Source organism: Hipposideros armiger, unplaced genomic scaffold (assembly GCF_001890085.2).
Source record: "Hipposideros armiger isolate ML-2016 unplaced genomic scaffold, ASM189008v1 scaffold_679, whole genome shotgun sequence".
Taxonomy (NCBI): domain Eukaryota; kingdom Metazoa; phylum Chordata; class Mammalia; order Chiroptera; family Hipposideridae; genus Hipposideros; species Hipposideros armiger.
This window is the reverse complement of record NW_017732029.1, coordinates 114,375-186,463: the sequence shown is the minus strand read 5'-3', so window position 1 is coordinate 186,463 and position 72,089 is coordinate 114,375. Positions and strand designations below refer to the sequence as shown.

At 36.6% G+C, this 72,089-nt stretch overlaps 1 long non-coding RNA gene across 3 annotated transcripts; it reads right to left on the bottom strand.

The window, feature by feature from the left end:
* Positions 1-26,736: 26,736 nt before the first annotated feature.
* On the bottom strand, positions 26,737-46,625 carry LOC109372939 (uncharacterized). Of its 3 annotated transcripts, XR_002122125.1 has the most exons (4): positions 46,407-46,625; positions 30,549-30,715; positions 29,010-29,076; positions 26,737-27,516 (listed from the first exon to the last, which is right to left on the bottom strand). It is a non-coding gene; the product is annotated as an uncharacterized LOC109372939 (long non-coding RNA). The 3 variants fall into 3 exon arrangements; XR_002122126.1 differs by lacking the exons at positions 29,010-29,076; positions 46,407-46,625 and adding an exon at positions 36,489-37,610 and having other exon boundaries at positions 26,740-27,516; XR_002122124.1 differs by lacking the exon at positions 29,010-29,076 and having other exon boundaries at positions 26,741-27,516.
* Between the last annotated feature and the right edge of the window lie 25,464 nt (positions 46,626-72,089).

Genomic DNA, 72,089 nt, shown 5'->3' with positions numbered 1-72,089 from the left:
TTCTGATTATAGTGAACTACTGCTTGAGCAATGTTAACCAAAGTGTCCACTTGTATACATTATTTTTTACACACACCCCCCCAGTATTAATTAAAAGTACAAAGTCAGTTCTGCATATTATTTCTATATAAAAAAAGCCATAATGGACTCATACAGCTCAACATAAAAAAAGCAAACAATCCTTTAAAAAATGGGCACAGGGCATAAGTAGACATTTCTCCAGTCGTTCCATAGCCTTTTGGCTAAGATCAAGCATAGAATAAATAGACATTTCTCCAATGAGGACATACACATGGCCAATAGACATATGAAAAAATGCTCATCACTAATCATCAGAGAAGTGCAAAATAAAACCATGATGAGATATCAGCTCACATCTGTCCGAATGGCTGTTATCAATAAGCCAACAAACAAGTGCAGGCAAGGATGTGAAGAAAAGAGGACACTTGTTCACTGTTGATGGGATTATAAATTGGTGAGACCACTATGTAACACAGTATAGAGGTCCCTCAAAAATTAAAAATATTACTACCATGTGACTTAGCAATTCCACATCTGGATATTCATCAGAAGAAATCCAAAATGCTAATTTGGAAAGATATATACACTCATATGTTTATTGCAGCATTATTTGCAATAGCCAAGATATGGAAGCAACTTAAGTGTCCATCAATAGATGATTGTATAAAGGAGATATAACACATACATACAATGGAATATTATTTAGCAATAAAACAGAATTAAATCTTGCCATTTACAATAACATGGATGGACCTAGAGGGTATTAAGCTAAGTGAAGTAAGTCAGAGAAAGACAAATGCCATATGATTTCACTTATACGTGGAGACCAGAAGACAAAACAAACACATCAAAAACAAACAAACACATAAAAAACAAACTCATAGATACAGAGAACAAACTAATGGTCACCAGATGGGTGAGATGTTGGGGAGGTAAGTGAAAAAGGTGGAAGGGATTAAGAAGTACAAATTGCCAGTTGTAAAAATAGTCAGGGGGGTGGATGTAAAATACAGCATAGGAAATATAGTCAGTGATATTTTAATAATTATATATGGATCCAGATAAGTACTAGAGTTACTGGGTTTTGTAGAGTTACTGTAAGTATATAAATATCTAATCACTATATCATACACCTGAAACTAATATAACATTTTATGTCAATGATAATTGAAAAAATAATTACAAAAACAACAACAACAACAACTGATCTTGAGAATATCCAAAATGCTCACATTGATAATTTAAAGGATATTATGAATATTTGAGCTAAGGGCTGATGAAAACGTTACCACAGAAATGGGAAAATGGTTTAGAATATTTAAAGGGAGAATTTTAAATGATCTGAAATGTGAAAAAATTCATTCTTATTCAGACAATTTTCCATTCAAAGGAATTGTATGTATGAGCAGATCCACATAGCAATCCTTTTCCAGTGAGAAGGCAGGATAGATATTGTAATTGTTTTTCACATTTTCTGTTACTCTGTGAGTGCATTTCAGTTTTGTTTGTATATCAGTTGGTTGGTAATTTTGTGGATGTGTGTGCTATTTTTGAGCCAACTTCTTGGAGAGCATTTTACATGGTTTAAAGTTTAAATCACTGGTTTCTTATATACTATAGAATATGTTATTGGCTTTCCAGAGTTTCACCTGACTGCCAACTGCAGTTGCATACACACTTTGCAAAAACAATTGGTGAAGATTGGTTGGCATTGTAATTTCTTCTGGTCGTAGCTGTTCTAAGGAGTAGGGTGAATTTACATTTACAGTCACATTAAGGATTACCTGTAGGAGCATTTCTTAACTTCCTAGCTCTTTAAAAGAACTCTGAAGCAAGTTTATCAATTTGTTCGACATAGACATTACAAGAGGGGAGTCAAAGAGTTCCCACAATTTTTCAACCAGGGTTATGGGTGCATTGATGGTATCCTTAACAGAAGAGGAAATACCGAGAAGTATGGAAGGTAATTCGTTCATGTGGAGGAACAATGAGTTTGAAATTCCAACTAGATGATGGTTAGAAAGGTAGGACTGAGGCACAGGGTAAAAGAGAAAGATTTAAAAATTCACTTTCTAGAGCTGATATTGAACCCTTGAGATTGCCAAGCAAGAGTGTACAGGAAGAAGGGGTTCTGGGAACACCTCTGCCCAGAGGATTGCTGGCTGGAGAGAAGTTGTCGAGGTGGAGATGTGCACATGGACTTGGATGGGCAGAACTACGGGCTAGATTCTGCTGACTAATCCAGTATCGCTTCATCCCCATAAAAAGTGGACATTTGGATACAGACATGCACACAGGGAGAATGCCGTGTGAAGATGAAGGCAGAGATCTACACATGAAGGAGCAAGCACCAAAGATTGCCAACAAACCACTAGAAGCTAGGAGAAACGGATTTTCCCTCATATCCCTCAGAAGGAACCAACCCTGAGACACCTTGGCCTAAGACTTCTGGCCTCTCAAATAGTAGGTCGGTAAATTCCTGTTATGTAAGCCATCAAGCCAGTGGTATTTTGTTAAGGTAATTCTAGCTAACTGATACAGATGGAAAGCATATCCTCTCTGAAGACAACTTTTTGCCACTTTAAAGATCACAGAAAAATGTCTTTTTTTCCAAAGTGATTATGAATAATGAAATTTGAAAAAGAAAACATGCTTAAGGGCTGGCCAAGTGGTACATTGGTTAGGAGTTGGCTTGGGATGCCAGCTCTGAGCAGCAGGGCCCCAGGTTTGGATCCCACATGAGGGACAGTGACACTGCCCTCTACAGCTAAGATGGTGAACAACAGCTCGACCTGGAGCTGGGCTGCCTGCCGTGAGTTGCCGACGAGGCGTAGGCTGCAATGGGGCTGGCCGGCAGCGGGCATGAGCGGGCAGTGAGCTGCCGTGAGTGGCCATCCAATGGCCGGCAAGCGACTGCCTCACCCGGAAAAAGCACAATGATAATACCAACATGGGCCAGTGAAGAACAGAAGGACAGTAACTCGTCTTTTTCCCTTCCCTGATTCCCCAGTAAAATCTTAAAAAAAAAAAAAGAAAACATACTTAAGAATAACATTTGGCACAGTTAGGAAAAAGATATCCATTTAGCTGACTGTGAATGAATTACTCCACTGAGAGACAGTTAAGCATAGGCCTGACTCCTGTTCCTCCCAGGACTGATGTGAATTTGGGGACATGTTACCTAATTTCTTTTAGCCTAGATATCATCTCTAAATATAAATCTAAATTGTATCCATCTCACAGCGGTGTTTAAAAGGAATAAGTGCGGGGGAGGAGGAGGAGAGGAACTAGCATCATGCCTACTCAGGGGAAGTATTCAACACACTGTAGCTTGTATTATTATGCATGAGCAATTATCACTCGCACTTACATTCCATTTTAAGAATTACACATCAGAACATCAAAGTTGTGCTAAAACTCTTGGGACTGTAAATATACTGACTTTGTGTGTGTGTGTGTCCACATGTGTCACCGAAGAGTTCTTACAAGCTTCTAAAAAAAAAAAAAGAAAAGGAAAGAAAGAAAAACAAAAAACTGTGACTTTCTGATATGCAAGTGTGGAGTATAAGAAAAAAATATAGCCCAACTTAATTGTAAGGGAATGCTCTGAAAAAGTTAATGTGTCTTTCTAAGGTGCTTGCTTTAGAACCGGTGTGGCATTCAAGTTCTCAGAGCCTATTGCACATAGTGCTCATTACTAGCAATGTACAGGTGTCTTACCACGTTCAAAGCCAACTGGTGTATGACTTCATTTCTACTGTTAGAATGTGAACTCCTTGAAGCCAGAGATGCTATTTCAGTCTTCTTCTCTAAGCCTTGAGACACAGTGTTGTAGCTATGCTTGCTGAATATGTGGGGAGCGATTCCCAGTAAGCAAAAGATGCAATATTACTTAAACGATGGTGTTATTCCTGCAGCTCCTCCATCTAACGAAATTAAAATTATGCTACAGGAAGTGTTGGTTAGGGAAAGTTATGGAAAATCGTTTCTTTAAGCCTGATTTTGCTTTTCACTTTAATGAAACTATCTATACTTCCTTAAGATTAAACGAACTGTTTTCGATGATTAATGTTAAAAGTGTGCATTAATCTGGGCTATTTTCCAGACCTTTTCTACAATTACTACCATTACAACTTTTGGAAATGCTTGGCTACAGTTATGCCTGGTTAAATATATTATTCAGTCTGTGAAGCCTGCAGTAGACACTTATGCATATATTAAATTTAAAAATTGGCATTTAACATGTAATTTTATTTCTGATCCACTTTATAAATTTCGTCTTTCTAATTCATTTTAAAAGCAAGCTGTTCTGTAAAGAATTTTTTTTAAACAAAGCATGCGTAAATAGCTGAAAATAAAATTCCTTTTGAAACAAAATAAAATGTCGTTACTTTCTTAGGTTTTATGCTTAATTCACTGCTATTCTCTTTCACATGTTAATCTTTAAAGTACAAACCAGGAATTAGACAGCCCCAGCTGGATTATAAGATCAAGAGCCAAAAAAATATTTCAGCCCCAAATTCACAGAAAAACATGTGCTTTTTATAATCTGATAAATGTGAAAATTTATACCTATATATACTATGGTAAGAAAAAAAATGCAGGACTTTATTTTGTAAAAGTTTTTCCAGAATAATATAAACAGAGAACAACCAGTATTTTGTTTCAAGCTTTAGCAGCTTTTCCCACTTTAAATATGTTCATATTTATAATAATGGAAATATGTGGCTATTCATATTTTTGGTATTCTATAGAGAATAAGTTGACCTCAATTCAACCCTAAATGGCAGTTGACAACATTACAAAAATACCAAATCCATGTAGCGTTTTATTTATAAGCAAAGAATTGAACAAACACAAAAAGCCACCTTTACTTTTATCACTGAGATAACTTGGTTGACTTGGGAACATGTGGTGTGTGCAGGGGGGTCATTAATTAGGGTTGTGGTTTCAGTTTAGATTAGTGTAAAAGTTGTGTGTGTGTGTGTGTGTGTGTGTGTGTGTGTTTGCAGGTGAGGGGAAGAGAGGATATGAATAGATTTTTTTTGAATGACTAAAAATCACTCTCAATCAGGAATTCTTTGAATTAAAATTCACTCATGTATCAGTTGGGGGAGACAATCCTCCATGTGTGCCGAGTGTCCCTGTGCTTAGAGTAGGTCCTTGGATAACATCATTTTGTTCACCATCACTGTGCTCAGCGTCGTTTCATTATAACATTGATGAGAGAAAAAAAAAATGGATTCCCAGCTGGGGGTCACTGTCCATGGATAGTGTGCACAATTCTCCCATGTCTGTATGGGTTCTCTCCACGGAGAACTGGTTTCCTCCCACATCCCAAAGCTGTGCACTGAGGCGACTGGCATGACCACATTGTCCCATGTGACTGAGAGTGGGGGGTGTGATGCGCCCTGCAATGGAAGAACGTCATGTACTGGGTGGGTTCCTGCCTTGAGCCCTACATTACTCTCCTATTTGTTTTTATTCATCCCTCTGAAATGTATGCATAGCTCACATTTATTTCAAAGTTAATATTAGAAGTGTTTGGGTCTTTACTTAGAAGTTAGGTGATGTTTTTGTGACCAGAAACATGCCATAGGAGCATAACTCTTTCTTATATTAATTAGCCTGTGGTGAAACTGATTTCATTGTATGTCGTTTTACTGAAAGTTGCAGTTTCCAAGAACCGATCAATGACATTAAGTGAGGACTTACTGCACTTGCTGGGTTTGCCAAGAGTGCAGGACCCTGACCACCTTTAACGCAGGCCATTTCTTAGGCTTGTGTCTCTCCCTCAGGGACAAAGGGCAGGCTTAACTTGGGTTTGAATTTCCCAAGCTGTGTTTGTCAGTTGAGATGCAAACCCACTTCATGCCTCACATCCCATTTGGCCTTGTTTTACCTGGTGGGACTTAGGGCATGTGGGGAATCCATGCAAACTTGATGCTCATGCTGCTTGCTCTGCTGCCTTCTTGTCTCTGACCCAGGAACCTGTGTCTTCTGCCAGCAACCATAAAACACTGACAGGCTCTTACTAGCTTATCAGTGGGATAAACCCCACACCCAGTCATATCTCAGAACTCAAATTTGAAATTGTATGCAGTAAAAATAGTGTCAGTGAGAGGGGTGTAGAAGATGACTTTGCATTAAGAATGTATAGATGGGGGGAGGGGGGTTGTTACCTGGCGAGGGTGAAAAGGGTAACTATTGCATTGTTCTGTACACCTGAAACTAACAATAAAAAAAATAAATTAAAAAAAATAAAATAAAATACAGCTAAATTATAGCTAATATTTCATTCAATTCACCAGTTTTTGGTATACAGATTTCAATAGAACCAAAGTCAGTTACAAACCACATTCAGCATGATTAGATTTAACAAAACCAAATCATTTTGTACTGAGGTAACTTCTTTAAAGCTAGCCTGTGTTCAGAGAAAATATTTTAGGACAACTTAGGGAACAGTTTAGAGAAAAAGTAATACACTTGGAAAGTCTATGAAATGAATCAAATAGTGGCATATTTTGAGTTACTAACAGCAAAATAATAAAAATTATATTTATGATTTAATTGTTCCTAACAGCATGTATTTGAAGTTTGGACTGTCTTCTTACTGAATATGGTGTGGAATAATGAAACACCTGTAACATGGTTTTAACAATCCCCTTTTCCTTTAATGAACAATTTTGGGGACAGCATTCTTAAGTTGAAAGCATTGTGTTGCAGGTACTCAGTATGGAACCTGAAATATCTCCAAAAACTGCAATTAAAATGTGTTTATATTCAGAGATAGGAGATTCTGATTCCTTTAGGGCCTCTTAAATTAGGTGCAAAATGATATGTTCATGTTTGAATTAAAAAAAAAAGCCGTCAGAGCTGCTTAACATCTGGCAAAACAATCTTTTAGTTTAAAACAGAGATCCCTGTACATTGGTTGCTGTCACCACAATTAAGCCACTGCACATGCATGCAACTTCATGAATAGGGAAAGCAAATAAGCTTTACAAAAAAGAAAAGCATATATACTATATATATATATATAATGCTTCAATTAAAAATGACAAGACTCTTTTTGTCCCTTAATTTTACATTTTATTGATCTTACCATTTGTGTTTTGACGGCTCAGAACTGATTTCATCATGAAAAAGTGCCTAGTTGGGATCATTCCATCCAATAATGAGTTAATGGCTTCTTTTTTCATATGCATTTTTTGCTTATTTCTCTCTCCTTTTACCATGTGGCTTAATGCACGTTGCTTATTGTCAAATTTACCTATTTTTCTGTTTTTATGTGTCTTCTGAGAGTTGCCTTTTTAAAAAGGTTTTTATTAAAAATATAGCTAACATACAATATTATATTTATTTCAGGGTTACACCATAATTATTCAACATTTATACACCTAAAGAAGTGACCACCATAAGTCCAGCAACCATCTGACACTGTTCTATGTTATCACAATATTATTGACTATATTCTCTATACTGTATATTAATACATCTCTATGATTTATTTATTTTATACTTGGAAATTTGGACCTCTTATTCCCCTTCACTTTCCCCTCCTTTTTAATTTTCCAATTACAGTTGACAGTCAATATTATCTTATATTAATTTCAGGTGTGTAGCATAATGGTGAGATGTTTAAGAAGTGATCAGCCTTATTAGTCTAGTGCCCACCTGGCACTATACATAGTGATTACCATATCATTGGCTGTATTCTCTATGCTTTACTTTACATTCCCATGACTATTTTGAAACTACCAATTTGTACTTCTTAATTCCGTCACCTTTTTCATCCTGCCCCTCAATCCACTACCATCTATCACCTCTACAATATATTACCCATCTGACTCCATACATAGTTATTATAATATTATTGACTGTATTCCTTTTGCTATATCCTACATCCCAATAATTACTTTGTAACAACCAATTTGTACTTCGTAACCCCTTCTGCCATTTTTACCCAAACCCCCAGACTCCTCACATCACATGTTTTCTGTATCTATGAGTTTGTTTCTGTTTTGTTTATGGTCCTTTAGATTCCACATATAAGCAAAATCACATTGCTTCTGTATTTCTCTGGCACTCCACTCAGCACAATAGCCTCCAGGTCCATCCATGCTGCCACAAACGGCAAGAACCCATTCCCTTCCATGGCTGAGCAATATTCCATTGTATATATGTACCACCTCATTTTTATTCATTCTTCCATCAGTGGACACCCAGGCTGCCTCCACATCTTGGCCATTGTAAACAGTGATGCAATGAACATATAGATGTACATACCCCCTCAAACTAGTGTTTTGGGTTTCTTTGAATAAATACCCAGAAGCGGTATCACTGGGTCCTTGCCTCTTGTTATAACCTTTCTTTTAAAGTCTATTTTTTCTGATATAAGTATTACTAGCCCAGTTCTTTTTTCTTTCTTTGTTTCCATTTTCATGAAATATCATTTTCCATTCCTTACTTTCCACCTGTGGGTGTCTTTCAATCTGAAGAGAATCTCTTGTAGGCAGCATATGTAAGTGTTTTGCTTTTGTGTCCATTTAGCCTCCCCCCCCACCCCCGTCGTGTCTTCTGATTGAAACATTTAATCCATTTACATTGAAAGTAATTGCTGATAGATATGTAGCTATTGCCATTTTATTATTCATAAGTTGTTTTTTTTTCTTTCCATGTTAAAGAAGTTACTCTAACATTCTTTGTAACACTGGTTTGAAGGTGATGAACTCCTTTAGCTTTTCCTTGTTTGGGAAGCTCTTTATCTGTCCTTTCATTTTAAATGATAGCCTTGGTGGATAGAGTATTCTTTCTTGTAGATCCTTGCTTTTCATCACACTGAATATTTTGAGCCAATTCTTTCTGGTCTGCAAAGTTTCTGTTGAGAAATTAGCTGACAGTCTTATGGGAGCTCCCTTATGAGTTACTAGTTGCTTTTCTCTTGCTGCTTTTAGGATCCTCTCTTTGTCTTTAACCTTTGCCATTTTAATTATGATGTGTCTTGGTGTGGGCCTGTTTGGGTTTGTCTTGCTTGCAACAGTGAACTTTCTGGACTTGTATGTCTAGTTCCTTCACCAGGTTAGGGAAGTTTTCAGTCATTATTTCTTCAAATAGGTTCTTAATACCTTGCTTTCTCTCTTCTCCTTCTGGTAACCCTATGATGTGAATGTTGTTATGCTTTGTATTGTCCCAGAGATCTCTTAAATTATCCTCATTATTTATTTATTGTTTTGCTGTCCTGATTGAGTGTTTTCTGCTACCTTTTATTCCAGATTGCTGATTCCATCCTCTGCTTCATCTAGTCTGCTGGTGATTCCTTCTAGTGCTCTCTTCATTTCAGTTATTTTATTTTTCACTTCTGGCTAGTTCTTTTTTTTATGGGCTTTATGTCCGTTTTTATTAGGGGTTTGGTGTCTCTTTGTTAAAGTCCTCACTAAGTTCCTTGGGTATCCTTGTAACCATTGTTTTGAGCTCTGTATCTGGTAGGTTGCTTGTCTCCATTTCATTTAGTTCTTCTTCTGGAGTTTTCTCCTGTTCTTTCAATGGGATGTATGTCTTTGTTTCCTTATTTTGGCTGCTTCTCTGTGCTTGTTTCTGTGTACTAGGTAGATCTGCTATGTTTCCCAGTCTTGGCTGGGTGGCCTTATATAGTAGGTTCCCTGTGGGGCTCTGGCACAATCACCCTGGTTAGCTGTTCTGGTTGCTTCAGAAGTGTCCCTTGTGTGGGCTGTGTATGCCCTTCTGTTATAGTTGAGTCTTGGCACATCAGTAGGTACATTGTCCTTCAGGCTGATTGGCTTTTGAGTTTGGCCATGTCTACAGCTCACAGGTTGCTGTGTGGGTAAGCTTATCCTTTGAGTGGGATTAACCCAGTGGGCTCTGGTGCCTCTGAGATCACCCTTTGTGTGTGCCATTATGGGGCTAATTGGATGGTGCTCTGCTGTGGTCTGAAGTCATCCTCCAAGTATGTTGGTTCAGGGGTCTCTTGGGAGGAGCTCCAGTGCAGGCTCAGGTCAGTCACTGTCTTTGACTGACCAGGGACAACCTGGTAGGAGCTACAAAGTGATTTACAGTTTGCTGCCTGTGCTAAGCCTGAAGGGACATGGGAAAGGCCACACTTCAAAGCAGGATGACCACCACCTGTACCAGGGTTGGAGTAGCTTGGCAAAAAGCCAGGATACCCCAAGGCCTAATGCCACCTGCTGGCTGCCTTAAGGTTCAGCCGCTGATAAAGCCTCATGTTGTATGGGACTTGGGGTAAGCAGAGTATCTCAGGGAGTCACTAGAATGGGAAAAGTTTTGGTCACCAGGTTAATGCAGATTCTGGTTTGGTGCCAGTGCTGAACCTGAAGCTACTTAGCAAAAGTTTCAGAGCACACTGAGACCAATTGCTACCTACCTGGGGCCCAGGGACTCTCATAGTTTTCCAAGAAAGATTGCATTGCTGGCAGTGCTGGCTGATCACCAAAAAATTGCCTCTAGCATTGGGGGAGTTGGGCAGGGTGGGGTCCCAGTGAGTCAGCAGCACAGATCAGTGGAATTTACCATACCCAGCAAATTCAGTTTTGGCCATAAGTGTAGGAGGAGGGCTCAACACAATAAAGACGGCACCTGCCTGCTCTCTGCAGCTGCAGGGAAGAAGGACCACATACAGGGAAAGTGGCAACTGTCCTCCATTCCTGGGCCTTAAGCCACATACCTCAGTATGTCCCTTCTGTGATTCTGATGCCCCCCAAGTCACTGTCCCTCTGCAGTAGCCTAGGGTGAGTGCCTAAGAGTGAGTCTGTGCATGGGACTTGTGAGATTATGTCTGCATTTTCTGTAGCTTTCTGTCCCACCCAGATGGTTGAAATCACCACTGTTTTTCACAACCAGATGTCCTGGGCGTTCCTTTTCCCAGCACCAGTACTCTGGCCTGGGAAGCCTATTGTGAGGCTGGGGTCCCTCACTTCTCTGGGGGGAAACTGTGCAGCTGAGATATCACTCTAGATTCTCAACTGCCACATGGAGGTTTGAGGCCCATTTAGTGTTTCTGCCCCTTCTACCAGCCTCAACGTGTCTTCTTCTTTATATCTTTAGTTACAAAACTTCTGTTCACCTAGACTTAAGATGATTCTCCTCATTGATTGTTCTATAATTTAGTTGTTATTTTAATGTGTTTATGGAAGGAAGCAGGAACAGTGTTTTTCTACTCTGTCATTTTGGATTTCTTCTGGGTATTGCCTTTTTTTCTTTTTCTTTTTCTTTTTTTTTTTGTTAATAACCCATGTATTCACAAAGAAGACGTTTAAGTGTTGGCTTTTTTTTTTTTTGCATGTTGGGAGAGATGGAGGAGTAAAGAAGAGAAGTAAATCATTATGTGTTAAAAAATATACTGATGATCAACAACATCATGGGGATGGAACAGTTTGCCCATTTATGAGGAAAGGATCTTTGGATTGTGTAGTTTATCATGGAAAGTTTCCTGTCATTTTATGCATTAAACAACCCTACACTGTCAAGACTATAGACTGGAGCACATTTGTTCCAAGTGTGGGAGTCAAGTCTGTCTCCATGTATGCAGCATTAGTCAATTGAAGATTTTTTTTTTCATTAATTGGGCTTCAAGATTTGTAGAAATGGTCCTTTCCATAAAACGAAAGTCTCTCTAAGTATCAACAAATGCCAGTTTCCCTTTTGTTTCTGAGAAAACTGTTGAGGCAAAGGAGAGGAGAACAATATGTGAAATAATAGCTTCCTCTGTTCCAGTTTTCCAACTGAAAGTGCTGCTTTCAGACACAACATTTCCTACCACTAAAAATGCCGCCACCTCATGAGCAATTGTTTGAAAATGAAATTGATTTCCCTCTATTCTTTAGATAAAAATTTAGTGTCTCTAAAAATTCAATAAAATAACCTGAATCTTTCAATCTCATTCATGTCCACATTGGGTTCTTTGACCATCTTGGGATAAGGTGAGCAGGCTCCCTCTTGACTCCATAGCTGTCTTTCCAGGGTGGCCTTCCCTGACTACTGCACGGGACATTGCCACTGTCATGCAACCCCAACACTTCTCATCCACCTTTTCTGCTCTAGCCTTTCTGTTAGCACTATCACAATGTAACATAATGTATATTATACATACCTGTTTACTGTCTGTCTTACTCATTAGCAAATAAGCCCTATGAGAAGAGTTGGTCTGTTTTGTTTCATGCTTTCTCTCAAATACCTTCCATGGTGCCTGATGTACTGCAAGGAAGTGCTCAAAAAATATAGTTTGTATGAATGATTCACTGTTGTTCTGTAGTTCCGTCAATCATTTGAGACACAATGAAAATGTCTGTAATTTTTTTTTAACTAAAAGTTCTGGCTTAATAGACTACAGTAGAGTTTTTTGTTTTGTTTTGTTTTGTTTTGTTTTAAGCTTAAAGATATGATATCATGTCCCAGGTGTTCTTCTTTTTAAAATTTTGGTCTTAGGAAACCTCAAGTGCCCTCATTTCTTGTAAAGGATTGTGTAGTAGAAGCCATTATTACAAAATTGTGGTGGCTGCCAGGGGACTGAGAAAGATGTAAATGGGAAGATCATTCACAGACACTACCCCCATGTCTTTCAGTCCTGCTGCAGAGGCTGCATCTCTGAAAGGGTCTCCTTCTTAGAATCAATTACTGCCCCAGGAAATTCAATGAAACTGCTGTTATATCTGCTTAAAATGTATGCTTTTTCTGAGCATAGAATTTTTTTTTATGAATAGAGTAATTGGATTCTGCATTTTCTCACCAAGTGTTGCTAAAAATAAACACATCTTTCTTCTTATCTTCCATTACATAAATCTTTCCATGCAAAAATTCCATTAACTTAAACATAGATAGTAATCTTTTTCTGGCTAAGTTAGAGAAAAATTGTAAAAACGTAAGGTAGTGAACCAATCATATAATTCACAGCATAGAGTGACCCAAAGATTTATCATTTGGAATCCATATGAGGATAACTCTTGCACTAGGCCCTGCTCAGCCATGTCTACAAAGAGTAATGGGATCACTTCCATTCATCCTGTAAAGAGCTACTCTGGGGTCAGTGGAGAAGCTCTTTAATATGATATACAAAGGCTTTTTTAATGATTTCTTTACAAATATGTAAGCCCAATAATGCACAAGCTAAAGCTTATCACCTCACACAGTTCTATGGATAAGATTTTTTTTTAAGTATTTCCTTTTTGGTTTTTTGTTTTGTTTTGTTTTAGTTTCAGGTGTACAAAACAATGTAATAGTTAGACATTTACACCACTCACAAAGTGGTAACCCCCTCTCCCACTCTACTACCCCTCTGACATCGTATATAACTTACAATTCCATTGACTCTATCCCCTATGCTGTACTTCACATCCTGTGACCATATATATAATAAATTAGAGTTGACATTTATTATTACTCAGGTTTAGTTGTACACTGCAGTGGTCAAGCCTCTATACCGTCCATGAAGTGATGGACAAGTGTCCATCGGATACCCTACACAATTCTTACAACATTATTGATTATATTCCCCAAACTATCTTTCATATCCCCATAGCAATCTTGTGGTTACCAATTTGTGCTTTCTAATCCCCTCACCTTCTCCCTCATGCCCAGCCCCCTCTAATCTAGCAACCCTCAGTTTTTTTTTCTATATCTCTGAGACTGTTTCTGATTAGTTTGTTCATTTATTCTATTGTTTAGATTCCACATATAAGTGAGATCATATGGTATTTGTCTTTCTCCATCTGACTTATTTCACTTACATAATGTTCTCTAGGTCCATCCATATCATTGCAAGTGGTACAATTTCATTCTTTATAGCGGAGTAATACTCCATTGTGTAAATGTACCAAAGTTTCTTAATCCAGTCATCTACCGATGGGCATTTTGGTTGTTTCCAAGTCTTGGCTATTGTGAATAGCGATGCAATAAACATAGGGGTGCATATATTTTTTTCAAATTAGCCTTTTGGATTTCTCTGGATAGACACTTAAGAGTAAAATTGCTCGATCATTAGGGAGTTCCATTTCTAGTTTTTTGAGATACTGCCATACTAATTTTCATAATGGCTGCACCAATCTGCAGTCCCACCAACAGTGCATCAGGGTTCCCTTTTCTCCACAACCTCGCCAGCACTTGTTGTTTGTTGATTTATTGCTGATAGCCATTCTGACTGGAGTGCAGTGGTATCTCATTGTGGTTTTTATTTGCATTTCTCTAATGATTAGTGATGTTGAGCATTTTTTATATGCCTGTTGGCCATCTGTATGTCCTCTTTAGAAAAATATCTCTTCATGTCCTCTGCCCATTTTTTTAATTGGGTTGTTTGTTTTTTTGGTGTTGAGTTGAATGAGTTTTTTAATAAATTTTGCATATTAATCCCTTATCAGATATATCATTGACAAATATCTTCTCCCATTCAGTAGGTTCCCCTTTTGCTTTATTGATGGTTTTCTTTGCTGTGAAAAAGCTTTTTAGTTTGATGCAATCCCATATGTTTATTTTTTCTCTTACTACTGTGGATAAAATTTAACAGATCAGAGTAATGATCATGGGTGATAGCATTAAAAAAATATTTTTCTAAGAAACTGTCATGGCTGCATTCTTGGTAGTTGTGGAATGATCTTAACCCTTCATTGGGTGCAACTGATTTCACAGATTCACTGCACACAAAGATGCCACAATGAAATACGTCTTTACTGTACATACTAAGTCACAAACCCAACTGATGATAGGTTACTGTAGAGGGGGAAGATATGGGAGCGATGAATCATGATGCTTAAGTTAACTGTTAGATATTTGAAAATTTGTGTACAATGAATCTGTGAGATCAGTTGTGCCTGATGGAAAGTTAAGGAGAAACACTAAAATGAAAACATGCTTGTAAAAATTTCTAAGGTACTTTCAGAGGAGCAAACCATTTCCCCCTATCCACTTCCCATTAAATTCAGCATAGTAAGAATTTGTTTTAAAAAGGCAACAAATTTCTTGTTCTACATGATGTACTGTTGATGCATTTACTTCTTTTTGTAAACATTAATATGCAGTTTACCAATGATTGGGACTAAATTAGCGTCCATTCTGTATCTTCTAGAGCTTGTTGCTTCTGACATCCAACATATATCACCACCTGTACACTTGCTACACATTTATACATTTACTAGTGTTAACATCCAGGGTGCCAGCTACAATACACACAGACACAGACACACACACACACACACACACACACACACACACACACACTTTTCTTTCTAAGGGAAATAGTGATGTTAGATACATTTTTATACTTTCTAATGCTAAAATGTGAAAACAGTGCAACCCAATATGTTTCCCATGCTTTAGCTTTGCAGTCAAAAGCCTTACAGCCAAATTTATTGCCTGAGTATGGTAATCTACTCAACTCAGATGTCTTAGAGCAGTTATTTCAGTTTCCTTCTTGAAACTTTGTTATATTTATCCCTAAATGATTTATCTCATACTGTGCTTTAGTTTATAATCTGCTTTGAATTCTTTCAGTAGGTCAAACAATAAAATACAAACAATGAAGGTAAGTTTGTATTTCTGTTATGAATAAACATATATCTACCTTTAATTCCAACAGTGAATAAAAGTTGGATTTCATTGGTTAGAACAGTCGGAGGACATCCTGAATGCTTTCCTTGTAGGAATATATTTCCATTAAACCTACTTCTTTTGGTAACTAAACATTCAGAATGTCTTTTCACCTTGGAGCTCTTCATTAGAGAATGTTTTGTCTTAAGCGTCAGTTGTCCTGATGTTTTATAGCATGTGGATGACTTAATATGTTTTCACTGGACTCTTATTTTATTTTATTTTTTTGTAATTTCACTTATTTGAGAAAATAACAATGACATATATGCAGAATAATCTACTCAGTGCAGCCTAGCATAAACCTGCATCTTTCATGAGTTTAATAATATTTTTGTTTTACCATGTCAACCTGTAGCTCTGGTTCAGCACATTATGAAATCATAAACATGGGGCTTTTAGTTTTGTTCCCAGCCAAAATGGATTTCTTTGTCAACTCTATGATTTCCCATGAATCTATGAATTTTGAAACTACTGAGCGCCATAAGCTGTGCCCTACTCTAAGGATTAGTGGGAAAATATTTGGGGTTTTCTCGCTCTGACTGAAGGCTGGGTGAAATCAATTATTTAAGCACTATAAAGCTAGGGCTTGGGTCTCAGACAACGATTACAAAGCAGACACACTTTAACACCCAGAACAACCATGTGGATCTTGTTGACTCCTTTACCATGGCCAAAGGGTGAATGAAATATCATTCCTGTCTGCTGATGCCATGAGATTCCTTCAACCTAAGAGCAGCTGGAGCTTCCATTGACACACACACACACACACACACACACACACACACACACACGCACGCACGCACGCGCGCACACACACACACACACACACGCACACACACGCACGCACGCACGCACGCACACACACGCACACACACACACTTACACTTCTCTTTAGTTGTATAGATGTTAAATACAAAGTACCTCTACAGCTTTTACTTAAGCAATCAGAAAAGCAATTGACTTTTTTTCTACTGTATCTGCAGTGGTCTTCTGGGTCTCAAACATTTCTACAAAGTAATAAGTGTCAATGCTTTTAAAAAGGAGAATAGGCTTCTTACTCTGCTCTAGAAATAGTCAAATACTATGGAAACACATATTGAAGACTTGATGTGACTTTTACAGGCAGTCTGATTTTTAAATGCTTAGAAAATATGTGTTTTACTATGTCTGGATGCTTAGCAGTTGTGCTATCCAATGTTTCATGCTGTAATTAGAATTATTTCAAATGAATGGTTTTCAGGTTGCTAAAACTTCTGATTAAAAAAAAACCCCAAAAATAAACAATACGTATTTTAGATGGTATTGTGGAATATTGGGGGAGTGAGGTAGGGAGAAAACCTTAGAGGAAGAAAAGGAGGTGTTCACAAACAATTGTGTTTAGAACTCTTATGTGGAAGATTAGCACAAGCTTAGTGGCTTTGAAATCTAATAATCACATAAAGCTCCCCTCAAAGCAGTTGCAGCCTTTGGTGCCAGATTTTTTTTGTGTGTGTGTATGTGTGTGTGTGTGTGTGTGTGTGTGTATCATCCTGGAGTGATATATCAAGATCAAGGTACTTTTCAAAGAGAAATTCTTTAAAAACAAATCATGATCATTGCTGATTAATCATCCAAATCATAAATCTTGTGTGGTGAGTTCACAGTGACCAGACATCATCACTGAACTGAAAACATAATTTTTTTTTCTCCTTGTTTGTAGTGATCAAGGTGAGGTTTCAGAATCAGTGCAGCCTCAATTGAGTATATTCTAGTGTCTGACTTAGACTAGAGCACTGGACTTCAAAGTTTTATTCATTTACCTCCAAGAGTTTTTGTAAAACTATAGACAATGCCACACATTTAGTTAGCCATTTAAAAGGTTTCACTATAAATATAAATATTGCAGTTAAAAAACTAGCATATTATAAATGATCAAAACTATTTTTTTAAGATTTTTATTGGGGAATCGGGGAAGAGGAATAGACAAGTTGCTGTCCTTTTGTTCTTCAGTCTAGTTGTGGAGGGCATCGCTTCACTGGCCCATGTTGATATTATCATTGCGCTTTTCTGGGGTGAGGTAGTTGCTCACCGGCCATTGGAAGGCTGCTCACGGCAGCTCAGGCAGCTCACGGCAGCCTACACCATCACTGGTGACTCATGGCAGCCCAGCTCCAGGTCAAGCTGTTGTTCACCATCTTAGCTATAGAGGGTGCAGCGTCACTGGCCCTTATATGGGCTCTGAACCAGGGCCCTGCTGCTCAAAGCTGGCATGCCAAGCCAGCTCTTAACTAATGCACCACTTGGCTGGCCCATCAAAACTAAATTTAAAACTGTTACTTAAATACTATTGCAACTTGATATGTACCATTATGTATTTTAAAAAATCTATGAAACATATTTGTTTAAATGCATTCTGTTGATCATCCTATTATACTTACAATAATGAAATCTACATATATATGTATTATTGAAATCTAATGTCTTAACATTTTCTGTGGTTGCAAATCTCTGATAGAAAACTTTTCTCTGAATTGAGTTTTCATTATAGTTATAATTATATACCACTGACAAAAACTACTTATACTTAATAAAATTCTGAAAAATAATTATATCTAAAAGTAAAAAAATATATATCATATTTTAATTAATTAATTTTAAAAGTATAGTTGTAATACAATATTATAGTTGTTTCAGGTGCACAACACAGTTATCTGACATTTATGTGCTGAAGTGATCGCCACACTGTCGAGTAACCATCTGTCACCATACATAATTATTACTATGTTATTGACTATATTCTCTATGCTGTACATTCTGTTCCCCATGGTTTATTTTATAGCTGAAAGTTTGTCTCTCTTAATCCCTTCACTGTTTTTGCATATTCCCCTACCACCCGCCTCTGACAACAATCAGTTTGTTTTCTGTGTCTGAGTCTATTTCTACTTTGTTTATTCATTTGTTTTGTTTTTTTAGATTCCACATAGAAGTAAGAATCATCCAGTAATGCATCTTTTAATGAATCTCTTAATGGATGAGATTTAAAAAAAATTAATTTATGCATCCAAATATCGTTGCTCAATTTAGACAGTGTTTAATGACAATTCTATTCTTTTTAGTTTGCTGAGATGGACATGTTCAGAAACCTTGTCATGTAGGTAAGCAGGTAGGAAGAGACATTTTATTATTAGGATTCAGCATAAGTCTTTCCTACTTATTATGCCAAATAACACAAGTTATTAAAAACAGTCTTGATAATAGATCATTACCAGTTAGGTTTTCCATTAATTTTGTTGAAAACAAAGTATTATAAACTACCTGACTTAGGAAAAGATTTGTCTCCTGTCATGAGTCATTTCCTTTCCCAGAACCAACATTAATATTTTTATACTTCTGTTTGGCTTCCCAGAAATTTTTATTCTCTGGAGTAATGGACTGTCATAACTTTGAGATGAACATAGAACTCTCTTGAGAGGGAGAGATTGGAAAGAAGGTCTTGAACCTCAATCAAAAGTATATTTTCAGGAGGATCGATTTAAGACAGTGTACACTTGGGAGTTTAAAAACGTGGAAGTTGAGAATCTAAAAGTCCATGCCTAGATACTCTTTGAAAAGCCTTCACATGTACCTAGGTGTATGCATACCAAAGATTTAGACCAGTTTAACTTACCATGAAGCATTTCTCTTCTTTAATTCAGATTAAGTAATTGTGTGGTCATAATCACAGTTTAGGTGTTTTATTTATTTTTAAATGTATTTTATTTAATTTATTTTTTTTTAATTTCTGATGGATAACCACTTTTGAGGGAGGTAAGAGGTACTAGGACAATATAAAATACTCCTGACAAGCTCTTGCAGTGGTACAATAAAGGATTGAATTTTTATGACTAGTCTCATAACATATGTTTAAATTCTTTGACTTCCAAGGCAGCATTATGCAAAAAAAATTAAAATATGACTTTAATTTGTAGTGAAATAAATGATTTATTCAAAGGTTTATGTATTACTCCACATTAAAATATAGGAGATATTGGTAAGTATTTAACTTTTAATTCACCAGTAGGTTAGTATAAATTCTTTATGTGGAAAATCCAAGTAAATGAAACCCATTTATCTTTACTATGCTTTTATTTTAACCATATAACCATATAACCAAAGTCTTCATCTTTCTAGACTAAATAACTTTTCTTTACCTCTACTCCTATTCAGGAATATATCCGTATCTCTGAATTTTGGTTGCTAAACATTTCTAATCTCTTTGAAGTCTTTGTTGCATGGTAACTGAAACTCCAGGGCATATTTCTAATGATAAGCATATTATTTTTGTACCACAGTTGGCTGTTTCCCTTTAAATTTAAAATTTACTTTCAATGATGTTTGCTGTTTTGTCTTCCTCCCTCCCTCGCTTCCTTCGTCTCACTTTCTCACTCTCTCTCTGTCTCTGTCTCTCTCTCTCTCTCTCTCTCTCTCTCTCTCTCTCTCTCTCTCTCTTCCTTCTGCCGTGGCACATGGAAATATTTTCTTCTTGGAAATGGTGATAATAGCTACTTTTTTCTTATAGTGCTGTGATAAAAATCAATGACCTCTTACTATTAAAATTGAAAAAAAAATTAACAAACTTGTATATACTGTTTTTTATACACATAATATTAAATACTCATAAACTGTCCCATCAGAAAAAAATATTATCCTCCATGTTAGGAATGAAAAAACTAAGATTTAGAAAAGTTGTATATTTTGTTCAAGGTTATATTTCTAGAAGATGGTCAAACTAGGAATAAAAATACAGGTTGTTGTTTTTTTCTCCAAGATTGTGCTTGGGTTTGAATTGTTTTCTCCCAAATGCTTTTAAGAGTTACAGCTTTGAATCTGTCCTTCCATGTTTCTGAATTTATATATTTATTTTTATTTTTTAAATTAAAATTTATTAGGCTGACAATGGTTAGTAAGGTTACATACCGTATTTGCCGGCGTATAAGACGACCCCCTAACATTTCCACTCAAAATACAGAGTTTGTTATATGGTCGGCTGTGTGCGATTTTGCAAGTGTGGTAAAATCGCATAACAGCAAAATTGCATAACAGCCGAGCATACACCCAGCAGTGCTGCTGATGCCTGAACAGTATGTGGAATGAAGTGGGCGGGCATCGGGAGGCCACTATGGCACGGGGCAAGCACTATGGGCAGTCTATCTGAAGTGTACCTGGCGTATAAGACGACCCCCGACTTGGAGGCATATTTTTCAGCGCCAAAAAATCGTCTTATACGCCGGCAAATACGGTAGGTTTCAAGTGTACAATTCTGTAATACATTATCCACATATCACACTGTGTGTTCACCACCCAGAGTCAGTTCTGCTTCCATCACCATATATTTGATCCCGTTTACCCTCATCTACCACCCCCCTTCTCCCTTACCCTCTGGTAACCACTAAACTATTGTCTGTGCCTATGAGTTTTTGTTTCTTTATTTGTTTGTCTTGTTCCTTTGTTGCTTTCAGTTTTATATACCACATACCAGTGGAGTCATATGGTTCTTGACTTTTTCTGTGTGACTTATTTCACTTAGCATAATAATCTCAAGATCTATCCATGTTGTCACAAATGACATTATTTCATCTTTTCTTATGGCAGAATAGTATTCCATTGTGTATGTATACCACATCTTTTTTATTTAATCATCTATGGAAAGACACTGGTTGTTTCCATGTCTTGACCACCGTAAATAAAGCTGCAATGAACATCAGAGCACATATATCTTTATGGATAAATGTTTTCCTATTTCTGGGGTTATTTATCCATGTTATGTCAATAGCATTGTGACTTTAAGTGCTGATAAACTCATAGTGAGGATGAAATTTCCAGTATGGAATATTCTCTTATTTCCATTTTCCTGTGTCTTTAAATTTATAACTAATTAGCAGTCAAATCTCTCTAAGATTATGAACTTCATTTTCTATTTTCTTTCTCCACAGACCTTTAGTCCCATCCCTGAGTTCCTGGTGGGTTGAAAAATCTTTACTAACTGTTTTGGATGTTTGTTATTTTTACTTTTTTTTTAAAAAAGATTTTATTGGGGAATTGGAGAAGGGGAACAGTGTTGGGGAACTGGGGAAAGGGAATAGCCAAGTTATTGTCCTTCAATCTTAGGAGGGCATAGCTGGCTCAGCTCCAAGTCCAGTTGCCATCCGGCTGCCCATTGGCAGCTCAGGCACAACTTACTGACCCATGTGGGAATCGAACTGGTGACTCTGTTGCTCAGTGCTCACACTCTTAACCAACAGAACCACTAGGCCAGTCCAATTTTTACTTTTTTTGTGGCCAAATCTTATCTGCTCCTAGGTGGTCATTGCTGTATTTCATTTCTCAGTGGGATATCTATTTCTTCTTTACTATTCTTTACTATTTCTCCCTACATATTCCTGGAATTGTGTGTTTCACCTGCCCAGCTCTCTCTTAGCAACTATAGTTAGATTTTTCTTGCTTCTTAGTATCTGCTTTGCCTAATTATCATACATTATTTCTGTTTGTAGTAGTCAGATAGGTAATACGTCAGCATTTGTGAAAACAATAGGGAATAAAATAAATGCACATAACCTTTCAATACAAAAATGGAAGAATACATAAATAGGTATCCTGAAAGAGGCACATAAAAATCACTCAAGAGATTCAAAGACAGGTGGCATCTGGTTACAGTGCCTATAATTTTACTTTAAATACTTTAGCATAGATGGGGTAGTATTATGTGTTTCTTATTTTGAGCAGGTCAAAATAAGAACTCAGTGGCTGAATTCTGTGTTCTGATAGGGAATTTACGGTCCAGGTGTTGTCAGCAGCATTCTAAGGAGAAAGCCCCTGTACCCACCACTGCACAGGCTCTTGCCTCATTTGCGTCAACACCTCAGGCTTTTCTAATCACCCTGCGAATGTCAGCAATGCTTCTCATTTGTGAGTTAGATTTTTTTATGACTATAGTAAATGGTAAAATGGGTTCTCATTGGTAAAATTAAAGATATTCAAGGTATGTGATTTAGTTTAAGTGTTTTCCAGAAACATTCATTCTTTTGAGAACAGTGTATTAGAATTCAGCAAGGCTTATATTCCTTATGCTTAGAGATGATGACTTAGTTCAGTGGTATATAATCTTTTTGAAATCCATGCACACTCTTAAAATTTAGTGAAAAGCCCATAAAAACATAGCAGGGGTGCTAAAAAATTGTATATGCATGATTTGTATTCAACTTTTGTTATTGGTATATATTGAGTATTACAATTTTAATACAGTTTTTTTCTTTCTTTAAATGTGTGTACTTTTTTGGCACTCTCTGTATTATATTCAATATTATAAAATTCAATATTATAAAATTGAAAGGAATTAAAAGATTTATTAATTAGATTAAAAATAGTGATAAGTGAATTGTGTTAAACATGCATACTTATGAAAAATAACTTTATTCTTTAAAAAAAGTGGGAAGAATGACATTGTTTTACATTTTTGAAACTCTTTTTAGTGCCTGGGTTATTACATGACACCTAGATGCTCACAAGTTCCTGCTTTCAGTCTGTTGAGAAACACTGTTTTGAAGCACATAAAGCAAACTCGTCCTCCTACCTCATCTGACTTATGCAGCTGGAAAATAAGAAGTGGCTTAATAGCCTTTGCAGATAATTTTGGATTTTTTTTTGGTATTATATCACAACATAACAAGTGAAAATTTATTGAAGATTAGTTGCAATGTGGAATCTGAAACATTATCCATGAACATTTTGTATTCTGCTCCATTAAAACATTGGCCTGTCTTGCACTCTGGATGGATCTTTTATCCATGCGAAATTTGGTAATATCATACCTCGGCCATTACGAAATATTGGTGCACTGATTTATGCAGATCTTCCATATGTTAACATACTTCATTTTACAAGATCAAAATAACCACAGTCATTAACATAACCCCTAATCTCATGAGAAAAGTTTATAAATATTGGGCAACTGCCAATATGGTGAAGAAAAAGGTCTAAAATTCTCAATTTTGCTCGAAAGCTCCAATGTAATCACTGGCAACAAATATTGTCAATTGCTTTCTTTGAAGTAACAGGCTCACTTCATTTACTTTTGTGAAGATAATGGCCAAATACCCAAGATTGAAAAACCACATTTTGTCTTTTAGTTTCTATTTCAAGTAAAAATAGCATTTGATGATAAAAACATGTAATTCAGCTCCAACACAACCACACAAGTGGTTTACCTGAGACAACTACCATGCTTTGGTATACAGCATAAGCACATCATATAAATTTTAATTTGCATGCAGAACATTAAAAGAAATATTCCCATGGGTCTAGATTTCATAAACAATGTTTTATTGCTTTCTCAAGGACATTCTTAAGTGAAACTTTTTCCCCCCTTGTAAATGCACTGTCAGTGAAGAACCAAAGACTCCTAAAACAGTTTGGAACCTCTGCTTTTGTACCATCAGTGTAAAAACTGAAACACTGTTTAACAGGCAAATAACATGTTATTATTATTATTTTTTTTTTAAGATTTTTTTATGGGAGTTAGGGTGATGGGAACAGTGCTAGGGAATTGGGGGAAGGGGAACAGACAAGTTGCTGTCATTTTTTGTTCTTCAGTCTAGTTGTGGAGGATGTTGCTTCACTGGCCCAAGTTGGCACCATCATTGCACTCTTCCCAGACGAGGCAGATCAGTCGCCGGCTTCTAGACGGCCGCTCACTGCGGCTGCTGGTCGCTCACGCTGGCTGCTGGCTACATAGGGTAGCCCATGGCAACCCACTGCAGCAGGGGCTGCAGCCTACGCCGTCCCTGGCGACTCCCAGCAGCCCAGCTCTAGGTTGAGCTGTTGTTCAGCGTATTAGCTGTACAGGGCAGTGTCACTGGCCCTCATATGTGGGATCCAAACCAGGGCCCTCTGGCGTCCCAAGCCAGTTCTTAACCATCGCGCCACTTGGCCGGCCCAACACGTTAGTATTATTAAAGAATAGTTTGACCTTGCAAATTCCCCTAAGTAAATGGTGGTGTTATATAGCTAAATGTTAAAAAGTTAATTATATCCAACCACCAATACAGAATGGTGCTTTCTGTTGGCATCAAGGTAAATGTGATCTTGCTTCTGGAATTTTTTTTTTTTTTTTTTGGTTAAAATGAGCTTTCTGGCTGGTAATGGCTGTATCTCTAAGAAGACAGAAAGGTGGACTTTGCTAGTTTACAGTACAGGAGTGTGAACAACTTCTTGCATATTGGCTAAAATTGTTGGTGACTACAACTTCTACCAAAAACAGGTTAAATGTTCTGCCTGACAAATCAGAATAAGTCGGTTTACAGCTTTTGAGAAATCAGAAGGCATTCCCATCTGGGCTGTTCTGCATATAAGACATAGGAACTTGGACAAGTTATTTATTACTGTATCTCATTTCCTCATCAAATATAGAACTTACCACCTACGCTGCCAAGAGGAATAAATGAACTATCACATGTGACAAGTGCTTAGTTCATATAACACATAGACAGTGCACAGTTCAATGCTTGGCACATAATGAGCCCTTGCTAATGCTTGCTGCTACTCTTATCACTATTGTCATCATCACTGTTGTTAGATGTAATTTGAAGATAATTTAAATTGATCAATGGTAAATTTTAGGCAGCATCCAAGTCACATAGAGAAAGGCATAAGATGCATTCGAAGAAGCAGAATATAATTCAGTTAGGTTGAAACATAGGAAAGTCCAAAAGGGAATAAATAGGAGGAAAAGATGGAGAAGTTGATTGAAGAGGACTTTGCATGTTAGAATAAAACTTTAGAATTTAATTTTTTAGGTAGTTGGGAGGCTATTAAAGGCTTTTGAATGATACAATTCAAGTTCTGCTTTGTTCGATTAATCTGGTAGCAGGATGCATATCGGATTTCATAGAGGTAACTGAAGATAGATACAGCACCTGGACTCATGGAATTTACCTTGCCATTTTGACACAATTGGCTATTAAATTTCAATTTTAGAAACAAAATGGGATTCAAAGTTTTGAAAGAGTTAGCCACAAATTAAGGAATGTTGCCACTGTAAATGAATGATGTGGTTGAAACTTCTTTGGGTCAGAGTTAGCTCTGAGCCAAAATCAAATGGAAGGAAACCACTGCCAAGTATTAATTATATTTTGTGCCTACATATGCTTTTTTGACCTTTATTTTATTATACTGGAAAAGGTTTAATATTTGGTTATAAAATTATTTCTATGCTTGATAGATATAAAAGGTGGGAAGAAATTCCTTTTGTACCATTGTATTCATATAGTTTTTTGATCTCTAAAACAAAATGTTGAGCTACATAAAAGTAGAATGACAAATTTGCTTTTCTTTGCCCCTTTTTACTTACAGGAATTTAGTTATAAGTTCCTGATTCCTTATTGTCTGGACCCTGAGAATACAGTAACAGTGAAATTCCAAATCATTGCTTTTGGAGATGTAATAAAATCATGATATAAAAATAGCTATGTGGTCTTGGTCACTATTACTGAATAAAACAAAACAAAACAAAACAAAACAAAACAAAAGAATAAACCCCAAACTTTCTAAATTCACCACTGTGACCCCGCAAGCATCTCTTTCTAGGCAATGGCTCTCAGTCAGGAAGAGTTAAAAATAATCAAGTAACACATTCCTTTATTATATACCCAAGGGAAAATAGTCTGCAATTATGGATGCATATTGATCTTTCCCTAACATTCATACTTAAATAAATTTCTGTCCATCGTATGTGGTTGAGACTGTTATTTTTTAATTCAAATATGCCTAACGTGATTAGAGTATCCACAGAATACAAAAAGTACCCTAAATGTGACTGAGCAATTAAGTTTGGCATTCTAGTGTGGAGCAAAAATGTACTCCCCAGGGGGCTCCATGTGTTGGCACCACCCAGCTGTTTGAAGAATTTGCTTGATGAAAGCAAAAACCAAGGGAGAACAAGGGAAAACAGGTGGTGTGTCAAGAGCAGTGTTTCAGTGTGACATCTGCAGGTGGCTCTGTGGATCCAGGATCAGACTGACTCACTTGAAAAGAATCCTCCTTGGGTTGCATTCAAAGCCTGCTGAAACTAAAAGAGAACTGAAAGTGTTAAAACAATCTTAAAAATAGAAAAAGAGGGAAAGAAGGCACATGAAGACATCTACAAACTTCAGAAATGATTTGATTTAGTTGAAATATATGTATTATATAGTAATCTGTATTAACATATACATAATATACATGTTACTATTATTTGAGTATAATATTAAAATTATGAAGTATTGTGTGTTTCATCATGTCTGTAATTTAAAAAAACAAAGCACAAAAACAAAAAAACAAGTATCTTGGAGACCTTCTATTGTCTTTTATTGCTGTCTCACAGGAAACCAGTAGGGTGTGCTCATGACTCAACATTCTACGTGTGACAGCCCACCCTGCTCCTTGGTATTTGCACTAAAGGTAAACAAAAATAGTATCCATTTAAGAGGTAAAATGCCCTGTTCACACATAGCTCTTGCAGACACTTTCATGCTCCATTAAAATGACATGTTAAGATATACTTCTCTTGCGTTGGTCCCTGTGCTGAAATGTTGATCGATCTCTTCTCCAATTCTTTTCTTCACTTCTGGGGGGTAATCCCTCAATCTAGGTCCCAATTACCAAAGCTTTCTGTCTTGTCTCCTGAGTCTCTCATTCGGACAGCTAATATTCCTGAGTCGGATACAGGAATCTTTCTGGTAAATAAACACGTTTGCAGAATGGAGACAAGCTAACTTATGCTGCTAAAAATCATGTCTACAGTTCATCCCCTGGTACCTAAAAGAATAATATAAAGCCATCCAGTCATCTATTTCATTGCTTTCAACTTCTGAGGAGACCTCATTTCTCTAGCTGCAAAGCAAAAAAAACAACAACAAAAAAAAACAGTTTCACAATCTGGACTCAGAGTAGATCTGAGAGACAAAAATTAAGTAGTAACACAAACAGTTCTTTCCAGGATAAAAATAGGCAGCAGGACATTGCATTGGCTTTCCCTTAGACATTCTTTGTAATTTGTGGAGGTAGTATACATTTAGTGGCCTTCCCTGGCTTGACACGTGATGACTTGGCTCAAAGACCCTGACAAAATGGATAGTATGAGCTCATCTACCTGTTTGCTTAACAACTGTGTGGACTACTATTGTTTAATTGTACCTGGCACAGCTGAAAATGTCTGAACTCAAACATTTCGAGCCATATCCAAATTTAGAGTGATCAACAGTACTTTTACTCATATTGCTGTTCTAGGTTAAAGCTCACTCTTGTATGTTTGCGATAGGATATACCTGGGTATTCTAAAACATTCTAGGGGTCTCTTCTATGTATCTTTATTTGGAGTATTTAATATGCTTTTTTAACATGGTAAAAAATCAACAGCCCATAAAAATAGTTTACATAAAGTATGAGGCTTATAATTGCAAAAATCTTTATTTAAAACTGTATGTATTGCTCTATGCCATGTTTTTGTTTTTGTTTTTTAATAAGAGACTCAAGCATTCATGGATTTTGGTTTTCACACAAGATCCTGAAATAATTCCCTGTGGCTACCAAGACAACTTGTAGTTAAGCTTTTGGGGAGTTAAATATTATATGCAGATTTTTTACTGCAAGGGAGTCAGGGTGTTTAAGAGTCAACTGTAATTTACTGAGGGATGGAAAACTCAATAGTGACTACCAGGTATTCCGTGCATGCTCTCCTTCTCCTTCTCTTTCACAAACCTTCCTGCAGTCAAGTGGGGTCCATATTACTGGTTCTGGCCAACGGTTTGCAAAAATGACGCATGTCAGTTCTGGGCTGGGACAGTTAAGAGCCAGTGTATCTTTTCATACTTGCCTTCCACTACAACCAATCTTGAAGACCACAAGTTCAGTTGTAGTGGATACTAGACATGGAAGAGCCATCCAACATGTATCAGACTTTACGGAGTGAGAAGTAAATCTCATGTATGTTAAGCTTTGAGGTTTGGGGGATTTTCTTTGTGTGGTAAGCACCAGCCATCCCGATTAAAATATGAGGTTCCCAATTTCTTTAATAAATGCAATAGTTTAATTAAACTTTCTACTTATTTTTTCTGACTATAATAGTACATTCATAGAGTTCATAATTTAAAAGTTCAATGGGCTATAGAGTGAAAAATCTATCTTCCATTCATGAACTCTAACCACCCATTTTCTCTTCTCGGGGGCAGACATAATTAATAATTTCTCATATATATTTCCAGAGATATTTCACTTATATATAAACAAGTTCATATAATAAATTGCTTTTTTTTACACAAATGAAAGCATACTACACATTCTGTGTTTTGCTTTTGATTTATGGAAACTTTATTAGGGAAATTTACCTTTTATCTGTGATAGGTGTTGCAAATACTTTTTCTCACTTTGTCACATCTTTTGGAAAATGCTTTCCTAATGAAAAATATTATTTTAGTTTATGCATCACGCTTGGAAAGAGCTTTGAGATTAGTTTTATAAAATGCTCCCCTGTTTTCTTTTCTAACTTTTTCCCCCCATTTTTTATACTTTAAAATATTGATATACCTGAAGTAAGGCTTGAGGTATGGGTCCAACTTTAATCTTTTCCAGATAGCTACCTGGTTGTTTCAATTTTATTAAACACTTTCCTCACTGATTTGAAATGCAACCTTTATCGTATCTACTTTTCCAGATGTTCTTGGATCTATTTCTAGACTCGCTGTTCTATTCCATTGATCTGTCTCCCTAATGTGTGCCAATATCATTTATTTTTCAGCTCATGCCAATATGGCTTCCATACTTATTACTTCAGTGAAATTCCTTTTGTCCAAAGATGTTCACTCTAACTGATATTTAATGCACTGGGGAGGTGCTGACCATGTGTGGCAAGTGAGGGAAAAGGGACTAGATCTGTAAACGGAGGAGGCAGTGTTATAGAAAGAGGAATACTCTAGGAATCACTGTATTTTCTAATAGCCAGCCATTGGGTTTGTGGCCCAAGTTAGTAATTTCTTTCTTCTTTTTTATACCTTGGCTCTGGAAGCAAGGCTACAATAGAGCACTAGTTAGGTAAGCACATTGATAGGTGTCTACATCACTTTACACCTTTACCTTTTTGGTATTCATCTTGAATAATCTACTGACAACTTCAATTCTTTCAAGTTAGGAGAGGGGAGTGGCTAGTTACCTATCTTTTTTCCTCATAATGACCTGATTTTGTCCAAAAAAAAAAAATTGATCAAGAAAGAATTCAGACATACCATAGTAATATTTTTTTAATTATTATTTTTTACTTATCCAAATTTCTTGGAGACTGAATACAGTTCCATAGTTTTTGGTATGATTTACATCTCTTATTCACTATTTTTGTTATATAAGGCATGAGAAAGTCTGAGAGAAAGGAATAATTCTGAATAAGAGCATAAATGAGCTAGAAAATATTTTCAAAATTTGACCTAAATTAAAAAAAAAAAACAACTCCTGAATACATCGTTGTTTCCTTATAATTTTCTATTTGACTTGTAAGTTCTTTTTTTAGGGAATTGTAATGAAAACTTGACTATAATATTTGAAGCTTTTCAAAATAAAGTTCTTCTGAATTAGTTCTAAGCATAGATAGTACTCATATTTTTCTTATAAATAGGCCTCTAATCATCTAACTCTTAGATTGGAATTTGTACTTGTTTTTGTGTATATGCTTAACTTTAACTGAAATATGACAGAGGATATTAATGAATAAATATTCACAGAATTTATTCTTTCCTCAACCTTCCAAAGAGAATATTATAATTGCCAGCCCTGTTTTGCTTCTGTTAAAGAGTTTATTAGTTACCTGTTGTCATGATAATAATGTATATCATATTGTCTCAAATCTCAGTAATTTAAGATAATAAGAAATTATTTACCTCATCCTTCCATGGTCAAAGATTTCAGCTGGGTTTGGTGGGGCTATTCATCTGACCAGAATTATGTACAGGTCTTGTGTAGACTGGTTGCCAGCTAGGATGACAGCGATGTCTGGTCCAAGTGTCTTGTCATCCTCCGCTGGCTAGCCTGAGACACTCTCGTGGTGCTGTCAAAGGCAAGGATAAGAGCAAATCCAATTGGGCAAATGCTTACTCAAGCTTCTGCTTTTGTTCTACTTCCCAAAATTACATTGGCCAAAGCAAATCACCTGTCTGAGACTTATGTGAGGGTAGGTTGGAGCTATGGAGTTTCATGAAAAAGAACATACATACAAAGAAGGGCAAAGAATTGGGGTCATTAATGCAATCTATTGATCACAATGGGAAATAATATATTACAGGGAAATATGCTAATTAATAACTAATTAGTTTATAATTAATGGCAAACCAATATAAGACTGTGAAAGAGGAGGAAAGAAAACCTCAAGGACTGGAAGTAGAGGAAGGAAGGTTTTTTGTTGTTATTGTTTGTTTGTTTTCTTTTGGATGGTGAGGAAGCATGGATGAGAAAGAAAGCTGTGAGGAAAGTGAGATGAAAACAAAGGGTACTTTAATGGGTATTTCTAAAGACTTTTTATTCTAATCACTTTAATGTCATCCAAGAGGTCACAGAATGAAATTCCTCTTTAATCACTTTTGGCCCTCAAGCTATAATTTGTATGTATCATAGCTTCATGACTAAACTGTGTTGATCTGTAGATTCATAAGTGTTTAATGCAGACACTCTAGCTGGCAAGCTCCTCGTCATGTTCCCCTTTTATTTTTTTTTAAGCTGAGTAGCAGAGCCATCCTGCCACCTGTTGACAGCTCAGCAGCAGCTCAGCTTGGGCCGGGAATTGAACCGGTGACCCTGTTGCTCAGAGCTGGTACTCTTGAGTGAGCTCTTAACTAACTGAGCCACTTGGCCAGCCCCTTTTACTTTTTTAATGAATTGTTATTTAGGTCATAAACCGCTGTATCCTTTGGGAAGTTGAATGCCTCTCTGAGTGCTGGCTATAAGTATTAGCTTGCAGCTCCAAACTCATCCCCTTATACTTTGCTTTGAGATACTGGGGTTGGGATTGTGCAGGCATCCTTTACCTTTGCCAGAGGAGTTCCTGTTAGATTCTGCTCATAGGGGGCACTGAAGGGAATCTGGGGGAGGAAGAGGGGACATGCTGCTCTCTGATTTCTCACTTTACTAATGGCTCTTCATTCCAGCATTTGGTTTGAGCAATAGCTGTTGGTACCAGTTGCCGTTTTTTTCTACACTCCAAGAGCTAGCGCCATCGTGCCATCACCGGTGTCAGCATCAGCTGGCTGAGGCTCCCCCATGGAGGTCTGGGTCCCAGCTCTGCAGGATTTTGTTCCTCTGAGCTCTTGAAGCGCTGGCACCAGTACTAAACTTTTTGGTTTATGCTTGAACTAATGTATAACCTAAACCAACTCAACTAATCTCAAGGGTTAAAGTGAAAAATATTTGAAGGTTATGATCACTTCTTCGTATTATCTTAACATATTTTTTTCCTATGCGATATACCCCTCCACATACATAAAACTTACTGATATGTGAAACAATTTCAAGTGTTTAATTTAGAAGCCATTTTCTCTGTGTAAATCATTCTAAACAACTGATCTAGAATTCTTGGATTCACTGAATTATCAGGTTGCTAATAAGAGGAACTCTTTAATAGAAGGTATATATAAAAGTGAAATGACCAAAGTGAAATAAAAAAACATTGTTTGGAATAAACAGAGCTTGCCTATGTGAGAGTATGTTGGAAATTAAAGGGAACACTTGTAATGGAAGACAAATTTTGATGAACACTAAAGCACTATTTTAAATTTGCAAATAGGCCTTTCTTTTTTGATTCTATAATAGAAGTTTCTGAGAATTTAATTTTAACTTTTAAGTTTGCATTTCTTTAGTTAACTGTGTATCTCTTCTCACTGATTTTCTTCCATTGTATAACCCTCTTATACAATGTACTCATAATTGCAAGTATTTATAGTAATACACTTGTGGTATATGATACTCATTAAAGTGCCTAATGCTAAATTTTGGTATTAAATTTAAAACAGAAATTGTTTTCCTAGTGCTTATTGGTAGTCCCTTTCTCTAGCTATTATGATAAATTTCTACTGAACAGAAGAGCTTATGGAAAAGGAATAGGCAACATTACATTGGCTGGCCTGTTTGGAATGGCATGAGGCTATGGGAGAAAAAGAATGTGTCTTTGCCTTTTCATTGACTTATTCATGATTCTGTGTTGTCTATGAGCCTGGAGACTTTAATAGTAGACACATTTTTATAAGTGAAATAGCATACTTTATACTGGCAATGCTAGCATGCCTGCTATGAGCTCTCTGCTTTATTTTCATTAGGGATTTGCCCTAGATATTTCATTTTAAAAAATCAGGGATAGAATGGCACACCAGCTTTCAAATATTTGGGGGGAGGGAAAGCAATAATAATAACATAACCAAAAGTTTGGGACAAGAAAATTTTTGCTTATTCTATTATTTTCATTCTCAGAAAAAAATAGTTTTCAGAATTAAAGGTGATTTCTAAATCATGCCATTTCATTCTGATTAAGAAATGTAGGGACTCACATATGTCAAAATTTCAAGCAATTTCGAGGCAGAGCTTCTCTATTTTTCTGCTTTGTTACCCACCCAGCCCCCTCAAAAGGTAAAATTAAAATATTTTCATATTTCAGATAATTTAAAAATTATTTTTTGTTTGTTTATATTGTGGTAAGAACATTTAACATGAGATCTATCATCTTCACAAAATGTTAAGTTTACAATACAGTATCGCTAACTATAGGAACTCTGTTGTACAGAAGGTTTCTAGAGCTTATTCATCCCGTGTAACTGAAACTTTATACCAGTTGAATAATGACTTCCCATTTCCCCTCTCCCCATCCCCTGGCAACCACCACTCTGCTCTCTGCTTTTATGACTTTGGCAATTTGAAATATATACATAAAATCATGCCGTGCCTGTCCCTCTGTGACTGGCCTGTTTCACTTAGCATAATGTCCTCCAGCTTCATTCATTTTGTCACATGTGGCAGGGTTTTCTTCTTTTTTCGAGGCTGAATAATATTTCATTGTATGTACACATTTTTTACACATGCCACATTTTTTAATGCATTCATCCATTGATGGACATTTAGGTACTTAGGTTATTTGTATATCTTGGCTATTACAAATAATACCAGATACTTTCATGCTAGCTAATATTAACTGAAAGATATACTAAAGGGATATTTTAGACAGAAGGATAATGATTGCAGATGGAAGCCTGGATGAATTGTGAGAACGAATGAAAGCAAAGGAAAAGGTAAGTATAAGAGAATAACTATACATGGATATTATCTATTTAAAATAAATAATAATGTATGTGGGGCTTAACATATGCAGAATTAAAACATGGCAAAGTAGCACAAATTTGAGAGGGCAGGGTAACTGCAGTTTCAGTGTTATAGAGTCTGTTAGGGACTGAACTGTGTCCCTCCAAAATTCAATTACGTTGAAGCGCAAAACCCCAATGTGACTGTATTTAGAAATAGGACCTTTAAAGAGATAATTAAAGTTAAATGAGGTCATAAGAGTGAGGCTCTAATCTGATAGGACATGTATCCCTATAGGAAGAGGAGGGGACACCAGAGCTTTCTCTCTCTCTCCATGCATGCACAGGGCAAGGTCACGTGAGGACAGAGAGAGAAGGCAACCATAGGTTATTTAAAAAGATTTATAAAACTGATAAACACTCTAGTAATACAAATTGTGAAAAAAGGGCAGAAAACAAACATGCATTACTAATATAATGAATGCGATGATGATGTTACTATAGATCCATAGATTTGAAAAGATAATGAGCAAATGCCATTAAATTAAAAAGATCATCTTCAAATACAACTTACAAAAAATTGACACAAGACAAAACATAAAATCTCAATGCTCCTGTATTTGTTAAACAAATTAAAACTGCTTATATAGTGCAATACTATAAAACAAAAAAAGAGAATGAACTACTGATACACAGAGCATGGGTGAATCTCCGACACAGTGATGAGGAAAAAAGCTAAATACCTAACAGTACAAAATGTATGATACCGTTCATATAAAGTTCAAAAACAGGCAGAACTAATCTACGGTGATAAAAGTAAATATGGTGGTTACTTTTGTGTATTGGATAAAGATTAGATGGGAGCATAGGAAGGTTTCTGGGAAGCTGGTGGGTATGTGTGTGAGAACTTTGTAATAATTTATCAAAGGCACATTTAAGGTTTGAGTTCTTTCCTGTATACGTACTTATTTTAATAAGCATCAAAGTTATAACAACTACAAAAATTGTAGAGAAAATGGTTTCATTTCTTGAAGTTAATTTCTGAGATTGCCAAAACAACATCCTGCCTTCTTTGTACTTTTTACATCAACATTGCATTAGTCTTTTGGGGAAGATTATAAAATGGATAATTGTTAGTAAACTCTATGTATGGGATTCAATTGTGTCATTGAAGAATTAAAAACCAAGTCTATTTTTAGTATTTAGGCCATCTGAATTTACTAGCTGACTTCAAGGAAGAAAAAATTGAGGGTTTATGAGGAGTCTCAGTAGGAAGTGTTTATATTAGATACTTAGAACTGCGGGACACTGTGAGTTGGAAAACATAGGCAGATCCAATTAACAGATTCTGCAATGTGGAAACAACCATATTAGGCATTTGGACAGCTTTATGTGTGAATGCGAGAACATACTTACAAGAAGTGTTACCGTTTTATCTGAGAAGTTCATGAGAATTTTTCTATAGTCTAGGGATTTGTGATGAAAATCAGGATATATTGGTTCCTCATTTGTGGAATTCTCTAATAAAATTCCTTGATAATCATTATTTAAAGGAATAATACTGGTTTTGAAGGGTGAGTAATAGCCTATCTGCCTGTATGAGACAAGAAAAGAAAACACGTTTTTTCGCCACTATTCTCTCTATGCTAATGCTTTGGACCCTCCCTACACATGAGGGACTTGAGCTTGTATGTGTGTCAAATTAACAGAGATTGTTGCATATATGACCAGCTGCTTTCTGATGAACATTCCAGCCACCCATTGACTTTTCTAAATAATGAATTGTTTTGAAAGGACTCATTCATACTGGCAGATTGTAGATTAATGCAGATGTGTACATTTTCAAAAAGAAATATAGTCTACTGACTCATAAACCCCAGAGTAAAAATTTAATCAATGATCCCTTTAGAGAAATTGGAATTTGGATTGGAAACCTTGTTTCTACAAATTTATCCTGATATTTCTGACCTTATAGACTATATGGAATGCTTAGGAACAATGATTCTTAAATTGGTATTCGTAGGTCTCTAGAGAATCAGAGAAAATTCCAAAAAGGTTGCAAAAAAACCTCAAGAACTCTTTGGTGGCACTCAGATCCGTTGGCAAAATCTCCACTACATTTGTTATTTATTCCCCCTTTGGCTGATATGTATCCAGCCATTCTTGCTAATGCATATTTTTAGGACAGAAAACATCCCTGTCTCATTTTTATTTTATATATCACTACCTTTTCCCAAGGTTGTCATTCAAGAAATCAAGGTGTGTGTGTGTGTGTGTGTGTGTGTGTGTGCGTGCGTGCGTGCGCACATGCATGTTTATATTCTTAGCTGTGCTTTGTATTGGGTTGAGGATAAAAAAAGAGTGCAAACAGGAAAAAGATTAACGAGTACTTGGAAAAGTTGCTAGAGACTGTGGTATACAAATTGAAGAACCATTTTTTTCAGAATAGTCATTCCTGGTAAATACACCTTGTGAAAATTCAAAATGTCAAGGCTTATGCAAGTGAATAAAACCTTTAATTATTATTTTTGGATAAAACATTACCTTCAGGGGGAAGTATTTCAGTGGAAATTCAGTGTGCGTTGGGATAGTCATGTTTTCTTTCACTCATGTAATTCCACAGAAAATGATTTGCATTCATATCACAAATAAAAATAAAACAGAAATTATGAATCAGGTATTTAATTAAAAACAATTAAAAAGTGAATTAATTACTAGAGAGTATTCTCTGAAGGTAAATTTAAGGATTAGGCTTTCAAAATGTTTGCTTTAAAGAGAGAAGCTAATGTTTCCAGTGGAAAGTTATTTAAATTTTACTCCTCAGAATCATAAACACTTTCAGTAGATTGCATAGTAGTAAGCAAGTGATTAAATGAAAAAGATTACAATGAAGAAAATAGTAGATATATGCATTTTTCCTCTGAAAAGGTAATTGTGTAGTTCTCAGCATTTTTCTAGGTTCAACTGAAACAAGTAACCATTTTCAAAATAATATTCTTTTAGACTCTGTGATATGTTTGTTTTTAAAATCCAAAGGAGTTCAGTTATGTTACCTAAGGAACCCTCCTCCTCTCCCAAAAAGTTCTTTTAAAAACTGTTAGTAATCTTCCTCAAGTTTGTTATTTATTCCAGAACCGGGCTGTGAACCAATTAAAATTTTAAAGAGCTATTGAATCTGCAATATCCAAAACACCTGAGATTTAACCTGCAGAAAGTAATTTTTTAGAGGGGAAATAATTGGAAAAATGTTCCATATGCTGCTACTGCCTGGTTTTTATTGGTTTAACATGTAGATTTCCATAGACTTTTTGGAACACAGAGAGGGGATTTTTTTTTTCTTTTTTGAAAGCAGGAAGGCTTTGTTTGCCAGGTGAATATTTCAGAGCTCTAACAACTCTGATAGAAAACAGCTTTAGATTTGGATAGGAACAGTACGTGTGAAAAGTTGTGATGAAACCAGAAAGAAGCTTTCTGTGACAGCATCGATTTATATATAATATTAGAGATGATTATATAACCTGTTGTCAACAATTGATTCTGTAATTGTCAACTCAGCAATTTTTGAGGAGGGATGATGACATATGGTGAATCTTCTAATTTTGAAAAATATATACTGCTGAATAACACTGGCAAAAAATTGTTATTATAAAGAATGCCTTTTACAAAGAAAAAAGAAGTTTAACAATTCTTAAACTCTCTGAGGAACTGAAAACAGCAAATATTACCTTGTAGCCTCACCTTGTAGCAATCAGTCTCGCCACCAGCTCTTAGTCATTCTTTCTCTCCTCTCAATTATTTTTTTCTTTCTCATTGTGTTATTCACCTTCTACATCTTCATAGTTCAGTTAATTTATTATTGGGTTGTTGGAAAAGTCATGCCGCATTTTTGCAACAAAAAACAGAAAAAATACAACATGAATTTTCCGTCAACCCAATGCATTCATTGTTACTTTCAGTCTTACCCTACCTACTGGAAAGGACAAGAATCTTTCTCTGTTGTGTTTACTGATACACCCCATGCTTATAATGATACCCAGCACATAGCTGATGCTCAGTAAATATTTATCAAAAACAAAGCAATTTTTATATTTGTGTTGGGAGAGAGAAAAATAATAGATAACATTTGTTTAGCCATTCCTCTGTGCCAGGCACTGTAAGTCTTTCTTTTACTTGCATTTTCTCATTTAATCCTCACAAATAACCTCAAGAAATAGACTTTTGATTAGAGACTACTACTACTGCCCTTTTTAAAGATGAGGAGACTGAGGCTCACGGGGTTCAGGTCAAGATTAAATGGCCAGGAAGAGGTACAATCAGGAATTGAACTGAAGTCAGCCTGTCCAACACGAGAGCTTCTGCTCTTTGCCACCATGTACTCTTCTTTAGGTAATATTTCACTCTTTCCAGTGCTTGAACTGAAACAAGTAAATATCAGTTCTATGTAGACTTAAAGGACTTCCAAATCACAATGAACAATTCTAGCAGTAATTGCCAAATTTGTCTATGGAAAATGGGCATTTCATGGTGATTGAATTGTACCATTGTCTTTTGTTTGCTAGTTTTCAGGGGATAGAATTTTAGACATTCTAGTTGGTGAGCACATACAGAGCCAGAAGTTTGTCACCGACTATTGTGACTTGGCCAGAACTGACTCTTCCCAAGATCAAGACATAGAAATGCAGGCCCGTGATTGGTACTAGCATCACATTATAGTCTTATTCCCTGGGTATAATGTAAGTTGGCTTGTATGGATGACATCAAATTCTCAACAGTAATAGGCTAAGAATGGTCTTTTTTCACTTTTACTGTTATGTTGACTAGTTTGTTAAGACAGCCAAAGATAAAAAGAGTCAGATTTGTTCGGGATCTAAAAAAAGCTCTGAATGGCAGGATTTGTTCATTTTATGTTATGGGGTGCATAACTCTCAGGGCAAGCAAAAATTAGAATAATTATTCATTTCTATTTTGATTTACCCATCAAATGCAGTTGGCTCTAGAGTTTGTCAATCTTTATATTGAAAAGTGAAGGGCTAATTTATTAATTATTAATTTGGTCAATGTCAAGATCATGAACCAAGTAAATGAAGCATCACAATTATTGCATTGTTGGAAAAGTCATGACGCATTTTTGCAACAAAAAGCATAGAAAAAATGTCATGACTTTTCTGACAACCCAATATTATAAAACAGTAAATCTAAGAAGAATTCTGAATCACCTGGTTTTAGATTTTGATTATGAGTAACTTAAAGGTGTTTAATTTTATTTCTGACCTGTTCTCATATTTTTTTGTTTTACCAATCCAATTTATTTAATGGAGAACAATATGTCTATTACATGACATGTTAAATAAATCTAACTAATGAATAATGGCAAAACTACTACATATATGCTAATAAGGAATGATTTGGCACCATATATTGTAGAATAATAAACAGAATTCCTCTGATCTTTCTGGAAGAAAGAATACTCATACATTTATAATATCAATGACACTGCAACAACTATTGTTCATGTAAATATTTTTTAATATATTGTGGGGTTATTATGAAGGACTGATAACTCCCTTTTACCAGATAAAGATGGATTTTTTTTTTTAAAGATTTTTATTGGGGAGTTGGGGGAAGGGGAACAGACAAGTTGCTGTCCTTTTGTTCTTCAGTCTAGTTGTGGAGGACGTTGCTTCACTGGCCCAAGTTGGCACCATCATTGCGCTCTTCCCGGGCGAGGCAGATCAGTCGCCGGCTTCTGGACGGCAGCTCACTGCGGCTGCTGGCCGCTCACGCTGGCTGCTGGCTACACACGGTAGCCCATGGCAACCCACTGCCACAGAGGCTGCAGCCTACGCCATCTCCAGCGACTCAGGCAGCCCAGCTCCAGGTTGAGCTGCCGTTCAGCATCTTAGCTGAAGAGGGCAGCGTCACTGGCCCTCATATGTGGGATCCAAACCTGGGCCCTCTGGAGTCCCAAGCCAGTTCTTAACCATCGCGCCACTCGGCCGGCCCAAAGATGGACTTTTAAAATCCATAATAACATGGGTAGTAATTAAGACAGAACTGGCTCCTGCATATGGAAGGCATGCCTAACATTTATTTTGAATAAAGACGATAATTACCATTATAGTGCATCTTATTTGATTACATAGCATTTGAATACGTTTTGACAATGGAAGAATATTTATGTAGACTTTACCTTCAATAGTCTTGTCTACCAGGACATAGTACTGTAATATGAATCATTATTACCTTTCACTTCTGGCTTTTTCTATGTATGTGTGTGTATACTCTGAAACAGAAAAATCTCTGGTTGATTTTTAAGTCATTTAACATTATTTTTAAATGGTTTGATTTTTAAATTTAAAATTATTGCTAGTTAAAATGTCAAAGATGTTTGCATAACAATTATCAATCTTATTCACATTTATATTTGCTTTTTTGAGTGGAAAAGACCACTGTTTCTAATTAGGACATAGAAAATGGCCTAAAATCCTTAGAAAGTGTCCAGGGAATTAGTCACTACTTATGAATGTTAAATGATGATCGGAAGCCTCGGTCTGCGCTGTGCCAGGTGTGTGTAATTACCCTTATTCTGGCTCCCTTCTAGGATTTATCATACCCACATACCTCTCTGGTTCAGAAACGTCCAAGATTAACCCAGGATTTTTGTGCATGCTCTGAATATACAATGAGATGCCTATAAAGTGCTATCTGCCCCATGTCAACTGAAACAAATGCAGAATTTTAGTACATTGGTGGTAGGATTTGGGTAGTAAAATGGCAAGGGCTTGGGGTTCAGTCAGACTTGAGTTTACATTCTAACTCAGCTGCTTACTAACAATGCAACTGTGAGCAAGTAACCTACCCTCTCCAAGCCGCAATTTCCTCATGTGTAAGAATTAGGTTTACAGTTCTTAACATCTTGTGTTGTAAAGATTAAATGAAATGATGTGTTCATTTGTCCATCAAGACCATTTATTGAGGGCCTACGCAGTGCCAATCTATGTTCTAGGTTCCTGTGATGGATGTAGTTGTAAACTTGCTCATATGGAGCTTTAAGAGAAGTGTATTAAAGTAGCTATTAGAGAAAATACTATAGCATAAGTGTCCTTTAAGTGTCATCCATAGTGAGTGTGTTATGTTATGCCCTCAGATGGATGATTTTGTGCATACCTGAGAGCCTAATTAGGCTGTTATAAAACAGCTTCTTTCAGAAGGCAAACAAAAATTGTAAAGGATATAGAAAAAGTTAACCTCAATACATATAAAGGAGAACCACTACCACTTAGGTTATATCATATGACTAATTGTTTTAACAAATGGGGGAATGATGAGAAGAGTGAAAATTGTAGTTAGATGTAGGCTTTCAATATATTTGGTTAACCCTCCCCTGCTCCCTCTCCTTTCTCCCCACCTTCTCCATCTTCCACAGTTTTCATTGACAAGGAATTTCACTATTTGTTCTGGTTCATTTCATGGCTATTATGATAGCCTGCAATTAGTTGGAAAAATAATTTTGAAATAAATCTGATAAACAGATTTACGTATAGGGCCCATTATACTCAAATCATAACCAGATGGTGTTTCAGGATCTGACCAACTTGATACATTGGCAGCAGGAGTGGGGTAAAATATATCTGAATCCTGGAGCCATCACAAAAGATTTAGCGTGTCACCCTCACTAAAAAAAGAGCAATGCCAAATGATATGCAACTCCAAAGAAAAATTTCAGAGAAAGGGCAAGATGTGGAGGTCTTAGAAGAACAGAAACACAGATGCTCACTTTGGCTGTTTTCCATAGAATAATATATATATATATATATATATATATATATATATATATATTTAAAAAGCCACAGAACCAAAGTATGAGGTGGGGGGAGACTTAGGTGTTAGAAACCACCCCCAGGAGTTCAAGAAGAAAGAACCATAGATGACTTCTTTTTACTTGGGAAAAGAAACATATTCCTAAGGTACAGGAAGAAAAGAAAGAATCCTGGGGCAAGCCAATGAATACATAAAATATTGAACTAAATTACTTGGCCTGTATTTCATTCCTTAGCTATGGTGTTTGAACTTAATAGGGATTAAGGTCAAAGTGGGTGAAGGCACAGATGAGGGAGCAAGATCTGAAATACAAGGATTATTCTTTGAAGTTTTGCTTACTTGTATGTTTTACTATTCTTCCATACACGCATGCCTGTATGTGAATTAGCATGTAGGAGAATCAAGACGATTTGATGCTGAGAAAGAGCCCAGTGATCACCACTTTCAAAGTTCTCAATTAATGATGGGGAAGGGACAGTCAGGAAAGGAGCTGATTAGTCCAAGTTCACCCAGCAGAAGGGAAGAGCTTGAGTGTCGGTCTCTTGCCATGTACTCTTGTGTTTTGTCTGCAAGACTAGTTTACTTCTCATTATTTGTCCTGACGATCAACTCCTGGAAAAGTTAACTATTTGGTAATTCATGTTTTCTTAGAAAAGCATACATTTCATTAAGAATTTCAAATGAATCAGCACAGAATTGTACATACTATTATCTTTCAAATATTTAACCATGTACATTGTTAATTATCTCATTTAAAATTTTATGTATACCTCTCATCATTTCTTTTGGTTTGATTGGCCCTTAAGTTTTATATTTTTTTAATCACCTTAAAAAAATCTATTTTAACCTCCTTAACTTCATTTTTCCCTCTTTTGTCTTCACCACTTTATTTTGTTTACTTTAGTGTTTTTTCTTCTTTTTCTTACTTTGAATGTTTATTTTATTCATTTCTTCCTCTTGTTAATATTAAGAAAGCATTTAAGGGTATGCATTTGCAACTGACTACAACTTTGGTCACATGCCATATATTTAAATAAGCATATTTACATTGTTACTTTCTACATTTGGAGTTTAGGCTTCCTCTTTGACTCAATCACCATTTGCAATTGAATTGAAGAGAAACACAGGCAGTAAAAAATCAGAAATTTGGGCCGTATAATTTCTGTTTTAAACAATGTCTTGATATATTCTTTATGAACTAATATTTGCTCAAACGCTTGTATTTATATAGACATTTTTAAAAGTCACAATTCCTTACAAATTTTGCATTTTATTACCCTTTTATTGATCATTCTTTATATTTTGCAACATTATGTTATTCTGTGTTTAAAGCTCACTAAATCATATTTCAGCGTAAAGTAACCTATTTTACTTTATTTACCGCATTTTACATTGCAGCTCTACCTAGTTTCACAATAGTACTTTTGTACTATCCTGCTTTATTTTCAGTAGCATTTGTATAACAAATTGTTAACCACCATTTAATTTTAACACTGTAGTGTCCGTTTGAATTCCACAATCAGCAGATATCTGCACAGCAGCACATTGCTATTTAGCAATGCTTTGTTAGCTTTAGCTTATTCAATAATTTAAAAGTTTAAAATTTTGCTAATATATGTTTGTCCCCAAACACTTGTAATCTATGTATTACAAATTTTCCAATGCAATATTTCTTTTGGATCCACTTTATCCCGGAAAGGCAAGACATGTCTACACCCCAAACCTCCCACCTACAATCTCTGGTCTTTTATTTACCTTTGTAATTCTAAAACTTTCCCATTTTCTTTTAATGCCGAAGTTAAAACCTGGTTAGTAATGGCTCAAATCTCAAACACATGTTTTGTTTGGCACCCTTCAGTGGTTTTTTTCAATTGTTGGATTGTCTGTGTATATATATATTTTTAAATGCAATGTTACCAATAGATCTCTGGCTTCTCTTGAAATGTGTTGATCTGGCCCAGATTGCACCATTATACTGAGGGATTTGAGCTGCTGCTGTCTTTGGATGGTAGACATGTCCCCTAGCTCAGCATCATCCTCACCACTCTGTATCCACTAAGGTTGGAACGCTTTCCTCATCTGCCTTATATTCTGAGTCCCATGGTCACTAGACCATTAATCTAGAAATTTCCACCAAATTACTATAAACTATTATTTATGTCATATCTTTTTAGGTAAAGTTTAAATGGATATTTCCAATGTATAATACACACGTACCATTGAATTGGATTTAATGTTTACTGTCAGCGTTTTTATGTAGTGGCTTATCTATTTTAACATCATGTGTAATTAATCTCTAGCTGTTAAAACACTGTTTTCTATTAATATTTTTAAAGCTACATATGGTAGCATTATGTCTCCTGAGTTCTTGCATATTTGCAAACATCTTTTCATGGCCTGCATCCCCAAAGAACAGCTTGGCAGGATATCCAATTCGGGTAATATTTATGTCTCAATACTCTAGAAATTTAGTGTTATTTTTCTGCCATTTACCATTTGAAAGTCATAAGTACTAACTGGGTTATTATTAAATTAAAAAAATGCTTGGGTGCTTTTAGGATTTCTTTTTCATTTTAACTTCATTTTTTATACATATTACAATATGCAATTCTATGATTTTTATGCTCAAGGATTACTGAGCCTTTCCAATATTTATGTTGGTCATTTATTTAGCATAGGCACATTTTATTTCATTAAATCGTTCATTACTATTTCTGAGTTAGACATTGTGCTTTCTTTCACAGCATCGTCTATTAATTTGGTTGTATTGTCCTTTCCTGTCTTTCAAGATTATGACTTTTTATTTACTCCTTCCCTTTCTTGTGCCATTTTTCATCTGTATTATTCAGGAATTCATATAGCTTGCTCTCCACATAGGATTTTATTGTTTTTCTTTGTCAGTTTTACTGTCTGTTACCTCCAGTGCGCATTTTATTATTGCGATTGTGATCTTTTCTCATCTAACGCCTCTCACTTTTAATAAGTTGAGAATCTTCTAAACTATCAGGTCTTTTGAAACAACAGCCTTTTAAAGGCTTTTTACACCTGTGTCGCATGGGCCTTGTGTTAGCCTCTTTTGTGTTTTTCTGAGAATGCCATACTTTCAGAGCAATGTTCCTGGCTGCTTAGCTCCTTAGCCTTCAGGAAGAGGTCCTCTTTTTCTTGCTCTGCAATATTTTCCAAAACCCACATAGTTTTCTCTTTCTTACTCTTATTTGAATGAGGAGAGATCTCTCCAGGGCTAGCGTTTTCCATAGATTGGCTGTATTGACTGCTCCTGTCCTGATTTCATTGTTTGCTTATGGCTTTATTCCAGCACTGCCACTGTGTTACTGTGCACAGCTTTTATAGCCCAGTTCTCTGAGTATTAAAATCTTATCTGTGATATAGCCATTAGGTAAAAAAAAAAAAGAAAGGAATATATAGAAATTATAATCACCATGTTTTTGGATTTATTAAGGCTTTTCCTGCCACCTACCCTTAACTTGAGGGGGTTACATTTTCCAAAATGACATCAAACACCCTGACTCTCTTCTTCCAGTTCATTTTACTGCCTTCTAACCTAGCTGTTTCCTTTAAGCTTTAATCTCTAAAAGGATGAAGAAAGTATTTATGAGCGTGTGTGTGTGCGTGCGTGTGTGTGTGCATGTGCTTTTGGGTACTAGATAGAGGATAGGACTGGGTTGACGTTAAGCAAGAAGGGCATTTATCAAACTGACAGCGTCAAGCTTTGCTCTCCATTCAATAGTTGGGCAACTGCTTTGTTTTCTTGTTGGTCTGTGTCTTCAGTAGCTGGCCAGTGGGCAAAGCTTAAAAACATCTGAAGGGCCTTACCACCTTCTTTTAAGTGGGTTTTCAGTTCAATCAAATATGCCTTCTGGTACATGAGATCTCTGCTAAATTGACTATCCTAGTTTTCATTTTGGGTTTTATATTTATCTGAATCTTCCTAGGCATTGAGTTGCGAAGTTGGGAGAAACTGCCTTTGAGAAGACTAGCCTGGTATTTTTTATTTGAAAGTTCCTGTAAGTGACACTTTGGACTACTTGATGACCTTGTTTATCATCTCATATGCTAGTAAAAAGGCAAAATGGAAGGAGGTGGAGAGTGTGACCAGGAGTGGGCACAGTGGTAATAGTGAAAAATTTGAAGTTACAGTAAGATAATTATGAGTAGCCATGGAGAACACAAAATACTTTGAAAAATATTTCCAGCTCTCTAAATGTATCTTAAAAACAATCTGTCATTAAGAAAAATTTAAATTATACTAAATTTTTTTGAATGTGGTAATGTATATAGTGCTTTGGTTATAAATAGGGAAACTTATTTAAAAATTCTTGATACTTGAAGATAATCTCATTATCTAAAATATTCATTAAAGTAGAATGACCAGTTCCTCAATATTTTTCACTGTGTTAGATATTATCATGCACATATCCATTTTCCACACATACACACATATACATATTTGTCTTAGACTATTTATCCCACTTTAGGTTTGGAGGAAATACATGACTGGTGATTAAGATCTACAAATGCAGTTAAAAACATGGTACCACTACTTCCATAACAAAATGGGAGAACATATAATATTTGCTCTTTACTTAGCATTTTCCCCTACCATCGAAAAAACATACTTACACTTTTCTTTTTAGGGTTTCCAGACAGCCTGACGTCTTTGCTCAAAATGATTAACAAGCTCCCTTAAAGCTATGTGAAGATGTTCCAGCAGTCGCTGTGGTTTCCAACCGCCCATTTTCCTGCCTCACTGTTTGAGGCTATGTCCTAGTGACTCTTTCAAAGTTATGATCTGCCTCGTTTCAACTTGCTTTACAAGAGCTGCCAGGGCTTCTTGCTTTTATCTACACTGTGCACACGATCAAATATTTTTATGGACAAGCTAGGGTTGAGCGCTGCCGCTGCATTCTTTCATCTGGGCTCTTTGACAACTATGTGGAGAATGGAAGACCAAAGAACAACATAACCTTGGGAAGCATCACACAGAGTTCTGAACCGATGTGACAGCGAGATCCAGGTCTAATGCAAAGGCACTCAAGGGATTGTGTCTTAAGTTCCACATGGCGTGAAGAGGTTTTTCATCATATACAATGGAGATTGATTGTTGCATATGTACGCATCAGTGGCTGTGTGCATGTGTGCATCTGTGTGTGTGTGTGTATGCATTTATGCATAGACAGATCAAGAAAGATTGAGAGGGAGAGAGAGAGAGAGAAAGAGAGAGAAGCTAGAAGAGTGTCTGTGTCTGAATGGATTGGAGATGTTTCAGCACTATCTGACATTTCAAAAAGATTCGTTTTTGAAATAATAAATGGACAATGTATCAGTACATAGAAATTGCAGAGTACTGAGAAGTTTTTACATTCTACATTAATTCAAGTTACAAATATAATAATCTAACTTGTTGACATGTTTTAACTGTATTATCTTACGATGAATTCCTAATACTGCTTACTGTGTAAGGGCAGTACATCATTCTCAGAATCCTTCGATGATGATTGAGCTATAAACTATTTAGCTACCAATAGCGCCTTCTAATCCAAGCTCAACATACATGCTCAATGAGCAAATTTATTGATGAGGAGGTGTTTTTTAAAAATAAAATCTAAGATTCTAAATAGGTCCATGCCAGATTTCATAGTTTTTTTAGGAAAAAAAGTGGGACGAGATTTTATCTGATGTCATATGTCTGCAAGCTATGATTTCTCGTCAGGAATTCATTGTCTTTAACAAAAAAGAGATAGGTATCCAAATAAATAAATACAATATAAACTATATCAAGTTGAGGGTAGTTTTAGAAGAGGTAATTCCAATAAGTAAAGATGATCTTTTATCAGAGTTAAGGTTAAAGAGTTATGTTTTGAGAAAAGAAAAAAATCTACCCTCCACATTTCTTTTCCTATTACTTGATTACTTCAACAATAATTTGATTCTACATTTATTGAGCATGATTTTGTTTATAACAATGCTTTAGAAAAAAAAATGGAGACACGCTTCTCAGTAAATGTGTCTGTAGAGATTACAATTTAGATAAGAAATACATGTATATTTTGGTTCTTGGATTCTGCTGATTCACTTCTCAAGTGTCCTTTGGAAAGGGGTAAGTGCACACATATTTTCAGGGCACAGCAACCCTTGGGAATTAGGTCATTTGAATGCAAAAGAAAAAGCAAATTAAGATGATCCAGGAAGGCTCCTTTAGGAAAATAATGTTTTCAACATTCCAGGCATACTACCAGCAATCTCACTATTAGAAAATGGTTGTATAATTAAGAATTTGTGAATAATGGAAACATCTCTAATGTGGTGAATTCAGTCCTCAGTGGAACACAAAATAATGGCCCTTCTTTTCCTTTTGTGAACTACTAACTCAGATGGTACATGATCTATCATGACACTGGACTGAGGTCTTTGCTGACTAATCATAGTCCCATCCCACTGAACTTGGTAACTGTCCAGGTTGGCCAAAAAATCCAAGCAGAACCATCGAGGCCTTTTTGGGGGAAATGATGTTTATGCTAAAAGAGAAAGGGTCTTTCTCCTCCTGTGATTTTAGATGCTAAGTACCATGTAAAGCTACAGATTTCCAGACCCATTTTTTCTTTGCATGGAGAAAACTTACCTAAAAAGAAACAATACATATGAAAAACAAGAGTGAAATTCCTTATAACATCTGTTGAAATTCTGGATCGAATTGTGAAATAAAGGTTATGTAACCACGTGGATTTCCCAATTAAAGCAGCCAATAAATTCTCATTGTGTTTAAACTAGTTAATCAGTATATTTGCCACTTAAAGGAAAAAGAATTTCTACTACTATACATATTTTATCCCAAATAGCTAGCTAAATGCTGGCTCACATCAAACTAGTGTCAATGATGGAAAAAAACAGAAGAATTGGAAGGAGAGGTTCTTTTGAAGCATATGCTATTGTCAGAGAGGGTGTTTCTGGAGAGACCATTGAATTGGAAAACTTGAAGAAACTAGGGTAGAATATGGAGACACTTTTGGATTTGGGGTACTAGGAGGTAGAGGAGAAGTGCAGAATAAAAGGGTGAGTGAGAAGAATGAATATCAAACTTTGTTATAGCCAACATGTTGCTAGAAACAGCCCCAGAGAAATCGAATATGTTTTGCTTTCACTACATTTTCGATACTTATCAAACAATAAACAATGAGCCCATGTAGCTTGTGCATTTAGAGTTCTATTCTTCCTTGAATTTTTGGCAATAGGAAAATCAGGAATCAAAAGAACATGAACTGTAACACTGGGTTCCAGAATTTTTGTTGTTTTAACTTCTTTGAACCTTAAGCAATTTTGAAAAACTAATTAGGTAAATTCTATTGGTTTTCCTGTTTAACGAAATGGAACTTTTAGCATTGCAATAAACCTTAACAGTTTTCTTTCATCTGAAGACATATTTAGATGATAAAACCCTTCAACAGAGGAATAAGTCTCCATAGCTCAGAAGTAAGCTTAATTTTAGTTATAAAGAGATTTAAGTGTTACACTCACATACATTGTCACCTTTATCATATAACACATATTTTAAATGGGCATCTGCTAAGGATAAATTATCTCTTACTTTCTTTCCCCAAAAATAATTTGGTGAAAGCCATAAAAGTTATTTTTTTCTAATTATAATACATTCCAAAAATATATAAAGCCATTCAAAATCTACCTTTTGTTATTATGCACTATGTATGTGCCTCTAATTGGCTAGATGTTAATCAGAATACATCCCTTCTTAGAGTGTTGATAAATGGGCAGACTGGACTAAGGGCTGAGATTTCATAGGGAGTATTACCATTTGCGAGAAAACTAACTGTGAGGGAGTGAAAGATAATTAAACCAGAGCTAATAGCAACAGACTTGAATTTCAGAGGGCCACCTGGATATCTTGCTCTCAGTCACTTTCTCTCATGTTTCATTGTCCTCATTTGAACAGGTCAACAGTCATTAAAATTGTTTCATAACATCTGAGGCAAATCATTGCATTAATTTATTTGTAAGGTGTTTAGAAACCACATATTTCATTTTTAGAATTCAAAACATTCAGCTTCTGCCATTTTTTTTCTTTTTTCTTCTTCTTTATTTTCTTTTAAGTTGAAATAGTCTGGGAATCATTAAGTGCCAAGTGCTTTCATCAGGCCCATAAACAATACAAGATTCCATAGTAAATGTAGTTACTTCTCGGGAAGTTTCAACAAAACACATTTTCACTCATTCAAAGTTAGGGGGAATAAATCTTGAGGTCTTATAAGAAAGGCTCACTTTAGACCCTAGGAGGCTGACACAGTACTGGATTTCACACAAAAAGATCACAAAAGCTAGCCTGCAGGCTCAGTAAATTCTAGAGGTTCTTGGAAGATTTGACATGCATTTCAGTATTGGAACCATTCCTCTTTGTCTCTCTGTTTATCTCTTGACCTAGCAACTTAGATAAAATACAAGATCAGAGAATAAGTTTTCAAGAAGCTGCCTAGTTTTAATCAAAGAGAATAAAATTGAGGTCAGGTTATCATCTAAAGGAAAGGCCAAATTGCTATATCATTTTTTCTCAATGACTTAGGACTTTAAACTTATTTTTTTCCTGATAAATATATTTGCTATGTATTTTTATTTGCAGCTTATTCTGTATTGTGATAATTCCTTGGGCTCTTTATGCAAATTAATGCCCTTTAAACACTATATCTATTGGGAAATGACTTAATTATGACCATAATTAAGCAGTAGCTATAAACCTAGAAAGTAAATAGCAGTAAACAAGTCATTGCCAGTATATATGCTGATGGGAGAAACAGCAGAAAAATGTACCCTGAAAATGGATTCGCCTCCACGTCCCTTTCTAGCTACTTGAAAAAGAAAGCTCTCCTGAGTCTCCACTCATAGGGTCTCTATTGTACTCCTTAATTCACAGAAACAAAAATGTGAAACAAGTAAAAACATGTTGGCATGCAGCACAGATGGAAGGCCAGTAGTTTTCACAGCATTGTAATCCAAAGACCTCCTATATCAAAATAACATAGGGTATTTGTTAAAAATGTAGAATTCTTGTTATCATTTCAAACCATTTGATTTGATATCTCTGGTGGTGGGTGCCAGGAATCTGCATTTAACAGTTTCTCATGTGATTCTGAGAGTTCTTAAAGATTAAATGCTACTGGTATGTGTTGGGGATAAAGTTATCAAGCTTGTTTGGAATTGCCATGTTTTGAGCTAAGGAAGGAGTGGATCACAGAGCTGCTGGTCTCAAGGAGCCACAGGTCAGTGACTTGTTCAGACATGTTCTTGATGGTGATTCTGGATTCCCTCTGTAGCAACTAGGTGAACCCATGAGGCACTTGTCCCTAAAATGGACACCAGTGACTCAGTTTACCATCACATCTCAGAAGTGCTTTTGAATCCTCTTTTCTTCCAGGGATAATTTTCTGGCAGGTATAACACAGACTGATATAAGAGGTGTGATAAAAAAAAAGATACGGTGATTGATTACATTAAAAAAATTATTACAGTAAAAGACACATTGACATTAATCCCAATCAAAATACTCCTCCTTGCTTTGAACATATTACCCCATTGATCTTGCCACTTTCTGAAGCAGTTCTGGAAGTCCTCTTTGGTGAGTGTCTTTAGTTGTGCTATTGTGCCTGCCTCGATGTCCTGAGTCAATTCAAAACATTTACCTTTCATGATCATTTAGACTTTGGAGAAGAGCCAGAGGTTGCACAGTGCCAGATCTGGTGAATAAGGTAGATGAGGACATACCATAATGTTTTTATTTGACAGAAATTGCTGTGCCAGAAATGATGTGTGACATGGAAACTTTCTTCTGTTGTGATAAAAAGAAATACAGTGAATGCTGCTGCTGAGTGCCATCCAACAGAAAGGCAGGAATCTTCAATATGGGAAGCAGCAAGTTGAACCATAGTAAACAGTGTGTGACAAATTTCAACTTGTTCAGTGCAGGCAGTCAGGTCTGAGCTACGGTTGTGAGAAGGTGTGTTTTAAAGTGTGCCATAAATCACCCTCCATCATGACAACACCACTCTGTGTCACACATTGCTTCTGGTACAGCAATTTCTGTCAAATAAAAACATTGTGGTGTGTTCTCATCCACTTTATTCACCAGATCTGGCACCGTGTGACTTCTGGCTCTTCGCCAAAGTCAAAATGATTCAGGACATCAAGGCAGCCACAACAGCACAACTAAAGACACTCACAAAAGAAGACTTCCAGAACTGCTTCAGAAAGTGGCAAGAATGATGAGATAAGTGTGTTCAAAGCGAGCGGGAGTATTTTGAGGGGGTTTAATGGCAATGTGTCTTTTACTGTAATAGTTTTTTTTTAATTTAAACAATCACCGTATTTGTTTATCACACCTCGTACATAGTCAGAAAGCCCAGACTACAGAGAAACTGAAAATCTATGAAAAGAAATGTGCAGGATTGTTCCCCAAATAGTCCAACCAGAAATTACAAACATGATACATCCTACTGAAGCATGTTTGACTGAGATTAATGGTTCTGGGTTGCAGCCAAAAAGTCAGGAGGTTAGCTGAGGACACAAAGAAGTTCATCATTCAATGTATCATCACCAGATCAGACACATAAAACAAGACATCTTCATAGAAGCAATAACGCATTGAACTAATACTTAAATTTCATTTATCCTGTAACTATTTGTAGAAAATGTCGAGCTTGTTTTAGGCAAAGAATTGGTGTTGAGGGCAATGTAACCACAATCCATCAATTGAAAAATACAATTAAAGAAATTTCACCAAATATGTGTGGACATGTGGAGTGGGAAAGGGGCAGGGGAGAGGCACCAGGGAAGTTTGTGCTCGTAAAGGGAGTAGATATTGGAAAAAGGATCCATAACTTCTAAGATATGTTTATTACAAGCATCTGACAGAACTTGAAATTCTATATTTGAAAACCTTCATGCTTGCAAATCCATTGCAATTCATCTGGTTACTGCTTCACTTTATTATTATATTTTTTACAGTATATATCTACTTTATTGGTTGCTGATTCTATTCTTGGCCATAAAAGGTTTTGGTTTTGCTTTTCTGATGTGTTAACTTCAGGTGGGGTGTTTGCCAAATATTTTATAATGGGCTATAAAGTCATTTACATTGAAGATTATTATTATCCTACCCTAGGAAATGGACATTCAATGGAATGCAAATGAATTTACTACCCCAATGCAATGCCAGTTTTGAATGAGAGAATTTATGGACAGGACAGAGGCCATATTAACAGCACTGTTAGATGGAAATGCTGTCCATACATGAGCTGACACATACTTTGAAGTATCAGTAAAACTGATGTTGAATAATACTGTATGTCAACTATAATTATATATACATATAACCTCGGGACACGGAGTAGAGTGTGGGAACGGATTCAATGGAATTGTAATAGATAAGCATGATATCGGGGGGGTGGGAGGGCACTGGAGGGGGGGAGGGGGGTTGTTACTTTGTGAGGGTGAAAAGGGTAACTATTGCATTGTTCTGTACATCTGAAACTAACAATAAAAAATAAAAATAAAAAAATAAAATTAGCTGAAGTATCAGTAAGTAGGAGATGTCCCATTGAATGGGATATATAACTTACCCTGCTTCTTGAGTTTAAGTTTTAAGAAAATTAGTCCTTCCTCCCTGCCTGTGTCTGAATTTTCTTGTATATGACCCTGTTTTCTGATACTAAATGCAGTGGGTTCCATCAAGCCCTAGATCAGATGTCAGGGGGTCTGCAGCGTCCCTGCTAAAATTACCTGTATGGTTATGGCCTAGCCATTTCACCACTTCAGGTCTTCATTGACTCCCCTATAAGAAAAGGGAGATTTAAATAATTCTCGTCCATTAAATTAAATGAAAATTTGCTGAGCAGCAGGTCATAAAAATGGCAAGGCAGAGCACTTGTTTTAGGGAGCCTGAAATCTGCTAGACAAGGTAAACATAAAAATAAATGTCACTCATATGTCACTTGAGGAATAGCCTATCTTTAGGAAATAAAATTAAATGGCTGAATAAGCCCCTCATATCATATCCCATGGGAAATCTGTTTCTCAATTTCTAGAAATCCCTGGGAGATATATGTCAACATGGTCAGTTTGGGCTTCAGGTTTGGAGTCTGAATTCCTGTTCTTGCTGCACAGTTGATTTAACTTAAATTTAGTCTCCTGAGTCTATTCTGTCTGCTATAGGGCTAGACATGGAAGTCAAGCCCTTCTATTCTAGAAAGGCTGCAGAGCACAGAGGTTGTTTGGTGACAGGCTCTGTGCTTAGGGTTGAAGTCTAGCAATGACACCTACTACCTTTATAAATTGGGCAAGTAGCTTAACCTCAATTTTCTCATTTGTAATATGGGATAACAATTGTTTTAATTGATAGTGTTTTGAGAAAACTAAGTGTGATCATTTAAACAAATACTTAACATAGAGTGAAACTATTATAAATACTCAACATATTGTTTGCTATCATTTTTAAAAGTCACTATACTGGCATTTGTGTGCATGGCACGTACTTTAGAGGCCTGGATGTGTTGGGTAGAGTTTATTACATTGCAGAAACACAAACCCTTGACTGTTAGGTACACTTGTTTGCTAAAACCATACCTGTTAATTTTTTTTCATTACGCTAAAAAGTAAATTGCATTATATGGTAATAAATGCAATATTACCGGATACAGAAATAGAGAGGAGGTAGTGATTAGCCTTGTCTTGGAAAAGGGTAAATGAAAGAATTCAGAAGCTATGTAAATTAGGTTCTAATTGGTGAATAGGAGTTTATCAAGTCAACAAGTTACAAAAGGGCAGGGCGTTGCAAATAGAAATAGAGCAGTGTACACATGACCTAATTTTTTATTCATTTAATCATTTCATAGGTATTTATTTGGCATCTAGTACATGAAAGACATTACCTTAAGACCTGGGGTTATAGGAGAAGATAAAACTGTATAAACACTGAAAGCATACAAAGTGTTTATAAGAATAGGTGTCAGGTCCCCTGGGAGAGTATACCAAGAGGTCCCGACCTGGTCTGACATCAGGTTTCCTTGAGGATGCCACATTTAAGTTGACACTTCTATCAGGCTCCACTTACAAACACCAGCATCTCGCATTGTTCACCACCAACATTAACACGACCCTGCTCCAAGTGACCATCATCTCACATGGATTCCTGCAGTAACCTCCTCACTGCTCTCCCCTCTTCTCCTCTCCTTCTCTACAGTCTATTCCCAACACTGCAGCCCGAGTGGTCCTGGTGAAACCTGGAGCCAGTTAATGACACTTCTTAGCTCGAAATCCTCTGATGAGGCTTCACTTGCTCAGTGTAGAATCAGAGTGTTAATAATGTCTATAAGAGTCCTCCATGGTCCATCTGGTCCTGTTATCCCTGACTAGCCCCTTAATGGCCCCTCCCTTGCGCCTTTGCTCCACCCATTCTCACAGCCTTGCTAATCCTCGCACACGCCAAGCATGCTCCTTCCTCAGAGTCTCAGGGACTGCTCTTCTCTTTGTCTGGAATGTCCTTCCCTCAGATATATACATGACTTACCCTCATCTCCTTCAAATGTTTTCTCAGATGCCATTTTGAAAAGCGATACATTTACCGCACTCTATATAGAGTCATCGCCACTATCTCAGTACTCCTTTTCCCCTTCCCCTCACCCTGAGTTATTGTTGCCAAGTGATACTTATTACCATTGCATATACTTCATTTTATTTGTTTATATATTGCCTCGGTCCCTTTCTTTCCATGACCTCACTGACATACTACCTATGTCTCCAACGGCGCTGGGTACATAGGAGGCTCCCCCTAAATGTTTGTTGGGTGAATGGATAAATACATGAAATGTAATGATAAATGAGCTTTAGACAAGGAAGGCAAATGGCTGCTTGGGGAGGCTTCCAGACAGAGTAACAGAAAGTTCATTGGCTCTGAGCTAGAAAAGGCACATTGGTTTGGAAGAAATAAAAGCAGTTCAACATGGACGGAGTGCAGAAAGTGTAGGAGGCTAGAGCAAGATGATCTTTTCTATTTTCCTGGAGAGTTCTGCAATGATTAAAAATGAGGTTCACTTATCATGTTTTATACTTGGTGCTGGGAAATGGAAGATGCCTCAGGATTATAAAATGACTAGATTATAGCTATACGGTAGAATATTTTCCTGTAAAGAATGTCTGCCTGACTGTGCACAAGTTGTAGATTCAATAAACTTTCCTAGAGTAACTTGATATTCTTATTTGATGGCGAATACTCTTTGGGGACAAGTCTTTTAGGTTGCTGAAATGGGAAAATGTGGCTTTCTTAATCTGCCTTTTCCTTCTGTCCAATTTTAGAGACAGTGCTTTCTTCACATTTTGTAGTCAAAGGCATTTTTGAAATGCCTTAAAATAATTATATTCATTTTCTTTGGCTGTGAGGTTTTTTCTGTGGCTGTTTTTATCGAGAAGCCCAAGGAGTTTCTTTCTGGCTGATGGCTGCCCCTGCTGGCTGATGAGTGCATCTTATCTGTTTTGGGGACCAGAATGCTGAGCTCTGCCTGGGAATCATGGAACGTGGGCTGGCCACTGTCATCCCCAATATGAAACGGAAAGTTCACTTTTGAAAAACACACGTGGTGAAAGAAAAATAGATTTTTATTTAAACATGGGAATAAAACATAAAAGAAAATATATTTCCTTAACTGAGAGCTATGTTGAAAGGGTTGAATTAGGGGGAGAAATATATGTATAAATTTACTTATGAGCTAGGGTGTGTTGCTAAAAGAAAGTATATTTTTAATGGAACTTTGAGTTCTATCATTTTATTACTTGAAAAATGCTTGCTGGCTCATCTTCATAAGTGTAAATCATTTCTTCCTGAAGCAAAATATTCTCTCTGCCTAAGAGCTACTGCAATCGAGCCAAGAGGAGCTGGAGGGAACAAAGAAATTAAACATGAAGTCGTAATGTGTATAAGTTTGTCCCTGTGGCCTGCTGGGGCCTTACCATCATGGCTGCCACTGCTGGTAGGAAGGTGTCTGTGAAAGAAAAAGTGGTCAGCAGAGACAAGGCTAAGGTACAATAAACTGAAATCTGGCTCTAAGAAGGAGGTTGAATTTTTGTTCAGTGTGCCTTAACTCAAAGATGTGGCAAACTAGACTTTCCTTCTGATAGATTTGCTATGATAAAAAAAAAATCAAGAGTTGCATATGGAACACAGTATCAGAGTATACTAGATAACGAATTTGTGTATGGTTAGGTAGAGTTTACAGCTGTGAAATTCCTGTGTCTGGTGAATAAAGCCTGTCCACAGTGGGAGGGCATAGTTCTAGGCAAGTTGGCAGAGCTTCAGATGAGCTCTGCGATTAGTATGGAATGACACTGGAAAGCAGGAAAACAAATTAGGTTCTGAGGTTTAAGGTGGGGGGAGGGGTGGAGTGAGGGGAGAGGTTCATATGAATTACAGCATCATGGATGACATAAAAGCTATTCTTTCTGAGAAAATTAGCAATCATTGAAAGTGAATGTCATGATCAGATCTCCATTTTATTTATTTTATTTTGTGAGCAATTCAAGCACAGGTAACTCAGGCAGTACAGAGAGGCATGGAATGAAAAGCAAAAGTCTTGTATCTTGGTCCGCTCTCCAGAAGTAATAATTTCATATTTCTCTTCTTACATAATAATTGTTTAAGAAATTCTCTCTAAAGCCGCTTCACATGTCTATGGAGATTTAAGTGTTTTATATTAAGTTGAAAAAGTTACAAAGGAAAATCATCATCATTATCATCATACTAGTTATATTAGTAACAAAGAGGAGTGAGCTGGGGGAGAAAAGTCCGAGTGTTTCCTTTTATAGCAATAAGTCAGTAGATCAAATTTGGAGTTTTTCAACTAAGATTTACAGGTGAAATTTAATTATGTGGTTACTCGTATATGGAAGTCATTACCTGAGAAACTTCACATTAAAGTCGTGTTTAGAAATCAAAGTGAAGAATGGATTAGAGAGAGAAAAAAGGAGGAAACCTAAATCAAGGAGTTCATTTTGAAGCAATGGTGATAAGGCAAGCTGAAAATGAGAAGATCTTGGTTGATGGTAGCGTCATGGGAATCAAAGGGTGGAGGCAGGGAATGGTGAAATCAGGAGTGTAAAATTTTTTGAGTATTTGGAACCAGAGAACCAGGACACTGAGATGGTCATTCATGCAAACGATAGTGTGGCTCAAGATGTTAGGAGAATAGAATGAAGAAAAGGAAAACAAACTTTGAGACTCATTGTCAAAATGTTATGGAATATAAAGAAGTGGCCTATAGTCAAAAGGATGCAAAAGGATGAAGGAGAGGGATGGAGATTCAAAGCTAATGTCAAAGTGGTAAAAACAGGAACTGGAGAGTGAAGTGAGTGCTGGTCCTTTCGCTTATATGAGTATGTCAGAGAGAAGACAGTTACAGATGACAATGCTTCCATTTGAAAGTTATAGGAAAACTGGCATTTCTTGAGTCATCTAGAGTAATAAAGTAGAAGATGCTTATAAACTGTTATGCATAGGGTTTCCTGAACTCATAGCTTTGGAGTGAAAGGGGAGAGGGGTTAGGTGTCTGCAAATTGGGTTGAACATGAGACAGGGCGGCATAGGATTGGATTAATCTAGAGTGAGAGTAGAACACAGGCCTACATGTAATATGTATAAATTAGGAAGTAGAAAACTTGATCTGTAATCCACACATAATCCTAGTGCTTTGTTAAAAATATTCACACATATGGCACTCATTTATATTTAGTATTATTCATGTAGTATTCGTTTAGTAATTTCCTGATTTTTAAGTTCTTAATAATCTTACCTTTAATATTGCAATATGTTTTTTCGCTTAATTTTCTTAAGCTTTAGTAAATAGGTGTGTGTGTGTGTATGTATATATATATATATATATATATATATATATATATATATATATATATATAGAGAGAGAGAGAGAGAGAGAGAGAGAGAGAGAGAGAGATCGTGAAAGCAGACATGCACCATAACTACCATAAGAAATAAATTCTGTGACCCTTTAGAAAGGTGGACAGAGATGTTTTACTAGGTATGCTCAAATCAGTTCTCTTTAAGCTCAGTAAATTAATTAACTAAAAATACTTAGAAAATTTCCTTTGAATTCAGCTACATTTTCTTTCCTCAATGAGATTGAAATGTTTCCAAGTCCTAAATTTATCACTTTGGCCCCATTTGATTTATATGAGCAAAAAGAGAAATCTTTACAGTATGTTTTTATATAACCAGAGAAGCACATTTCTTCTCTTTTCACATAACTCACGAATAGCTAGACAGATTTTACTTAAGCCTTCAAAAGAAATTCCATTTTAGACTAGACACTAATGTGGAAAATTTGAGGCCAAATGATTCAACTTTTTAAAGCCTTATAACCAGAAGAGAAGAGAGTGACACAGAGAAAGATAGAGCAGAGAGAGAGAGAAGGAGAGGTGTGGAGAAAGATAGAGTCAGAGATGTAGAGAAATTTATGAATTAATTGGAATCCTTTTCATATCATTCTTCTAAATTATATATATATATATATATATATATGTATTTTAATTTACTTTTCAGTACTGTGCAGTGCTTATAGTGCACGTACAAGCACAATTTGCTTAATGCGTAATGTCTATTTTTATATTTAGTGGAATAATTACTTTTGTTTCTGGAAAGCATACAGGTTAATATTTTCTCTAAATTATACAATTTAAGTGCAACTTTTAAAACATGTAAATGCAACTTTTATAATATGAAAAAAGCAGAAACTGCAGCATGAATATATGTTAAACATTGAATATTTACAAAATGTGGGAGGAAAGCAAAAAAACAAAGACCAGATTCACCAGACATAGCTTCTTCTGCATGTAGAATGCCCGTGGACTTCAAACAGTTTATTACTCATAAACCAGACCCACAATATAGGGGAGGGAATGAAAATCTGCCGACAATTGCCAGTTGCAGAGTGTCAGCCAATTTTTACAAACTTGGAAGTTGTCCTTTTTTGATTTTTTTATCAGTGAAAAATGTCTGGAATGACTGAAGACACTTCTAAAGCTTTTTGCTTCTTTACATTTGTACAGCCTAAAATAAGTTGGAAAAACTGGATTTTCATTGAACATGTCCTGGTTTTTTATTCCTATATATTTACTAGAATCATAGTGTTGTGGGCTTTGACTTTTTTTTTTTTGTTTGTTTGTTTGTTTTTAAGCTGAGCCATCCTGCCACCTGTTGGCAGCTCAGCGGCTGCTCAGCTCGGGCCAGGAATCGAGCCGCTGTTGCTCAGAGCTCAAACTCTTGAGTGAGCTCTTAACCAACTGAGCCACTCGGCCGGCCCGTGTTGTGGGCTTTGAAAGCTTTTGACAATTATAGTTTAAAGTTATTTTTTTTTTTAAGGAAAGATATTTTGAGATACATTTTTACTTGAGTTTTCACACTTTGTTCCTTCTTCCTGACCTAGATGTGATGCATTTTGTGACTGTAGTCTGCTTTCCACTAGTGAAACAGGTGGAAAGGTAAGGTTTTCACAGACCTTACCATCTGCTTTCCTTGCATTTTTCAGCCAGTTACTTGACCACATTAGGAAAAGAAAGGTGAATTTGGGCTGCAAGCCATAGAGAACAAGTTAACCTTGATGGAAACGATCACCAAAGAAATACAGCACAACCAGCATGTACTCTCTTTTGTTCCTTTGAACAAAATAAATACCTATGAAATGAGCAAAGAAATCTAAATGATAAACCCAAGCACTCCTAAATAGACAGCAAGAATAGACATTATCATTGCCAAGTGGTTGTCATATTTACAATCAAATTTGCTGGATGAAATGTGCTTGAGGAAAATTTTTTTTGAGTGATTTCTCAATTACCCAGTTGAGTGTAATATGTGTCTTACTGCCTTTTATTGTAAAATTCTGTTGCCTATGTATTTGCAGGTGTGTATTTGTATGCAAGGTTTAGAGTAACTTAGAGATGGGTCCATGATGATAGCTTTTAAAGACGTAATTGATCTCTCTTGCCTGTGAACCTAGAACCTAGTATCATGCAAAGCCCATGAGTAGACATGACAAGGAGATACATGTCTCCATTTTTTATGATGCCAAACAATTTTTTCGTGCATAACAAACTATTAGTTTAGTCCATACATTCCAAAACAATTATTTTATTTTTGTCCTTTGAATTTTGGATTTGTTTCTCTAATCTGCATACAATGCAATATATATATTATATATATATATTTTGTAAAATTTTGTAAAAACAGCTTTGGGAGATTTTTACTGCCTCTTCTATTGTAGCCTGACAGCTGTAATGAGTACACACATCTGCCATATTGATGTCAAGTGGTACACAGCCATCCATCATAACAACTGTTGTTGGCAGATCATTTCAAGTATCATGGGGATGGATGGATATAAATGATCATTGCACAAAGTATATAAAGCTGGGTTTATTGGTTTTTACACTAGTTTTTTATCAACATACTCTTTTCTTTTTAGTACTGCTGTGATGTTAAAAGTTTGGTTACAAAATGAAAAACAAATGATTTCTTATCTAATTATCCAAATATTCAAGAATGCTGAAATGTTGCTGGCATGACAGATTAGTGCCAGGAAAAAAGTTTTGCTGAAAGGACAGTTTTATTGTATGGTGCCGACTTGAAATATACCACAATCTAAGCTTAAAAATAATATATATGCAACTATAATATATATAATATTGTTATATAGCACATAATATGTAAAAATATACAAAATAATATATTGAATTGAGTACATTGGTTAAAATCTAGTGTTATATAACAGACCTAACACTGCTTTACTATTATTTATAAAGTCTCTGTATATCTATATATCTATGTATCTCCATCTCTATCTCTGTAAGACCAAGTATGACTTCTCCTAAAGAATCATCTTGGGATATTAGGTCTCCTATGTGCTATGTGTGTTTGATCACTGTTTTGTTTCCATAAAATCAATGTTTTCTAACAAAGTAAAAGGAGTGTTTGGGAATTTTATATTAAAATGGAAATGTATTAAAAATCACAAACAACTAAAAGGTTTTTAAGTAGATTTGCTCAATCTGGTTAGAACTAAAGAAGGCATCTGAAGTGAAAAGAAATTATCGGTTATGTGGAGGAATTACAAAGATGAAGAGATATTTTTGAGTAATCATCAATAAAGGAAATATTATCAGAGGCAGTTATATGGCTTGACACTGTATAATTCTTTTTTTTCCCCACCATTTACCATTCTTTGTTTGTCTGACATTATCACAATGGACTATTATTTTGTGAAAACAGCTTTCATGAATAGAAACCCCCAGAACTCGGAATTTTTTGCAACTTGTAATTTAGACACACATAGGGAAGAGAGAACCTTTATGACAGGATGATGCCAGGTTTAATTTGTTTTCTATTAATTCTATGACAGTAGGGTATTTAAATCCATATGAAAGTCATATCTGCGGAGATCTTCCTTGGGAACATGCACATTGGTAGAAGGCATGCACTTCTAAGTTATCTTTTGTTTTCTCTGTCTATCCACACCCCTTTTAGTAATCTCATCCAATCCTGTGGCTTTAAATGCTCTCTCTATGCTGATGACCCAGGTGAATACCGCCAAGCCAGGTTTTCCTTTAAATTTCAAATGCCTTCATTCAACTACTTACGAGACATTTTCCCTTGGGTATCTAAACATAGCTAATCAACCTATTTATTTCTTCACCTATCCCATTATTCCTATGGTCTTCCCTATCTGAAGAAAAAAAAAAAAAGTAACCCTATTCTACCAGTTGCTTGAGGAAAACAATTTGAGGCAGTCTTAGTCCTTTTTTTTTTTAATTTTAAATTCCATACCACCCATCCAGTCCACCAGCAAACCTTGTTGGTGTATTTATCCAAATCTATCCAGAATGAAATCACTTCTCAGCTCTTGCGTCCCAAGATCACCTCTCCCCAAGACTATTTCAGTAGCTTCCTAATGAGCTTTCCCCTTTCAGTCTCCTGCAGTGTAAGTCTCAACACAGCAGTTGCAGTTTGAGAAAAGTTTGAATTTTAAATCTTGAGTCAGATTGTGTCACTCCTGAGCTTAACACCTTATCATAACTTTCTATTTCATCTTGAGTAAAAGCCAAAGCTCTTACCGAGGACTCCCAGGTTTTATATGATCTCATTCTTTGTTCCTCTCAAACCTCATCTTCTAAAATCTCTCTTGCCACCCTGGCTTCTTGCTGTTCCTCAGACATGCTGGGCATATTTCCACCTCAGATTCTGTTCAGTTGCTCTCCTTCTGCCTGGAATATTCTTCATGCCAATCATGAATAGATATATGCATGACTAGCTTACTCCTTTTTGGTTTCCTCTCAGCCAGATATTCTCTGACCACCCTATTTTAAGTCATCTCCATCTCCACCATCACACTCTGTCCTCTTACCTGACTAATCTTTTTATAACATCTTTGTATCACCATCTGGCATTTTATAGTCTGTGTTTCTTTACCAAAATAAACGTTCCATGAGCATGTGAATTTGTTTTGTTCTCTAGTATAACTTCAGGGTCTAGAAGGGTGCATGGCATATAGTAGGCATTCAATAAATATTTGTTGACTTGAATTGAATATATTGTTTTAATGTCACTTGCAAAGTCTCATTGAGTACTAAATGTATTCAAAATTGCTATTAGAACAAAAGGAAATAAATAGCTCTTACAACTTCTTTTTTTTTTATAATATAACAGATGTGGACCTTTTTTCCAATAAAGACAATAATGGTCTTAATTCAGTCAACGCTGTTTTCACTGGCAGGGAGAAGCTTTATTTGCAGAAGAGGCAACTTGACCTCTAAAGAAATTCTCCCTCACCTCTGCACATGAAAAGAAAATGTGTCAAAAAACATCCCACCAAATTTTAGAATATGCACAATGTTTTGAAATCTCCGATGAGAAATTGTGATAAAATATTTTAAAATGCTGAGAAAAGTCAATATATTTCCAAATGTTCTTGGGTTAGATTTCCTATTACTATAAGGTAATTTATGATTATGTTTTCAAATGCATTGTTTTAAATTAAGATCATAAAGAAACACCTTCATATAAAGAATGAAAAGAAGAATAAACATAGCAGAATATTGTGTGCCAAGATAATTGTGTTTTAAATGTTTTATATTTTATAGCCCAAAATGCATTAATCCCCGTCCCCCCTTTCTCTGCACTGAGCAATTTCTGAGAATAATCCAGGAATAAAATAAATCTGAAGTGTGAGGTCACAATAACCTGATTTAGTGCAGAAGGTGATCAGTTTAATAGAAGACATTTTTTTTTGAAGCTCCAAATTTTGTTTTTCAGACCAAAAAGATACTTTCCTCTTCAGACACCTTCATATGTATGCTGTGGGAAGTTTTGGATTTTGTTGCAGACTGATGTAACAATTGTTGGGCAGGTTACCCATGACTTCATCCACAGTACAAATGACAGTGAGGAGATTTAGTACGCATATGTAATGACTTGCCACATATGCATAGAATTAAGTGTCCCAGGCTGTTCTGATGTTCCATGTAGGATCTGTTGTTTTGCTTGGTACTTGACTATAGAAGTAGCAGAGTTAAGAGATTTTAAGGACATGTAGAAACAATCCTAATGTCTTCCATATGTGAACACAGAGCCTCAAGAAGTGACCAATAGACGTGTGAATGAGCACTGATCTAGGAACATGAAGACTTGGATTCTGGGGCGCAGCTCCATTACCTCCTAATTACATGACTGGGTGGCCTTGCCTTTGAGCCTGAGATGTCTCATTTATAATGTGGAGGGAATAATCATCGTTTTGCTTAAGTACAGGTTGTCATGAATATTAAAAGGCATAATAAAGCAGTTGGGAAACACTAAGGAGAGTTTATACATTTTTGTGCACATGTAATGAGTGTTCGCTGTGGACAGTACAGGAGCAGTCGTAAGGAAGCACCAAAATTCCAAGTTAAATTAAAAAGCCAACGCATAACTGATAAAATTAGATGTGTGAAAGGCAACATAAGCAAGAGATATTTCTAGTGCTGGAAGAAAGAAGAGCAAGACAACCTGGCCAAATGAGTATCTTTAAAGCCAGTCAGGCACACTTTGTTTCACAGTGTTTGAAGAGAGAGAGTGCTTTGTAGACAAAGGATGAAAATGATGGTGTCTTTGGGTAGATTTCCCAAAGACAGGCCCTGAAATGAGGCTGCATGTACAAGTTACCTATTAGAAAAAAATTCCTTGAAAAAATATTAAGTGGGGAAGTAAGATGCAGGGGAAGGAGATCAAGCAATGGTGTGCTGTCAACTCAGTCCTGCAAAGGGTCATCTTGGCTGAATCCCATAGGGAAGAACTTCAGATTAGGTCACACCTAGAACTTTGGAGGGGTCAGGGGCAGAGTAAGAGAGCGGTCTTGTCAGTGTGCATAATCAAGGATCTGTCCTGAGGGGACGCGCTGATCTATGAGTCTGATAAATTGGATTGAGAGCCTACAGCATGGGTACAGAGATAAATGGACTTTTCTGAATCCCATTCATTTAGTCATCCATACATTTTATGGACTATGTATAGATATCTACTATATGCCACATTCTCAGTGAGGCCCCACAGGGTATTTCAAGGAGATTCCCATATGGCATGGGAGACAGAATTAGAGGAGATTTTATAATAACCAAGGATAAGTGTTATGGTATCTCCATGGCTCTACCTGGTTCCAGGCACATATTTCTGAAGAGACATCAAAGCAGAGAATAAGAATCAACCATGCTCTCCTGCTTTCAAACCCTGGCTTGATCATTCATCACTGTGTGACTCTCAGAAAGTTACCCACTCTCTCCGGGTGTCAGTCTTCTCTTCTGCACCATGGAGATGCCAGCTCTACCCAACTGCTAGTTTGTTTTTGTAAAGCCTAAGTGAGACAATACATTTAACACAAAACTAAACAAAACTTAGAAGACTGTTAGGAAGTTTATATTTATTTCTATTGCCTATTCAATTCATACAAGTAATCTCTATTTTTCTGATTCTGGTTTTACTAAGAATTTTGAATATCATTGGGCTTTCCATTTAGAACTGCACAGAGGTAGAAAAGGTATGGGTGCCAGGGTGCAGATGGCTTAGTCTCCTGGCAGTTAATATGTCACACTGTGAATCAAACCTCAATTTTACAGACCTATGGAAAAACAGCAATAAAATGTTTAACTCTACTGCAGTTTCAAGCAGGGGAGAGTCTGGTGATTGGAGGATCCTTTTCTTCCTGTTGCTCTTCGAGAGTGAATGTCACTATAATGGCTCCCCCCATTCTTGAAGGAAGTATTAAGTGGCGGATGAGTGGAATGTGCATTCTGAGGTTAGAGAGAGCAGTGCTCTAGTTTACATGCTCAAGAGAGGCTGGAGGTGAGAATCCTTGAAGTAGATGGGCTGAAGGGGTGCTGCATTATGGCTTCCTCTTCACCCCACTGGTGACGAAGAAATTGCTGCCCCGGACTCATGGGGATGGCTGAACAAGCAGCACTGGCCCTGGACAGAGGAGATCGGCAGTGGTTCCTTAGTCACATATCCATAGCCCGCACTAGTCAGGACCACTCTGCAGTACAGTGAGCAGCCAGGGGCCGTGGGAGACAGGCTTTGTAGTACCAGAGGGCGGGGGCCTCCTGGTTCCAGTGGGACAAGGTAAATGGATTGTTAGAATAATCCTGCAGGTTGGCAGGGAACTGAAACCTGCTATGCAGGGGCAAGCAGAAACTGCACCTGGTCCATTTGATAAGGAGGGTTGTCTGGCTAGGGGAGCTTATCTGCCAGAGCAGAGTGTGGAGGGGACCTTGCGATGAGGCCATTCCAGGCCCTCCAGATTTCAGCAGTTGTCAAGGCAGTGCACAATCTCCCACCTTAATTTTAGGTTTTACACCACAGATGACAAGGCAGAGGGAGTCAGAGGGAAGGGGAGGCTTCTTGGCCAGTCATGGTAAAGAGAAATGTTGGGGAAATTGCATGTTTGCTGGATATGTTGTGCACTAATTATTGTACATATGCAAAGTGAAGCCTCCTTCGCCACCTCTCTTCTCAATTCTCCAATAACACCTACCTCAATTATGCAGGATTTGGTGTAAGTAAATCATTAAGGTGACAGAAAAGGAGTCCTGAGTCTAGTTCCAAGGTTGGCATGGGATTAGAGTAGAGACTGCCTGTGGGGATAGTGGTCAGTTTGATCAGTGTTTTGTGAGTTTGGTTTTCTGAGTCCATCATCTGCTTTCCAATCTTGTCAGAACCCTAAAGCTCAGACCCTGGTCTTCAGCCATTTTGATGCCCTCTACAGACCATGGACTTAATGAGTCTGACATATGGTCATTCTAGGTTAAGTTTGCTAACACTGAAATACACTTGCTACCTTTCTTTGTTATTTTTTTGCTGGTTCAGATTTTTTTCCCTTTTTTTTTTGTTGGTAACTTCTTTACAGATTATACAGCAGGAAATGAATATTTTAGAAAATGAATTACCTGACATTTCCATTAACTATTTTCACAGAACTTTGAGCAAAATTTTATCCTTAAACAGATTTTTATCTTTCAAATATCTCTCTTTGACCTTGTGTCAGAACATTTTCTTAAAAGAACATCATTAACATTTCCAAGTAAAGCATCTGTGATTACATTGAAGTAAACAAAAAAGAAAATGAAGGGCAGAAGATGACTGATTCTTATTCATTTCAAACATTTTCAGAGATATGCAAGAGGAGTGTACAGATCTAAGGCCAGACTAAAGATGTCATTCACATTTACATAATTATACAAAAAAAATCCTCTTTAAAAGCCTACAGGTGTTTCTAGGCTGTAGATGGTGTCTTCAAAACATATTGAATGGTAGATGGAGGGGTAGGAGAAAATAGGAAAAGGATGTAGAATAGAAATTCTACAGCACAGATGTGAGAGGAAGTTCAGGGCAGAGTCTCAGAAAAAATGTGGGTTTCCTGCTTATCTCTTTTTATTCCCTTTACCTTTTCTGCTAAATGGCCAGAGACTTTCAAGTTGATTTGACTCATCAACTTTTTTTTAACTTCCAGAAACTCAATAAGTAGTGAACTTTGTGGTGTCTCGCTGACCCATAGTATAATTTAAAAACCTGTTAGCATTAACCTTGACCTACTTTGGCCTTTCCTCCATTTTTTTTATTCTTTTTTGTTGTTGTTGTTTTTTTCCTGAGGATATGGTTAGCATTTGTTGTTTAGCTAGCCCAGCCTCTCCTCCATCTCTTCATGGCAGCGTTACCTCATTTCGCCTTGGACGGGTGATCCCTCCCCATTTTCACCCAATATATGCTGACCCTTTTCTGCATTTCAGGAATGAAACATGTATCCTAGGAATAGTCAGGATGTCTAATCCCACTGGCCAGTTACTGGTTTAAGGGTGAGCTCATGACCAAAGTGACATCATCACACCCAGTTAGATCTAGTCCTGGGCCTTTGGTTTGAGCGAGTTGGGAAGCAGACCTTTCTGCTAGTTTGAGTCTCATAGTTTAGCTGTAAACCTGTAGCTCCTGGGAACCACCCTGTAGACCCTGGTAATGGAGTCAACTGAGAGGAAGGAGAGCAGAAAGATCGGCCTTGGGGACATTGCCTGAGACCTTTGAATTATACGAGCAAATAAATACATTGTTTGCTTAAATGAATTTGCTTGTGAATGCAAAATTTTAGAATTGGGGTGTCTAATCATGCTCTGAGTCATTTACGTTTATATGATCCCCATGAATCTTTGTGTTAGTTGTATTACTCTAGTTTGCAATTATACCCTAGCAGTAGACTAACTTTTTTTGTCCCATTAGTACATTTTAATGTTAACTGACTGGGAGAAGAGTTAAAACAGATGGTCTGAGATTCTCTCATTTCCTTTTATGAATGGTGGAAATGCTCCTGGGACAAAGAAAATGTAGGTGAGCCTGTCTAAACTTCTTGTCAATTTGATCTGTGGGTAGTAAGCTAATGTGATTTTCTAGGAAGAAAAGCCCTTAACTCTGAGCTGCCATTAGTAGGATGCCCCTAGTTAAGGAATTTCTACAAAAATAGAATCCAGCATCTAGAAGACATGACTTCCTGGGTAATGTAGGCAATGCCATTCCTTCGAGTTGTTTCATATTTTAAATGTTCCAGCTGTGTGAGGAACCCCATGAAACTCACTTAGAGAGCTCATCTATTCTTACAAGAATCTGGGGAGCTGCAGTTGATGTGCCTGATGTTTCTGTGCTTTGTCTGAGATGTTTTCTAGCCTTTGTCCTTGAAATTATTTAGTAATGCTTGATACCAGATAAAATCCCTGAATCCTGTGAGCCTAATTGGATCATCAGTTTCTATAAATGATTTCAATAATCTAAATTGGAAAAGAGAGGTTTGGCAGGATCACTAAAGATACCAGCCAAACATGGCCTACATGAGAGTTCAGCAAGCGTCTCTTAGAGCCTTGTATTAGTGCTAGAACATGCTTAATTTGTGTCTCACAAGAGTCTGGCCAATTAATATGTATGGCTTCTGCATCTACCTTTTAAATATATAATATTATAGAGTAGTTTGTCAAAACGGGATTCTTGTAACCTTATTGTTGAATGAGGACTAAAGATAGCCAACAAAACAATCATGGTAAATATTGCTACATTCCAAAATGGAATGCTGGACCATGCGTGCAGGACTTGGAAAAGAACAGACAAAAACTGACTGGGTGTCTCTAAACATTCACTGATTTTTAGAGTACATCAAGTTGGAGTTTCAAAGTCTGAGGATACTGGAAATCAAGTCCTTCTTATGAGAATATTGAGATGCTGTGAATTCCCATGAGGAAAGGAATATGTCATCCTCATCTCAAACTTAGTGAGAAGGGCTTCACAGGACTAGTCACAGTTTGGGAACCAACTGAACAGAAACACTCATGGAGTGGCAGAGGATTAAGAGAGACTAGCTGAATGGGTAGAAGTCATACTTCCATTCACAGCAGGGTCAGTGTTCTGAGGAAGTTTCTGATACCAGATGTCCTATGAGGAAAGAGAGAGCTTGCTTGTAGCCATTTTAAACCTTCCAAAGGCTTGACTGGAGTGATGAGATTAATAGGTGTATGTACCTTTGGAGTCCCAGGGGGTCTGAGGAGACAAGCATACGAGGTTGGACAATTAATTTTCGAACTCATCCTAGAAAAAGTGCTACATAACTCATTGCTGTATATCACTATGGTCACCTTCAAAGTGCTCCCCTTGGGAAACTGTACACCAAGGCCATCACCTAATCCACCCTTCAAAGCAATTTTGGAACTCTTTTTCTGGGATGGCCATCAGAGCTGTCATCATGTTACCCTTGATGTCCTGAATGTCATCAAAATATCTTTCTTTCAATATTTCCTTTATCTTTGTGTAAAGAAAGAAGTCATTGGGGGACAGATCAGGTGAGTAGGGAGGGTGTCCTAATACAATTATTTGTTTACTGGCTAAAAACTCCCTCACAGACAGTGCTGTGTGAGCTGGTGCATTGTCGTGATGCAAGAGCCATGAATTGTTGGCGAAAAGTTCAGGTCGTCTAACTTTTTCACGCAGCCTGTTCAGCGCTTTCAAATAGTAAACTTGGTTAACTGTTTGTCCAGTTGGTACAAATTCATAATGAATAATCCCTTTGATATCAAAAAAGGGTAGCAACATCGTTCACAAACTTAATTGTCAGACCTCATATCTAGTAAGTCAAGGAAACTGTGTTGCTTGTGTCATAAGAATTGCCTTCAAATGTTATATGGGGAGTGGCGCTGTGAAGAACACACATTACTATGCCCCACGTTCAGGTTTTAACACTTGCAGTGGGAGAGAAGATGTCAATACTACCTCAGTGCTAGTGAAGTAAAAATGGCCTGTTCCGTAGCTCTTCTCCTTACTAAACAAAGTCCTAGTTCTCCTTTCTTCCTGTCCCTTCTGACAAAACAGGAGTGATCAGAAGCCAAAGACAGTTTGGGGTGTTGGTCAGGAAGAAGCCAGACCAGTGAGGTAGAGCGGGGCAGGGGTGGGATGAAAAAGAGAAGCTCACTAAAATTTCCTTTCCTGTAGGTAGCTAATCTGGAGATGCAATCCTGGAAAGGGCAAAATTCCAACCCTTATTATTTATTTATTTATTTATATTTTTATTTTATTGTGGAACAGCCATGGCCATTGGTTACATATTGCTTTCATGCTACAAAGACATAATTGTTGACTCTTAGGGAGGCTGCAACTCACAGTGGCCCATGAGGGAATCGAACCAGCAACCTTGGTGTTGTCAGCACCACACTCTAACCAACTGAGCTAACTGTCACTCCCTCATTCCTAATTTAAATCTTGAGTTTTTGTTCTTTTAATTGTGTGGATCTTACTGTATGAATTAGTGAAATGAAATTGAAGTGTAACAACAACTAGATGTGACCAGAGGCTTTGTTAATTTTATGAGGTTGGGTGGGTAGTTATGGACCCATGGTCAAGGAAGAGCCAACCCTGAAAGTTTACTTGAATGAGCAGTGGTGCTGGTGGGACTAAGGTGATTTTCTGACCTTAACAAGGCTTTTGTTTGTTTGATTGGCTGGTTTTTGTTCTTAATGTCTCCAATCAATATATACTTGTTATATTTCTCTTTGCATAATTTTTGGCAGCATACCTGTGATAAGAGATAACAGTGAAATGTAAATGTGTAAATGAGGGTAGGGGGGTAGGCGCATGTGAATAACTGCTTCTATTTGAAAGGTTCAAGATCATGGCTCCTTCCCAAAGAGTCCTATGTCCAGTGACCAATAGACATGGGATATAAATATCTGGGCCCGTTGCCCCAGCCAGGAGAACTCTGAGGGTCATCTCAGCTTTAGATTCTGTATAGGGCTAACTAGGGCTTTTGCTGAGTTGCCATGGCAGCCCATCATCTTTCTCTGCCTGCTTCTCTCTTCTCTTACCTTTGTCAGGTGTTGATTGTGAGGAAACTCCCTCATAAACCTCCTGCATGTCAACCTCTAACCACCATCTCAGAGCTGACCTCTCAGGAACCCAGGTTGTGACAGTAACCATGGAGGTTTTTGTATTATGCTCAAGAAGTTCATAAATATAGAAGAGGCATGGATTACTTACTATTTGACTCTTAGGATAACAATTTGGGACTAGTTTTTAAGGATTGCAATTGTTTTCTTAAATGTGTTCAAATACAATTCCTTTAAGTTCATGGAGGAAACACATTTTTTTATGTTGAAATAAATTATTTTATGTGAAAGTATTTCAGAGGAAATTTAACACTGTCACATGAAATG